We start from the raw sequence: 61,764 nt of genomic DNA on the forward strand, positions 1-61,764 counted from the left end.
TTAGTATATTATGAAAACACAATAGAGGAACAACATAAGAAAATTAAGTAAAGAATCCAAATCTGTATCTATCTTGTAGTCCCGATAGATGTGAAAGTGAAAGTTGTTTCAGTTTTTAAACTTGGATATATTTTGTTTCCAAAATTTAGAAATAAATGAATATAGTTCTTTTACTCCAATAATGTTACTTTTTACATGTTAAATGATGTGTTAAGTTGACATTTGAGTTAGAACGTATTAAACGGTGTAAACAGTTAGACATGTAAAAAAAATTACATTATAAAACACTTGACATGTAAAAAAAATTAGCACAATTAAATTAAGAAAACTGTATCTATTCAATTTTAAAGTTTAAAAATTAAAATGTATCACAATTTGGATTAGAGAACTCCAATTTCACGCTAAAAATTTTAAAAAATAAAAATATATTTAACCTTCACCAACAAGGAACTATATAAATCTAGAATTTAAAAATATTATTACAGTTAAATGGACTATGATACTTAAACAAAATTATTTTTGACAAAGTTTACTTTTCAATATAAACTAATTTCTTTTCCTTCTATTTTTAAGTCAGATCAAACTTTTATTTATCGTCACTATGCATTCTCACAAGTCTGTCACCAAAACTTTGTAAGAAATAATTTTGCAGTGAGATATCAGAAGCATATGAATGAACATTGTCACAGTTTAGTTGTTGAGGTAAAAACTAAAAACGAAGGAAGAAGCGAGAGGAATTTTCCTTTTGACGTTGACAATGTTTGTCCCATTAAGACATGACACATCATCGACAATAAAATAAACATGAATTTCAGTGGATGGAGTATCTGGAGAATACTGTTGCTCCACTATCTCTCACCACCATTCAATCAATTTTTTCTTTTCACACGTAAACCAGAACCAGAACCTTTGAGCCAGCTTTAGGCTATCTTTAAATATTAATCAAACAGTTGTCTAAGCAACCAAGATGGGTAAAACAGTGTTCTTTATGATCATCTATGGCTTTTTCATCTTATGCTTTGCTTCTTCAGACCCTCAAATGGTTCCAGCTTTGTACGTGTTTGGAGACTCACTTGTGGATGTCGGCAACAACAATTTCTTAACTCTTTCCATTGCAAAGGCAAATCATCGTCACTATGGCATTGATTTTCCCAACCACATACCCACCGGAAGATTTAGCAATGGCAAGAATGCTGCAGATTTTGTTGGTAATTCTAATTCATTCCAAACAAAAACCTTACCATTTCAAATGTTCTTACAATCATGTCGTCACTTATGTGTTCATGTTTTTTAACTTTAAAGACAATGTTTTAGTTCGAGAATTTTTCAATAATTACTGAATTCTGTCTTCTCAGGTAATTAATCTTGTGCCTAATGTGTATATATATCTTGAACTCATTTAGTTTTATGTTTTATAATTTGTTTGAACTGATTCAATCTCAGAATTTAATATATATTAATTGTTAGAATTTAATATATATTAATTGTTGAGAAATATTTTTGGAAACCAGATTTGTTTTCTGCATGTTTCTTCACCTGTAAGATATTCATAAGGTTGATAAACTGGCACCCAGAAAACATGGAAAAATAACGTCGACACATGTGGAGTGTGACAACAAATGAAAATCATAAAAAGACAATATATATATATATATATATATATATATATATATATATATATATATATATATATATTTTGGTGCACAAACTTCATAATACTTTGTAAAGTTTCTTATTATGCAAATTAATAAACGTTCAAAAACTCAAGTGTGAGTCTAAGTACTGTATTGACTAGAAATAAAAGAGTGGAGTACTGTATAAGGATAAAGACTCATAAACTCATAGTCTAAAAAAGAGTAATGTCAATACTTAATGTGGTTGAATTCATATCTCATTGGTATTTGTTCTCGGTAGATAATTTTTTTAGTTAATGTAATGATTGTGTTGTGTGGGTTGAAATTGCAGCTGAGAAATTGGGTTTGGCAACTTCGCCACCTTACCTCTCTCTAACATCGAAGGCCAACAAAAACAAGGCGACATTCATTGATGGTGTTAGCTTTGCCTCCGCAGGTGCTGGAATATTTGATGGTTCTGACTTGCGTTATGTAAGTCACCAAAAGTAGTTTTTTTTTTTTGTTTTTACTTTTATTCATTTATTGTGGGTAGACGACCCAAATACGGCTCTGGGAATCTGACCCAAGATGGACCTGAAGTGGGTCTCCGTTGAAAGGAATTGGTGTTTCGGGTCCATCTTTTTGAAAGACGTGGACCATTTAAATCTAGACAGTGACGTAGTTCCTTTTCTTTATAATTAAGAACATTATTAATTATTAGAGAATATAACTTAATCATATATATGTTTATTATTTTTATCTCATTTTTTCATGATGACAAAATGTGAATTGAGTTAACCAAATCAGTGTGTTGGATTTTAAATTTTGAGAACCCTTTCAACATTTTGTTCATTATGAATTCAGAGACAATCAATACCATTGACAAAACAAGTGGACTACTACTCTATTGTGCACGAGGAAATGACACGAGAAACAGGAGCAGCTGCTATACAGAAACATCTCTCAAAATCAATTTTCGTTGTGGTGATTGGCAGCAACGACCTCTTTGGATATTTTGAGTCATCAGATCTTCGTAAGAAAACTACCCCACACCAGTACGTGGATTCCATGGCACTCTCACTAAAATTGCAACTACAGGTACCATACAATAATCGTAATTCGAAAGATCTGTGACAAACGTATACACTGTTTAAGGATAAACGTTTGTGTCCTTTGCTTTGTTTTTTTATTTAAATTTTTTTGTAGAGATTGTACGATCATGGTGCACGTAAATTTGAGATCGCGGGAGTTGGAACACTTGGATGCTGCCCTGAATTCAGGCTGAAGAACAAAACGGAATGCGTTGTAGAAGTGAATTACTGGTCTGTAAAATACAATGAAGGCCTTCAATCGATGTTGATGGAATGGCAATCGGAGAATAGAGGGATAATCTACTCCTACTTCGACACTTATGCTGCCATCAACGACCTCATTCAGAGTCCAGCTTCCAATGGTACTGTCATTTACCACCACACTCTCCTATTTTCTCTCCTTAATAATAAATAACCAACTTATCACAATATCCACACACGAGGTCAAGGCCGTGGATTGAATCCCTAGTTAACAATTTAAAGCAATAAGATTGATTTCGTGGATTTGAAAGGAAGAGGGTAGAAATTGTGGATTCAACCCTTCACTAATAAAATCTAATAATTAACATTTTTACACTCAATAAGTTTTACATTGTTTAAAAGTCAAGATCAAATATATTTTAAATACTCATTCATAGACGTTTTTAAAGAATAAAACCGTGACATAACTTTTTCAAAATGAATAATATCTCAAAAATGTGATTGTCGTTTTTAACGATTTGAGTTGGGTTGGGTCGGATGATATAATAACTTTCTTGTAAATTTTAACTAATCATTAATTAATTATTTTTATCGTATTGGATTGTGATTAAAAAAAATTGAAATCCCTTTTCAGGATTTAGTGAGGTAAAAGGTGCTTGTTGTGGACTGGGTGAGCTGAATGCCAGGGCTCCCTGCCTGCCATTGTCAAACCTTTGTCCTAATAGAGAAGATCACATCTTCTTCGACCAATTCCATCCTACGGAGGCAGCTTCTCGTATATTTGTTAACAGACTTTTCGACGGTCCTTCAGGTTACGCATCTCCCATTAATATGAAACAACTAGTAGCAGCCTGAACTTCAGGATTCATTAACTCTTCAATGACATTTTTTTTTTCTTTATAGTTCGATGTTAAAAGTTGAATGTGATATTGGGGAGGGAAAAAAAATCCCAAAGCCGGGCTTCAGGAAAAATGATCTCTGGTTAGAAAAATATGCATTCCTATGAGAATGATGGTTTTTATACTAGTTTTTAATAGATGTTAATGAAATATGACAAGAGCATCAAACTATATAATGTTTCCATATCAAGTAGTTGTAGCTTACGTTGACTAGGTGGGTCGGATCCAACTGCTTCAAGTTCAATAGTTGATGTTAATCCTAGCTGTGGACAAAATCAACCGAAAGAGGAAAGGAAGGAGAAACATTCATAAACATATTAACACTCCGAACTTGTTAGAATTTTCTAAATATTGTTATGGACCACAACCAACTTAGGATTTTAGCTTTGGGAATGATGGGTTAATATTGCAATCAATTTAGAAATGCTTGATATTTCTCTAGTAATAAATTCGTGGGTGAAATAGCTTGTTAGATTTATCTTGTGACGTTACTTCAAAGTATTTAAAGGAACCAATAAAAATAACTTATCATATTCTTATAAGTTACTTTCTATAATAATTAGTAAAAATAACCTAACTTACTTTTAACTCTAATTATAAAAAACAACTTATACACATTACGTACAAGATAAATATCAATTCAATAAATTCATAATTAAGCTATTTACCAAAGTGGGTTCTAAGTTTTGAAATTGTAGTAGACTTCAAACACCTAATTATTAGGGTTTAACAAATATCTTTCATCCTAATGAACACGATAGTCTTTTTTTTTATTTTTTAATTTAGTTCTTATAATTTTGAAAATTATATTTAATAAAAATAATTCATTTTCAATCTTCTATAAAAGATCACAGATATATGCTTTTGTAGTTTTTGAGAATTACTTTTTTAAAGGGCGGAACATTTTAAACCTACTCATTATAGTGTAATCTAATAAAATTAGATTAACTCTTAACTTCAGACTTCTATTGAAAGTCCTATCAGTTATGTTTATATATGATTAAAGCTATTCACTCTCTAAACTTTCCACATACTACTAACTTTTTAGCTTGAGGTTGATAAACCAATGAAAAAGACTCTGCTATAGGAAGATATAATTCTCCAAAATGGATGCTCAATAAAAATGTATGCAACTCATCTTGATATAAATGTCATACCATCACACCTGGCATCTCAATAATTCCTACGAAAACAATCAGCAGATAAGACTTCAGTCACGATGCATTAAGAACTGGAGAAAATATATCCTCAAAGAAAAGTTTTAAGTCGCCTTTTTCAATATCGAATTCCAACAGTTTATCCATGGCATCCTGCATTCCATTTGGAAATATAAGTAAACATACCTGAGAGAGTAAACAATATCCAAAGCACTAATTTGAATCTTGAAATTGAAATTTCACCTTGCATTGACGATCTTGGGCAGAGATGTTCTCATTGCATAACCGCTCGACATGATTATTATTTGAAACGGTATCCAACACAGCAGCAGCTCTTTTTACAATTTCCTCTGGTACACCTGCGTGAACGGTGCAGCTTGTTTCAATGAAAGAAATAAAAACAGAAAAAAAAAAATGTTTTATAAATTTTTTATCACGAGGAAAGAATGAAGAATATGCTTTGCGTATATTTTTTTATCAGGAAATATCATTTTTAAGCAGCAGTTTTGTTAATTACCAGCAAGCAGAGCACAATGCAGCCCTGCAGGATTTCAGAAACCGCACACATCATTTTCATTGGTATTTCAATTGATATTGCAAAGTATGTTAGTAATACACTCTTCAAAACACTTTTAAAGACACTTCCCTGTGCTTGTATTCACCAAATGATGTATCAAAGAATGTGTTTGACATTTTTCTTTGTTGTGTTAGAAAGTATATCTCTAATATTCTAGACATAAAATACCGAATAAAGCAAAAGCATACCGTAGCTATGATGGGCATGTCCAGGGATAAGCCTGCGAGAAAAATGATAATAACAAAGATGAAATCTCCTCAGACAGTATATTATCTCAATAGTCTAGACAAAGTACAAGGGCGAAGTATAATGAAAGCTCCTCTGCCTGGAGCATTACATGAACCAAATACTATCATTCATGTGCATATTTTAATGTTCAGGATGACCTCACCGAAATAGATGCATGCTTAAACATATAATTTTTGGCAATCAGTTTTCCATCTCTAATCTTAGACTAAAAAAACTGCATCTATTACAGTAACTTTTTTTAAATACAAACACACGTTTGTTATATTGTCTGATCAAGTGAAGTCCAACAACCTACACAATTTCCATCAAATCCTTCTTTTGACATCAAATAAACTTTGATGGTAAATATAGTTCTTAGCATACTGCATAGCAGAATCAACAAAATATACCTGTATAAAAATACAATGTCGTCAATGTATGTGGAATTGTCGTCAGGCCTCAGTATACTCATTGTGTAAAACTTAATCTGCTCAGACTGAAATAGTCCAAAGGAATTATGTTTATGATCACTCAACCGAGGAGTTCAAAAACTTCAAACTTCTTGCACAAGTATAAGTGCGTAACCTTGGTCAGGGAATGTCCATGCAATAAATCCATGAGATGAGTGCACACGAAAACCTACAAATTTTGCAGAACAAATGACAGTTACAATCTCTATGAGAAACTGCCTATAGTCACTTGGCCAATTGTGAATATATTTTTGGATTGCAGTTTGAATCTAGGTTCTGAGTTAATACTTCATCTTAATAAAATTTCCTGGGAAATTGTCTTTCCATAACAATGTCATGAAAAAACTAATGCTTGAGTAAATAAAAACTATTATTTCCTGGGAAATTGTCTTTCAATAACAATGTCCTGAAAAAATTACTGCTTGAGTGTATAAAAAACTATTACTTTTTAATTTCATCATAGAACTACTCTAATGACTCATGATCACTGGAACATGATTAGCTCATGTATATACAATCATGTGTGGAACGATCATTGCCAGTCACTAAAACAACAACAGAACTAATTGTCCATTTTAACATTTAACTATCATTCTTTCACCATTTACCACCCAGGCTTTCCTATCTGTAACAATTGTCAAACGGGCTGAGTTGACCGGTTCAGCCTGACTTAAGGAGTTACCTAAAAAATTGTATCGATCTGATCAGTTTTATAAAAGAGCTGTAATTTTAACCTAATCTTGCTCCGTGCGGAGTCAGTGGATCATTTTGACTCACTTTACAAAATTTTAAACAAATATAAAAACAAAACTTTTAATAAAAGAACACATACAATTTTAATTTTAAAATTTAAATATAGTAATTTAATATATATAAATAAATGCAAATTATAATTAACATATGTTTTTTTAAAAAATAATATCAATTTAATTATTTTAAATACAATTATTATTTTACAAAACGAATCACTCCATAAATTTCAAGACCGGATTAGCCTAAACTTATTTAGATCGCAGCAAAATGACTCAACTCCATTTGAACAATTGTTTTAGACTAATCTAATCCGTTTTGTAAGTTTTTCTATGTCAACCCATATCACTGAAACAATCTTCACAACTAAATGTTTTACCATCATATTCTTTAATTTTCATGCATCTTGCCATTCTGTTAAATGTATGACGGTATGATGAAGTATAACGAAAGAAAATAAAATGACATCAAAACGACTTCTTTTTGCCAAAAAAAAAATATTAAATTAAATTATTGATAAGAAATTATTATAAAGGGTTGTAAGATGGTAGAATAAGTTTATAAGGATTTCTAACATATTAACATTTTTTGCTAAATAAAATATAACAAAGCAACGACTTTTTTCATTTTTTTGTGACAAATCAGCATATAAGTATATAATGACGGGCAAAATATGCAAAAGAATAAAATATATAATTAAATGTACTTAAAAAAAACTTACATAATATAATTAAGCCTAATATCCGATATAGACTTGTAAAGAAACACTTAAAAGATTATAGATGAGACGACGGTTACTGGAAAGCATAAAGATGGTCATCTTCGGAAAATGATATTATAATTCCTGAAAAGTTGAATTCATACACACATTATATAATTTCAGGAAGAAGTTAAACCTTTGGAGGTTCATGACATGTGACAAAGTGATTTATGGTTCCAGCAAGTAGACCAATGCCATCTGAAAGAAAGATTAAAAATTTAAGCTAAAAACTAGCCTCAACAATACGCACACACATTCCATGCATTTGTGAATTTTAGACACTCTAAACATTGGAGAAACAGACCTTCTGTAAGAGTACCTTTACCAAATTCATCAACCAAACACAGAGATTGCGAAGTAGCATGCCTGTAGATTTTCTAGGCATTAAAAAAAATACATATACACAAACATTGCCCTTTTATTAAAATGCAAATTATCTTGGAACCCTCCGCTTATTTAATTGTTGGTATAAAATGTTGGATCATTGTACCCAAAAATTCTGAGTTTTAGTCTCTGTTGGTTAGGTTTTTGGCAGTGTAAACCACCACATGATAGAGATATAAGAACTAAAAGTTAAAACAATTGTTAGTATAGATATTAAAATATAAACTTTTAAGTGGGGGTTAAAATGAAAAGTTAACTCTGGTATAGAAACCAAATAATTAACCAAAACAAACGAATGATATAGAAGATAGGGCATCCTGCACCATAGTCCATCCAAATGCAAGGAGGTTATACAGATTTTTCCTGTGACGGTTTTATGTTAAATGTAATGGAGATGGCTTTTTTCTTGGAATACCTGAGCATCATCCCTACTTGATGTAGATCAATCATAAATGTTGATTGTTCAGCTGTCATAAGCCTGCTTCCCGTTGCACAAAATATTCTAAAATACCTCCCCAACAAACAAGTAAATAAAAAACGATTAGCATTCAATAATGTAACTCTTGTTTCATAAGGGACGTGATTCATGAGAAAATTATACCTATCTGTTAGACCCACAGTTGCTGAATCGGCTGGCACAAAACTACCAATGTGGGAGAGAAAAACAATTATAGCAATCTGCAAAATACTTATCGTTAGTTTATAAATAACAGAGCAACAAGGAGCAAGGTCAGTAACATCATATAGTAGCCAGACGTTATACTGTATGTTAAGGAATCAACTATTTGAAGAACAGTAAATTCGAAGCTTCCTTTTTTAGTCTTCAACACAGTCCCTGAACAAAAATCCTTGAATCCGGAAAGGTGGATAAGCACAAACTCATCCACATGAAACGATAAAAATGTTAAGATTTTGTTTTTATTTAGTGTGGTCACTCATTTTACTTTGAGATAATCATACAAAAAATAAGATATTAAAAAATGTTATTTTTTAGCAATAATATAATATAGCTCAAATTAATTTTATTAAATTGTGATGTCATGTATATGCTATTGTATTCATCAACTTATATAAAAATGTTATTAAACAATGATAATATCAAGTAATTGTTATCCCGAAAATACATGTTAATTAAATTATTTTTTCAATTGAATTAAAGAAAAAAAAAAAATATTGGGTGAATGCCACGACAATAAAAATATGCAAAACCCAAATAAAAAAAAGATCTGATGAATATCAACAATTGTAGTGTTTAGATTGTCAGACCAGATGAATATTAAAAACCAGAAGTTCATAACTCTGATACACGTACTACTAAAATAGCTCCTGCAACATTTTTTTCATACAGAGACTAGAAGTTAGGAAAATTCTTCCATTTGGAGACTAGAAATTAAGGTTATAGAATGACCTTTTCGACATAGTTGCTATTTTAAAACAGTACAATCAATATGCTGCGGAATACATGTCCCAGAAAGATAAAGAACTAATAGCTGACCTGCTTTATATAGATACTTTTTCCAGAAAAATTAGGACCGGTGATGATATTTATTCTTCCTACCGTAAAGAGCAATGGAAGAGGGATTAATAACAAAATAATTTGATCAAAAATGGACTTTAATAATATAAGTTAGCTAATATCAGTTATGTATGTCTACAGCTATTTACCATCATGAAGAATCTTAGTGTCATTAGGAATAAATGTGTCTACCGTCATTTCCTGCAAAACATGCCTACAAACAAAGCCAGTTTTTATCATTAACCATATAAATGATTTTCCATTAGGTTCTTATAACCAGATGATCTGAACCTTCCATTTTTTATATCAAGCAAATTTTCTTCAGTCAACGAAGGCCTGACGTAGTTGTTCTGCCGTGCAACCAATGCCATTGACAAAAAGCTGAAGCAAAATTATTAACGATAAAAAAATGTCCCAGCTAGCACCAGTTATTTATAATGACAATTTATCTTACCAGTCCAGTTCAGCTGCAAAAGTTGCCACCTTTATCAAAAGGGTCTGGAATAGCAATATACGCGAAAACAAATCTCTGGTGATTGCCCTCTCCATATCTTGAATAAAAGAACTCAAATAAGTAAGATTGCACCAGAGACCAAGCGTTTAACTTTGAAGGTAAACTCAATCATATCTATTACGTCTCATAGATCTTACGGTGAGAGTCTTACCACAAGCTGTGTCAAGGAATTCCATAATTTTATTAAAATCTAATTGCTTACATCGAGAGTTTTTTTCATTTCAAGGTTAGAGCATGTTACCAGTCTGGGCAAAGGCTCGGCGAATTACTTCAAAGCAAATAAGTAAAAATCAGGGAACTATCAAATATATGCTTAAAATACCTTGAATTTTATGGTGGATATCACCGAGCAGACTATCCAATTCTCGTGTCTTTGGCGTACGATAAAAGTATCTTTTTGTCTCTCCATCTGTGTCACAAAACTGTACTTGAAATGAATAACATGAAATATAAGATATTAATTAGGTAAATCATTTGACTGGGTGCAATCACCAACATACTGCGTATTCCCAATCTACAAGTGTCTCCAGAGAGGTTTCTTCAGGTTTTTCTTCAAAGATACACATTAAATAACCTACAGTAGACAGAAACAAGATATGCATTGCTCATTAATAAGATATCCAGTGTTGTTTGATAGCCGGAAAAAAATATGCTATGAAAAAAATGTGAACTGATGTTGCCAAACAGCCAAAATGGCAGGGCAGCGCCACCTTGCCACGTTGTGGCAGAAATCCAGCAAATTACTAACTGAGACTCTTGGAGTTGAGGTTTCCTCTTGGTGGCAAATGGTTGATGAAAGTATTATAATCAAATATAATTAGACATTGAGTTGAGGTTTCCTCATGGTGGCAAATGGTTGATGAAAGTATTATAATCAAATATAATTAGACATTGATGGTACATCTGAAATATCAATGTCTAGTCCTGATGGACTTGAAGCATTTGTTCAGAGATCATTGAGAGTGTTAGAGAAACCCTCTTATTTGCCTGACTATGTGTGTTCTAGCACTTCACACACTCATCTCATTCAAAATTTTATTCTTTAGACAAATCGAGTCCAAATTACAAAACCTTTATCAATCAAATTTCCTCTACTTATGAACTTCAGTTCTATCATCAAGTAGTACCCTACCCTGAATGACGCAATGATATGGCTCAAAAGATTAAAGCTTTTGAAGATAATGACATTTGGTCTTTAGTCCCTTTACTTGAAGGCAAATATTGCATAGGATGCTAATGGCTTTTCAAATTGAACCGTTCAATTGATAAATACAAATCTCAACTGAAAGTCAAAGGCAACACACAACAGACTGGAATTGATTTCTCATACACTTTTTCACTAGTGGCAAAGCTTACTTTTCTAAGAGTCTTATTACCTATTGGTGCTCCAAAAAATTGGAGCCTACAGTAGCTAGATACTAACAGTGCCTTCTTAAATGGTGTGTTATTTGAGGAAATACTCATGGATATTCCCTAAGGTTACAAAACAACAACAAAAGGATTAGTTTGCAAGTTAAATAAGTCTATATATGGACTTAGGCAAGCCTCTAGACAATGGTTCTATAAGTTCTCCTCAACATTACAGTGACATGGTTTTACACAGTTTAAAAATGATTACTCTCTATTCACTTATAGTTTTGGTTCTTCATTGGTCATTTTGTTGGTTTATGTGGATAACAAGCAGGACCATATTCTTCTTGTGTTAACAATGTACAGTTGACAACAAGTTCCTTGTTCAAACTGAAGATCCTTAGTTCTCTTCTCTCCAATAATTTTTTAAGATTGGAAATTGCCGGATCCAACAAAGGTAGTTCCTTGAGTCACAGAAAATATACTTTATATTTACTTGATGATACTGGTTTCTTAGGTAGCAGACCAGCTGCACTGCCTATAGGTCTCAGTTTAAAACTTGGCCTCAATGGTGATGACCCTATTGAGGATCCCTTTATATTCTTTCTTTGTCGTCTAATTCTCTGATTTTGCAACTTCTAAGTTCTGTGTCCCCCCATTGCTTTCTCTTTTATTTTTCTTTTCGTCTTGCTTAAGAAAAGGTTATTGTGCATAACTTTATCTTTACATATATGTAAAGAAATTGTTTCGTATTTGAATTCATGACAAACCCAGTCACCAGGATAAATCAAAAAAATGAAAATGAAGGATTAAAACTAAACATAATCATATCTACTGGAATAAACAATGTTTACAGCCTTTTATTAAATGTACTTCATAAAGAAAGAGCAATGCAATGACCCATTACCACATTTTATGGATACAAGTGTAAATGAGAGTCAGATCTACCTATTTGCTGTATATAAACAATGCAAGGAACACGCTTGTCCTTGCATAGACCAGGATGTTGATCCAATTCCATCGATGAAACCTGCAAAAAATATGTATCATGACGAGAAAAAAAAAAAAAATATATATATATATATATATTAATTTTTCTGATCAATTAAAATTTACACAAAAAGCCACCTCTTCCAGAAATTCCGGCAGTTCCTCATATATTTGCCTCAGCTCATCTAACTACAAAATACCGAAGACAGTTGAACCAATGAAAGAAGAAAATTTTATACATTAGATTAAACCTTCAAACATCTATGGATTAATTTCTCTACTTAAAATCTCATCCTAGTAGGCACATGAGCAAAGAAACAATTTGACAACACATTTTTCAACTTGACTGGCACATGCATACTATCAAAATTCAGTACATTCACACAGCCGAAGAAAAGGAACAAGAACATTGGGTTTAACCTCGTCACAGAAACCTTCCTTCACAACCGTCGCATAACCTTTCTCTTTAGTTCTATTTAAATCAATAACACCAATTACCTGCACAAACCATAATCCAAACAAAGGGAAAACTGCTATCGCTTTTTATCCAAACAAATTAAATAAATCTCTCGATTGAATTGACTCTTGAAATGGTTCCCCTCACTCTACCAGATTCGAAAATCAGATGCTTTTAAAACATCAAAGCACATTATGTGCGATTTCTCTTTTTAGTATTTCTCATCATAATTAATAGGAGAGAAACAAATAAAACTTACCAGTTCATAAACATAACCAAGTTCTGCTGTTATACATGAATTAGCCTGCAGTAATGTTACTTATCAAAAGTAAAACCATTTAAGCTATAGTGTAGACGAGTGCACTCGAATAGAGCATATATGCAAATACCTTCTCGACAATGTCCAAGTTTAAATACTTCAATTCTTCACGAAGGTCTTCGGACATTCCAACTTCAAAAATCTTGTTTACATGCAACAGCGCACAAATACTCTAAAAATCATATGAACATAAAATCAGTGCTCAATCCCAAAATGAACTTCTATTGTAAAGGAAAGTATATTAAATTGTTATGAACATCTATCGGTGAAGGTATCCTCTCCATTTTCCACAACTCGTGTAAATGGATTTCTTAAATAAACAGTGTCCAATATGGAAAGGAAAACCCTGATATTCTTTTTTTTTTCCTTAGCTATATCTTTGTCATGAACTGCAACATCGTAGAATACAGTTATATCGTAACAAAATAATGGACAATCCATAAAACTAAAAAAAAAGGTTCCCATCCATATTTTTTAAAATATACAATTAATTATATATATATATATATATATATATATATATATATATATATATATATATATATATATATATATATATATATATATATATATATTTTAAAACACATAATCTAGGATGAAGCATCCTCATGTGTAGAAATAGAAGTTATGCTATGTTTGGATTAATAGTGTTGGAAAACCAAGTTAATGATAGTCATCCTTGACCCATCTTAATTACGTCTTTGGGCTACCTTAATTGCAGCAGCATTGAAGGGGGCACGTTTAGCCGAGAGATGTGACTTATAAAACTTGGGCAATCTTCACTTTAGAAACTGACGTAATACGATTGTGCTAGGCATTAAGTCCAAATTGTAAGATATGAAAAACAATAGATTGAGCAAAACGAAATGGAATACCTGGCTCCATTGATTAGATTGTTTAAAATGGGATGGAATAAAACAGAAGATGATGAATTACATTCCAATTTACATCTCATTCCATTCAATACTCCTATTAACCCCAGATCATTATTAAAATATACAAAAAACAAATTGTTAACTTTATTCCATTCCATTTGGTTTCATCCTAATCTATTTGAATCACTATTAGATATTCAACCATGATGAAAGCTATTGCTAATTTTATGCACTGACCTATCATTTACCAGACTTCTTATCATTTAACTAGTTCAACATTTTGCCCACCTCTTCAATAACAAAAACTAACACGCTTTCAACATTACCTCCCCTCAGTCGCATCAGTTTTTTTATCTTGTCATTTTTCAATTTTCATGCAGCAAGATTTCTTCGCTTTTAATCACTGACAAGAAAAGACAAATAGAAAATAGCAACAAATGGAGAAGGGAGGAGGAGAATATTTGTTGGCCTTTGATTTTTGTTAACTTGTAATATACAAAGAAAATGTTTAGAAGTTAACAATTTTTTAAAGGCCACTGTGGTCATGTAAAACTAAATTCAAGGAACAGAACAATATAAATTTATTTTAATATGTAGAAGCAGATGTGAATTTTAATAGGTTACAGCACAAGAAAATATGACTATTAGGAACTAGAAAAGAATAAAAGAGAATTTTACCTTTAGAAGAGCTGCCCAATCAGAGCTAGTGCACGTAGAGCTTGGACAGTCAAATTTCTTTAATGATTTATTAAATCTTCAAAAAGTGTTAGTACGCAAATAATACAGGCTTTTGCTTCGAAAAGAAACACATTCATAATTGCATAAAACAGACTGACGTATGCACTCAAGATAAAAAATGATTTTCAAATATGTAATAGTAATATCATGTTTCAACAATGAATAATGTTCAATATTTGTGATTGGAGAGTTAAAATCATGTAGTTAACAAAATTTTAATGAGCACACATCATGCTCTTTTTAATTGTTTATTTGGCCCGAACAAAACACAATCTACAAAAGAGAATTTAAAGAATAGACAATGAACATACAGTCAGACGAGCATAAGAACAAGAATGAGAGAGGAAGAGACATTTCATACCTTCAGCAAGTGGGGTATATCCTTCACAGATTTCAAGGTTTCCCGTAATGAAGCAACAAGTTCTTCTGAGCATAGAAAAAAAGATATCTACTTACCATCAAAGGAAAACATGTTTTCATAATTATATGATTAATTTGTTGAAGATATGTAGTGAATAAGATATTAAATAGCCATTTCACCTCAAAAGGGACTATAATTAAATAAAGTAAATTTTTCTATCCACCTGAAATTTGGATTATACAGATTAGTGAAGCCTAATTAGACAATATATGCTAGACTATAGAAGGATACAGAATTTAAACGGTAGTTCAGCACTTCAAGATCAAGAATAGGCCTTAAGAACCAATTTCTGAAACGGGGAAATTATGTGAGAAAAATGTCGCCTCAAGTTCTCAAGCTCAAGAGATAGGTAGGTTATAAATCTCACATTCTCACTATTTTTTATTCATGTTACCTCAAAAGACGTCTACCCATCGGAGTCACACACTGCATTCAAGACAAACTATTAATCTTATGTGACGAGAAATTGGCACACACTATTCAAACCACTCAACAAACCTTATTGATCATTCCAAATACTGAAAACCTGCAATTAAGACATTGCCTTAGATATTTACATATTTTTTAAGTAGAATATTTAAGATTAAGTAATTACCCTTCTTTTGCTCTACCGATTCCCATGTGGCTTGGGTGCTTGTCAATTTGGAATATTTGTAATGCTTCATGAGCTGCTGCATCAAGTTTGAGAAAGTTATTTCTGTATCACCAAGGTAAAGGACAGCCTTTGAACTCACATTTTCTCCTTTCAAGTTTCAAGCAGCACAAAGAAGAACGTTTTTGCCTATAAACACTGAGAAAAATAAGTTCAAGGATACAGTGAAATTTCTGCAACAGAATCAATTGAAATTGATGTATTTCCTGATTCTTTCTGTTCAAGAGTATCTACAATCCTTTCATCCTCTAGTATTGCAAGGAGACCACCACTAGCACGAACCTGTACTTCACTTCCCATGTCCATCATTGAACTCAGCTGCAGGTGTAACAGAGGGGAGAAAGAGGGGGATGCATATAAAATTATTAGAGTATTGCAACAGCAATAATAATTGAAAGGACAGAAGATTTTTCCATACAAAACTTGTTATAATATAAGCAACAATTAATCTAGAACAAATAAGTATTCTATTACTAATTTAAGGATGTGCATTTATAATCCTAAGATACTAGGACAGTGGTGGGTGGTTTCTAACTCACATAGTAAATCCTCTCCTTCATATTTAATCCATCATCCATCCCCGCCACTCGCAGGTAAATTAATCTGTAAAATCAGGATTCTTGAAGTAGAAGAGATAGAATACTAAAATTGCAGCACACTTTTATTTTATTTGATATAAAGGAGTTTACAAATCACCAAATAAAAGCTGTCATAAAATAGCTTTCTCCACAAAAAAAAAAAAATCAGGCATGCTGAATAAAACAATTAAAGGGTAGCACCAAGACGTTTGTTCAATCCTTTAACTGAAACAAAGCAGTAAAAAAAATATAAACTTTTCAAGGTTGAAGAGAGAGGCAATGATGGAAATTATGTGATGAGAAAAAATGATCCTAATACCCCAATTTCAAAGCGAAGGTAAGTTCCTAAATCAAACGCTACTTCTGTGTGTGGATGTGTTAATAGATAGGATAAGTTTTAAGCATTAAGTGAAAACAAATCAAATAGAGAATCTGAAAGTCCAAACAAAACAATCTCCATCAACAATTCGAATATTCAATATATCATCCTGTACACTGCAAAAAGATTTAAGTTAGAATTCTCTTTAAGATCTTAACAGATGTAACACCTATGCCATGCTTGCTCGTAGCTGAATATTGAACTTTTAACAAGCTTTACTGTAGGATACTCAGCTACTCCATCTGCGTAACTTCAATGGGTCAAAGGTCCAAATAATAGTCTTTCGTAACTTAATCACATTAAGGGCATCCTACCCTTTTGTTGCAGAGCAGACAAGAAGGATTCTTCACTTTTAGTGCTTGTGTAAATAACCAAAGGGTTGGCTTGATATTTCACTGCACCAGATATTCATATATAAAGACATTCATTTACTAGAATTCATAACAAGTAAAAGAAGTATTCGTCTTAAAATCAATAGGGGTATATGAAGCACAATATTGAAACTTCTATCAAAGAGAACATATCTATGCTGAGTCTCAAGTTTCAACTTTGAACATCAAAACCAAGGATCGCATTTGGCCTGAATTTCTTAGAATATCATAACTACTTTAGAGTTAGAGTTTAAGAAAAATGCTTAAAATTGAATTTAAAGTTGTTTGGCAATTATAAAACTTTTGAAAACTTTTTGGATATGTTATCGGGTTTGAAATTTGGACTGGTTAAAGAGAAAACAGAACTCCTATAATTAACGTAACTAAGATTCTTGTTCTAAGCTGTTTTAATTTAAAGGGGGAGAAAACTCTTTTTATTTATAGAATTACGTTTGGCAAAACACAACTTCTCCTTTTAAGGAGAACAGAAACCAAAAATAAGCTGTGCAAATTACTACCTAAAATTGAGCTCAAAGTCAACAATGATAAGAAAGAAATCATACCCAGATCAATAATTGGAAAACCTTTGTCGCCATCATCCCAAACTTCAAGTACATAAAGTTGTCGAAGTGTGGAATCATAATAAGAAACTCCTATTCTGTATTTGTGAAAGAAAAATAAGGCGGAATACATGTAGCAGGAGCAATAACATTAAGCTGCACAAACCTTTCATTATTATATAACCCTTTTGCCCGTCAAAATTGCAACATTACACAATATATTTAATTTTCAATGTTCTGAAACAATTTGCCACTTAATTTCAAATATCCTTCCTGCAACATCATTCTTCACACGATTTCATTCCCACTGCTAGGAAACTATCACTTTGTTTTTGCACCAAACAATTTTATGCAAGATTGGGCAACAGATACTTGGGCTATTAAAAAGCTTACCTATGACCATTTAGTATGCAAGCCATGTAAACCTGTAAAAAGTCCAAATTTTCCAATCAAGGACTGAGGTTGCAGTGAAGCAAATCAATCATTCAAGTAAAAAGGTTGCAGGAACCAAAAATTTAAACTGAGCAGTCTTGACTTTATAATCCTTAGAAATTGTATATGACCATACGATTAAGATATACAAAAATTACTCTGGTATTAAATATTTAACATATACAAAAATTAAAGCCTTTTCCCACTAGGCTAATTAATATTAAAAATATCAATCTAATTTTATTTTGTAGCAATAAATTTACTCTGAATTTAATTGAAGTTATTGGTGAGATACCTCATCCTATGACAGTGTTCAACTTAAATTACAATATTACAAAACTTGTTTATCAGATAACCCTTAAATTTAATGTTTTCGCCTGTTTCTTATAATATGAAACATGTCAAACTTCCTACATAAAACTCATTGATATTTCGTAAATTTATTCTACACAAATTTGAGAATATTTGTAAGCTTATCCACCGCTGTTTTATCTTTATTTTTTCAAGATATTAATCTACTCTATTCTTGTTATGCTAACAACAACCTCCGTATCACCTTGCAATGCATTATAAAATCCAAAAGACTTGCTGCAGCGCAACATAAACACAAGTTCTAGCTTAATAGAAATCACGTCACGAAATTGAAACTCATTTTTCCTAAACTTGACACTTCTAGTAACTGGTAAGACAGAAGCACTGTAAACCGGTGCAGACAAGGGCATGCCCCCTGCCATTGGTGACCGATAAATATCCTTCGCTATCATGCACTAAGCTTGAATTCTATTAGCATAACAAATCTAGTCAAAACAACAAAAACAGTTAACAGTCACCAGAGAATCAAATATGGAAGTATTACTTGTTTGAAACTACTATATATGTAAAGATTAATCATCAGAATGTTTTGACACAAGCCATTCAATCTTCAACTTCAGTGAAGCAATTTAATCGAACAAAGTTTGCAACCTAAAAATTGTAGTAATCTGACTATCCAGAGGGAACAGTGGCGCTATTTAAGATTTTAACTAATTGAGCTAAAACGTGCTTCTTCGGTAGGCAAACAGTAGCAGGAAATCAAAATTTTGAGGCAAATTTATATGAAAGGTGGACCTGAGGAACAGCGTCGATTTCGTCCATGTCCTCCATTTTCAGCTATCTCGATTCTGCACCACCCAGTAAAACAGCGAATGAACAGAAAACCAGAGATAACCAGAATTTGAGCGCGCAAAATTCAAAATACACTGTCCCTTTATATAGAGATACAGAAAATATTAGTCAATTTCCCTAATTAGGCGGGCAATTATTTATACTTTACTCTGTTGGTTGAGAAGCATCTAGATACAGAAAAATGAGAATGAGTTTTTCTGTTATGGTGAGGAAAAATAAGTAACAAAAAAATACTTCTATTGTTTATCATCTTTTATTTTTTTTATTGTTATCAAATCAAAAATATTATATAATTTTAAATAAATATATTTCTCACATTTTTATTATTTTTGAACTTATGCTTTATTTATTGTCATCTTTATTTCATTTTTCTCTCTATCAAAAACTTTCTTGAAGTATGTGTGTGTTAAACTTTTTATTTGCTTGGATAATTATGATGGAATTAAATGAAACTACTACTTTACTAATAGTTTTTTTTTTTTAATTTATATATACTGCCTTTATTTTTTTAAATACTTAAACATAAAAGTAAATAATTTTTTATATTTCAATGTGCAATAAATAAATAATAGACAAGTAGTTAAACCAAACACTTTGTATAAGTAGGTTAATTTACTAGGAAGTTAATTTTTATTTGATATTACCGATCTAGATTTTTTTTAAAAGCTATTGATAGGATTAAGAAGTAAGATATAGTCGTCAGTACTAACTACGATTTCAAGATTTTAAAATCGAAGTTTCAATAATATTAACAACTTCAAGATAAAATCATACACACAAATCACAATTTAATAACAAAGAAATTAACTTTTTTTTTTCTAAATTAACCTTAGGTATTTGTAAATGAAGTTAATACAAATGTTGAATATCAATCTACATATTTTAACTTAAATAACAAACAAAAATTACATGGATAATATATTCTGAAATATACAACTCTTTTTTTCAGGTTAAATTTTGGTTATTAAACGCCAAATTTTAAATTATAATTGAAATGAAATTAGTTAAAAAAATAAATGAAAATTAGTATTGAGGGGAAACAAATTTTGAATTGAATTTTTTATTCTATAAATAACAACAAATAATAAATAAGATATATAACACTTATAATCGAAATAATTCTATCAGACATTTTGAACAAAAACTCAGTCAAATTAACAATGTAAACGGTCCTATATGATGACAATTTTATGTAAAGTCGTAAGGGTATATATACAAATAAAAATATTTTAAACGGAAAATTATAATGATTATTTTAAATATTATTTAATATACGAAAAACAAGATAATTTATAAATATGATATTTCCAGTAACATCCTTTAAATCCACTCTACTTTAATTGACATTTTTTCTATAATTATTGTGAAAAAGAAAAAAAAATGTCCATAATAAATTTTCATCGATTTATTTGTGAAAATGTATTTATAGTTAAAACGAAAAATGAATAAGACTTTAAATCGGATCAAAAATAAAAAAAATATATAATTTCATTTTAGAAAAAACCTTTGTAAGACCCAATTAGCATTTTGTTGTAGATCTTTTGTTTCAATATTTATTTATAGATCAAAGATGAGTTACACAAATGAACATTTTATCTAACAAAATGAATTGGCAGTAATAAAAACAATGTTTTCCAAATTCGAACTTCTTTTAGAAATATTAATGAAAATATATTCATATTTATATGTATTTTCTTTTTTACTAGCGTATACACGGATATTGCTGTGGTATATATATACACGTATTTTTTAAATATACGTGATATTATATTAGTAAGTGATGATAATTTAATTTTATTAAATTAATATATAAAATAAAATTATATTTATTAAAAATAAAATAAAATATATTAAGAAAAGATGAGAAAATAACGGTTGATAAAATAAAAAAAATAGAAAATCAGAGATAAACGATTTTATAAAAAAGTTTATAAAAATAACAGTTAATTTTTAAAAATTTAATAAATAATAATATTTTAAAAGGTAAAATTGATATTTTGAAATGTAGATACAGAGAATCCTCCTTATATATTTTTTTATATATTGTTACAGAGTAAAATAACAAAAAAATACTTTTATTAATAAAAATATTATTACACTTAATATAATATATTTGAAAAAACAGTTATAAAATAAATAGTTTTATAATTTATTTTAAATAATTTTTCATTTTAATTAGTCAAATAAGTTTTAAAAATAGTTAAAAAATTTAAATTGTAAATAAAAATATTATTATATTTAAAATATAAGTTCATAGGAGATAATTAAAATAAATAACTTTTATAATTTTATCTTAAATAATTTATGTTTAAATAATTAATTAAATTTAAAAAGTAAAATTTAAATAATGAAATAATAAAATAAAATATATTAATAACAGTACAATAAATAATAAATTATGTACATAAAAATTTGTGATTATAGTATAAAAACAAATTTTCTTTATTAATAGGTCCGTAAGCCGTTTCATATGATAGTTCCGTTTAATTTACTTATTTTTATTTATTTGTTATTATTATTATTATTATTTGGCAAAATATTATTATATTATTAATATTTTGGTATTATCAGAGAGAATAGATTGAAAATGAAAGAGAGTGGATGTAGACCGTAGGATGAATTAAACGGTGAAGATTATATGTGTGTTGTGAGTTCCCCATTACTTAAACCCTATTGATCCAACGTTGTTTCCTTCAGTCTCCCCTCAAAACCCTAGCTAGCCTCCCTGCAATCACCGAACATCCGAAAATGGTTGGTTCTGCCTCACTTTCTTCGCAGAATCTTTCACTTTCTCTTCTGAACGTTCATGTTTCTTGTTTGTTTGTGTTTTCTCTGTTTAATTATTGTCTGTTTTGCAGACCGGAGAGACCGTGAACCCAAAAGCTTACCCTTTGGCGGATGCTCAACTCACCATAACAATACTTGATCTTGTTCAACAAGCTGCCAACTACAAGCAACTCAAAAAGGGTGCTAATGAAGGTTTTTCTCTCTTTTCTTATGTCTTTTTCATTCTTTCCGAAGTTTGAAAAAGTTGTAATTGGTGTTAACGCGTTCCGTTTGTTTCAGCCACCAAAACTCTGAATAGAGGTATTTCTGAGTTCGTTGTCATGGCTGCAGACACCGAGCCTCTTGAAATCCTTCTCCATCTTCCTCTGCTTGCTGAGGACAAGGTAATCTATTTCCCTACAAATGTTTCTTATGCAATCTAATTGATTTTAATTTATCGTAAACGACAGCAGAATGAGGATATGCAAGAAAAATAAAATGATAAAAAAAAAGTTTAAAATGCAGGTCTAAGTGTTAAAATACAATTCAAAAGGGTGGAAAAATTATTTCTCAATTTTCTATCTCCTTTGTATTATTTTGGTTGGCATAAATCTTTAACTGCAGTCTTTCTTGTAACATCAGACTTGTGTATGATTTTTTACTGATTGAGGATTAACTTTGAAGTCCTCGAGCCTATTTCCTCTTTGTGTATTTTCATATGAAATTTTTTCAAGCATGATTAAGTTATTAGTATAGGTTCCTAAAGATTCAAATCAAAATATTGATGTTTCCTGTTTGACTGGTTCTGAAATGGATCTCTGAAAACACTCCCAACAAATATGATCAATGCTTGTTTGGATTATCAGTTGTTTTGTAATAGAGTAATTTGCTGCTTCTGAAGTATGAAACTTTTATATTTTACAATCTAATATTTTTATTTGTGATTTATTAATATGTATGCCCCAGTACAACACGTAAGATTTGTGTAGTAATGCTCTGACCTTGAGTGAACATTTACTCTGATGGAAACTTAGCATGTTCACAATAACCCTTCTCATGGAAACTTATTATCTTAGATTTTTACTATTTTACTGTTTTTGTAATTTACTGTTGGTCCTTATTTCTCAAGGAGGAAAGTAACCTTTACCCTTGGATGTTTGTTTGAATTTTGTAGAATGTTCCCTATGTATTTGTCCCATCGAAACAAGCACTTGGGCGAGCATGTGGTGTCACACGGCCAGTGATTGCATGTTCTGTTACAACTAATGAAGGAAGTCAACTGAAATCCCAAATTCAGCAGCTAAAGGTATTCACTGTGACTTTACTTCAATATTGTTCATATACTTGCTAACTGTATTACCCATTAGTGATGTTAAAATCTGGATCAGTCATTCTATTAGTAAATGTGTTAAGTAACAATTCACTGGTTTGATTGTAATTGTGTGGTTTTAAAACTGGTCATGATAAAATATTTAACTATTATATAATATCACTCAGTAATTACCTAACCAAAAATCACCAGGTCTTATGATAAACTGGACTCTCTGAAAGTTGCTATCGAGTTATAGTGAATAAATAAGGATTCTGAGTATTTTGTGGGTGTGCAGGATGCTATTGAGAAGCTTTTGATCTGAAAATTTGATATTCGGTATGACGGGCTTCTTGAGTTGTGCTGATTGCTCCTTCAGAGGCTTTGACTGGACGAATTGTCGTGTTCAACAGGCAAAGGTGTTTTATGTGTAAACCTACATTTATATTTTATCTATGCTGCGAAAGATTGTTTGGAAGTAATTTTGTACTCGATGTTTTACACTGCTACTGTAAAATGTTTGATGTTATGTATGTGGGGGTTCTCTTATGAAATTTTGACTTGATGAGTTTCTTCTTTTTATGAGAAGTTACTGTTTGTTTTTGTGTTTTAGTAGGTTGTGAGAAGCTTGCTATGGTATCCCAACAAAATGGGACTTTTAATTGTTAAAAATTCCTTCTAGTAACTTCTTAGAATTATTTCTTCAACAAATATTTTTTTTATAATCATAACAAAAGAATAAATGTCTTCTAAAAATTATTTTGGGTGAATAGTCTAATAATTTAATTTACCAAAATAAATCTCGTATTTTAAAATTGTTAGTAGACGCTTTTCAGTTTATTCAATTTAGTTTCTGCTATCTAGTTTTGATGATTGCGTGAAAATTCAGAATGCGATGTATTGTATAGATTTGTAAACATAAACAAACAAAACAAAAATGTAGAATATAATCTGTCTGGGAACAACCAACAAAATTAGTATCCTCCTTATTGGTTGCACCAAATTCTGATGTCAAACGTGCATAGGTTATATACAAATCAAATTGGTGTTCAAATCTTTTTAGTGTGCATCACGATTACCGATTACCTAATTTTGGTTACGTCTTCTACTCTTTCTGTGTAGATCACACTTTGTTTTTGTCTTGAGTCATCGTCTCTTGGAAATTATCTTTTAAACGTGAAATTAAATTTATATTAATTGAAGTTTTAACTATTTTTCATGTATAAACTGGAAGTTAATTGAATTTTTCTTTTAGAAATGTTTCAATCAACAAGTTAAACAATAAACGTTATTCACTTGAAAGTAAATTACAATATCATTTTTTCAGATTTTCAAACTTAATTATATGAATATTCTTTTAGCATGTTTAGATAGATGAACTAAAATAGTTTTTTTTTTTAATTATAAGAGATAAAGATTATTTTTTTTAATTTCAAGATCCAGAAACCAATTTGTCTTAAATTTAACGAATTAAAAATATATTTAAATCATATAGTTAGAGGTTATCTTTTTTTTTTTAATGCGAGAGCGAATTGACATTAAACCTTCATGAAAATGGTTATAAATCTTTACCTGACATTCAACCTTAATAATTCATATGATTTAGATTTATTCCTCTCATTCTTATATATGAATTCTAGATATAAATATAAAAGATTAATTTGCGTGTTAACTAAAGAAGTTAGTTAACATAATTTTATTTTAGTAATTTCATTTAATCTTCCCCTTTTCGGTTTCCTCCTTTGGTTTCATCAATAAAACAAATAATTGCAAATGAATGAATTTTCAATTAAAGGGAGCATGTAACAAGAGGACTAAAATTAATGGAAGATGAACTCTTAATAAACTTCCTCTTTTCAACTATTCCCACATATTTTTTCTCTGGACAATCATTGTTAAATGATTCTATCCGTATAAATATGTTTTGTAATAATAGAAATATATAGAAATATAGCTACGAAATTTTCGATTATACCTCTTAATTGGTTCATCAGCAAGCAATACATATTCAGTCAAAATAAATTAATATACAACGGAATGCACTAAAATAACTACGTCACATTTTTTTTTTAATGTTTTAATAAAATGAAATGTTAAAAGAATGTTTTGGAGATATTATACGAAATATTAGAGATAAAATAAACTATAATGTATATGTAATTTATAAAGTTAAGATAATCTTAAATTTGTACTAGTATTATAAATTTGATCAAACTCCTCCATTACGCTCAATATTTTAAAATTTCAATAAAAGTTTGCGAAAAATATTCAAAATTAAAAGGAAACAAATTAAAAGATAGAAAAACGTTGTTGTCAAATTAAGTGATAGTTACTATCATCTTATTCATGTTGTCTCTCCCAGTTTTGGTTTGGGAATATTTTAGTGCAGAGAAGACCACAGAATTTGTGATCTTCCACTATTGTGAGTACTTTCACAGTCCATGGGAAGAATCATATGAACATCAAGTTGGTGTTCTTTTTGCATCAACCACAACGCATCATCGCTGACTACAAATACTGAAAGCAATGACTTAGAACTAACTCGCAACGGTTCAATTTGGTAGAACGTGTGTGTGGATTAAGTGCGCCTTGTCGCGCGCAGGAGATGGAGGAGCACACCTTCGTGTCCAAAGCGAGGAACGCCTTTCATTCTGCGGCGGCAAAAGCGGAGCGCGTGCTCATGGATTTCAAATCCGATCGAGGTGAGTGAGGTTCTCAGCGCGCCACATTGAAACAAGCCCGAAAAAGAAAAACTCTCTCGCGACCTATATTTCGGTTTCTTTTTTTACTTATCTAGCTTTATATTTAGCTTTAAGCGGATTTGCCTATTTTTTCTTTCCTTCTCTTTTCCCTTCGTTTTTTTAGGGAGATTTAAACAATTAATGATTAAAACAACAATTATCGTGTTCGGAATTAACATTGACTCAATTTGTTGACCGTGAAGAAGATCACGATAGGAACTCGTCGCAGGAAGCGGATTCTCCCAACAGCAACATCGAAAACGAGTCCAAGGAGGTAATGGCCGTGTATCAGTAATTATTATTAATGTTAATTATTATTTGTTAATCTGAACTTGGTGTTGGTCATATAATTTGGGTAAATAGTGTTTCGAAGCGGAAACATTTTCAATCCTACAGAGGTTGGATTGTTTTTTGTTTTTTTTTTTCCTGCACTTTGGGGAGCTACATTTGATTATGAGACGAAACTATAATGGTTTGTTTCGTTAGGTTTTAATTTTAGGTTCGTGAGGGAAGGGAAATTTAGATTAGGGTGATGACGTGGGATGTATTGAAATTCATCATCTGGTGAATCTACTCATTAATGAAATCTGCTTTGTATTTATTTCGTTTACTCAACTCAATGTCCTTCCTCAAAATTAATTATAATCCAGAATAAACGTGAAGGTGACATCTTTATTTTTGTGTACAATTTATTGTCAGTATTTGCGGGAACCTTGCTGAGTGGAAAGTTGTGATACGAAATTTGTTTTGACTTAAAAGATGATTGGAATATGTTTACCTATTTGTCTGCGTTTATGGCTAGGTAATTGTTAGGCAACATTTGTCATGTAGTGAGTGGTTAATTACTTGCACATTGGTCTTTGTGAGGGGATGGTGCAGGTTCGCAGTGATTTGAAGCATATAAAGTGGAGGCCTCCGCATATTGGAATAAAGCAGGATTGGCAAGATAGGATAAAGAACATCGGGAGAGGGAGAAAAGAAGTTGAAGATACTGATAAAGTTGGGGATGCGAACATGGCAGTTCCATTTTATGATGATAATTTATACACCCTGAATGTGAAGAAAGATCAAGATGCTAAGGTAAGAAAATATGAAACATTTTAACTGAAGGATTCATCTTCCAATTTCCAACTGTGTGCGGATGATTGAAGTCTCTGATCCACGAAGATAAATCGGGAGTATCTAAGCAAAATCTGATAATGTATGTTGACCGTGAGCATTTTGTTTACAAAATAGTCTCTGTTTGACCATGTCGTCATCTTGAACAAAAAAGTTCATGTGTAAGTTAGGAATGCACGGTGTTCTTGTAATAAATTGGTAATGTGTGGGAATCTCATGGTGTGCCTCTTTCCAGTAAATTAGTTGAAGATACAATTGGGATTTTATTATTATTATTTGTATTTTCAATCATACAAATGAGTATCACTTTGATTTGCCAATTCATTATAGATATTGTTGCTTTAGTGATGTATGAATAAAATCTTTGATTCAGGCTTCAGAATTATTTCCTTCAGTTGAAAGCCTAACTGCTGCAACTAAAGATCCTATTCCTCCGTCATCTGTACTCAAGCAATTGGCTGTAGCTGTTGAGTAAGTTGTAATTGTTTTAGCAAAATATTTTGCCTTATGTTTCCCCTTTTTCCCGCATCTTTCTGTGAACTACTTTAAGGTTCTCTATTCAACGTTGTTTACTTCTATCTCTCTGGTTGTAAAATTCTCCTTCTCTATTTGGCACATATTTATTGAACGTGTGTTATTGTATAATTCAACAACATAAGAAGCCTGTGCTGTCATTCAAAAAGATTCTGCTCAATAATATATCTAACCTCTTAAATTTGTATTTTACCTCTTGACTAGGGCTGGAAGTAAAGTGAAGTCAGTGAAAGAATTTATAGGTTCATCAGGAGGTTCTTCACTTGCAAATGACAGGGCAGCCTTGAGTCTCTCTGCTGTTAAGGCGTTAGTGCTACGTGAAAAGGAGGATGGACACACTCAGGAGTTTATTAGCAATGAGAAAGTTGTGCAGTTAATCAGTTCTTTGTTTGATCCAGGTATGTGAATTGTAGGTGGCTTGCTGATGATGTTTTTATGCTCCTCGTTTTCTTTAACCCACTATCTGCAATGATCTTTCACTTTCATTGTAATATTTGCAAGATATTCGCAGAGGGAGATTTCCTTACGAGAAAGATCAACTCTAATACAGAGGAAACTGCCATGACGTCTTTGCCAAGAGATATTCATGGTGCTCCTCCTGAAAGTCTTGTTGTTAAGCTAGCTGAAATCCTTGGAAACTACAGGACTGTCCGTAAAATGGCTCTTTTCTGGTGCTGTGTTGTTGCTGAAGTATGTTTATCTTCAAAAGAATTTCTAGTTCTGATATCATACACGTTATTACTTACCAAGAGACCTAGACTTTATTTGCAGTATTGATCTTATATTTTCCATTGTGTATGAACGGTTATCTGAAGTAACCAGTTTACGGGATTATGATCTTTTTAACAGAGTGAATCATCATTACTAGATTAATATCTTCATCTAGATCACACAATTTGGACAGCAAATAATTATGCCATATTAAGAAATGTCATATTTTGTTTCCTACTTGTTTTTTTATTTTTAATTGTTATTTTATAAGTTTGGGAACTTCATTTGGTTTAAGGAGTTGGATAGTGAATTTTTTTTCCCTTGTTTTTATGTTTTCTTTGTACTGGTCTAATAAAGTTTGCATCTAGTTATCCTTCCCTTCCCTTTGCAAAGGTCTAAAATTTGTGGAATAGGCAGTCAGATTATTCATATGCTGTTATTGGTACTTGGGAAGCTTTCAAACCAAAACAACTCAATCTGATGTGTACTATAAAGCTGTTTGCCTTTTTTTTCCTCCTCAGATCAGCATGTCAATAAAAGAAAATATAAATCATATGCAAACGTCTTCTGGTTTAGGATATGTTACTTGAACTTAGTTTAGCACTAGTAATTCTAATTTTCCGTAATTACCAGCTGAAGGAGAATATTATGAACTTATTTATTTTACTGATACAGGTAAGAAAACTTTGGTCTGAGGGGCAACACTTACCAGGAGTCCCCAAGAACGAGATTCCTGATTTGAATTCATGTCTTGTATATCAACATTTTCAATTAATTAATTGCTGCATTTCTCGGAAAAGGTTTCGTGTTGTTGCCACTGAATCTCTAGACTCTATGATGAAGCAAGCTAGCTCAGACACAAAAGAATCATCTGATTATAATGCTGGAGCTCCTGCAAGCCCTGTTCTATATGCTAGATTAAACAGTGGGGAGCTTGTTCTACGACTTGGTGCAGATCGTCTTGCTGGAGATATGACATTGTTGGAAACTGGCGAGCCTGTGTATTCTCCAGTCACCCAGGTATTATAAATATTTATTTTTTCTATATAATTACTACTTAACCACACCCTTATAATTGTGATGTTTGGACTATTTTATGTATAGGAAGGGCCTTTGCTTACTGAGGATCTAATCAGGGAAACAGAGGAGTTTGTGCTGCGGACTGGGAGGTCTGTAGGCTATCTGCTATTCATTTTTTACCACCCATCATCTTAAATCTAAATGCGTTTTCTGTTTCCTTGTATATGTGTAAAGTGTATTGATCCCAATTCACTGTTTTGTATCATGAAATTTTTTATTAAATAAGAAATTTCTTGTTGCTTCTTGGGCTCTTTATTGCTTGTTAGATGCGTTCCTGTATACCTTTGTGAATTGTTTGACACGATCTAAACCTATGAGTATGAGATATTGACTCACATCTAGACTGTGTCCTGGACCAGTGTCTCTAAGGATAGAGTCTGAACCTATGACCTTAATAATTTATAGAATTTGCATTGATGGACTAGTTGATCAACTTAACATTCACAGAATGCTTTTTTATAATACATTGATGATCATATAACTGTTTCTAATTTGATTACTAAGTTACCTTTTATGGTCAGTGTTGGAGCTGGGTGCTCTCAATTGCTCTCAGATATGCAAGCTTTCAAGGTAAGGGAGCCCTTGAAGGGAATTTTTCTTACTGGTATTCTGAATGTTTCTTACTATATTGAATGTACCTAATGTTTGAGTTAGTTCTGTTTGTTATCACATTTTAGGCTGCAAATCCTGGATGTATTTTAGAGGATTTTGTAAGATGGCACTCTCCTCCTGATTGGACAGACAATGAGGCAAGTGCAGAGGATAGTGATGTTTTTGATAGTGCAGAGTCATTGTCTGCCAAAGGTCAGCTAAGTCGGCGAATGCAAAAAGAAGGTACACGTTCAGTCTTTTCCCTCATGGATTGTTACTTAAATTCTGCTGCAACTATTTGGTGGTCTATTTCTGTGTCAGTGGAGCATCAACATCTGATAAAATTCTGGATTTACTTTGCATGAAACAAAATATTTTATGCACTGTATCTTATCACTAACTGTGAGTAAACTTTTACCATATGATTTGGGGAGTTGCAAGGAAGACATGCATATGATAGAATCTCACTATACGTGATGAAAATTTTTCATTGCAGGTTGATGTGAAAACTTCTGTGGCTAACTGGTTAATTTTGGTTCTACAATGTCTAACTGCATAGTTTGAATAACTTTGAATGTTGAATTAAGGATTTCATTGTCAGTCAATTCAATTGATATAAGCATAGATAATCAGGTTTCATATTCCTTATTGCCTTGGACAAACCACGGAATTGAAAGTGTTGACACCCTATACCTAAATCTCTATAGCATTTCAGAAAGATATATATAAAATAAACTGGATATTGTATCATATCTATCGTACAGCATTATGCAGACAAATGAATCTTTAGTATTGTCTTACTTTTATTGCAAGTTATAATCCACAACATCTGCAAGAAACATGGGAACTGTTGAGCACTTATTTTCTTCTGATTCATACTGTTAGACTTCTCTGAACTTCATTACATGTCAATGATAGGTAATTTGTGGCGTGAATTGTGGGAAACATCAAAACCAGTACCAGCTGTTAAGCAGGCACCCCTGTTTGATGAGGATTTGGCAGTGTAAGTTGTTGATGAGGATTTTTTGCATTAAAAATTTGTATATTTCAACCCTAAAGCCATATCTTGAATCCTATGTTCCATTCATGTATAGGGAGGGCATCCTCAATGCTTTTGAGGACATCGATCTTTCTGATCTTTTTCTACAGCTGTTTGTTTCTTTGGTAAGTTCTATATTTCTTTTTTTTTTTCACATGGCTATTAAAGTTTTATGAGGACTACAAATTTGCTCTATGCCACCAATTTTTGTAAAGAAATACAATTGTTCTGAGCTTTTAATTATTTCATAAATTTGAAATCACGAAGTATCACGTTGCAAAATATTGCTCGATTGATGAATTTCCTAATAATCCTGTAGTTTTATAAAGGTTCTTGATAGAAATTCACCGCGTTCTTTCTTCTCTTAACAAGTTGTCTCAATTTGATTGATATCTATTGATTCTTATATACAATTTCTATACCCTTCTAATAATCATACCCTTTTGTTTTGATTATGTAGCTTGGTTTAGGATTTGCAATTGCTGAACCTATGCTGTCTAGTAATGGTGACTTCTCGAAGTTATTCTATGACTGCAAGGAGTACATAATTGCCGCTTGTCAAAGCACCAGATTAAATGAGAAAGTTGATGATCTTTTCCAGGTGAGTTTAGAACAAGTGACTTAATATATCATCTCTCGGAATCCATGTGAAGCTTCAGATCTCTCTATATTGATTAATACCTGAAAGAAATCCATAGTCGATGTGTCAATGTAATCCACTAGAGAAAGTTCTTACCTTATTCTCGTATTTGAACAGTCGTCCACTAAATAAATAAATGTATTGAATATTGAAGAAAAAGCAACATTTCAAGACTATCACAATCCATGAGACTTGTTACTTTTATGAATACTACCTGTAAGCTCATGTGGAAGAAAAAAATTATTCAACCGGACATGTAATTGATAACAAAACTGTTGGTAGTTGATTTTATCAAAAACTACTTGCTAACACATTTAATAGGGAACTAAATGGTTACGTTCCTGCGTAGGCATATGAAACAGTGGAGAGAATGTTATTAAATCCTGAAGAAGCACTAAAGATGATTAAGCAGACAGACGAATCAACTATGGTTAGTGATGAACCAAAGAGCCCGTTGAAGAAGCTTAAACTTATCTTTGCCGGCAAAGATAAACTGAGGAAGTCTCTCTCAAAGGATCAGTTAAATGAGGAAGAAAAGCCTGGTCGGCAATCATTCTCAAGTTTCTTTGATAGCAAGGCATCTTTGTTTTCAAAGAAGCATCCAAAGTCTGGATCCCCATCTCCTTCTGAGAAATCTCCTCTCGATATTGGTTGGTCGGTTGTATAGACAAATTTCCTCTTCACTGTTTATTGAGGATACCCGAAATCTTTTGGGTTCCCCCTCCCCTGCAGATAACTGTAAATTTTCTTTATTCTTTTTCCAAATACATGGCTGTTTATTCTTCATTCTTTTTAATTAAGGGAATTGAAGATAAGTCTTTTTGGCTTCAGTAAATATAATTTTATTTAGTGTACTGTTGGAATCACCTTTGAGATACTCCTCAGGCTTCACACTTCTTTGTAAGAAATCGTAATGCCTGACTGGTTGCGAAGTTTAGTATTTCTCTGATAGAAATTGATCTATTAATACAAATAGTTCGAATCTACGTTTAAGAAATTGTCTCTGTAAATAAATATTGTAAAAGTAGCAAAGAAAAAGAGTGTGAATGAAAGAAAAAGTTTAATGTGATAGAGAGATAAAAAGGGAGAAAATTGCCATAAAAGATTGTTCATGAATAATAATACAACTTTTACATTAATGGTGTTATACGCTTTTCAGTCTAATTTTCAGTACTAAGAAAAAACATAATCATTGAGGGTAAACTTCTTAAGCGCTAAGTACTTGCTCTTTGAACTACACATTGAAGATATAGACGAAGAAGTGTCTTCTTTCGTGCTAAGGACTATACCCCTCTTTATTCATCTTCTTCTTCGTCATCTTCTTCATCTTCATCGTCATCATCCTTCTCTTCGTTTGACTCATCCTTTGGAAAAGAGTTGGCAAGGAAACCTGGGACGACAAAATTCGTGACGACGTACATTGATAGAAGCACGCCACTGCAATGTACAGAGAATTTTTGTTTTAAATTATAGACTTTAAATAACTATCAAACTCCATTTTGTGAGTTTTACTATGTGCAGTGAAGGAAAAAAATAAAATATTGGACCGCACCCTATCGGAAGCAACGATGATAGGTCGCCGGATTCTGCTGGAGGAACCACCATTAAATGTGGGAGTGCCTTGGTACTTAATGGAGTTGATGAAGGTAAGTGCAGAAAACATGGAGGTTGGTGGGTAGAAAGGTAAAATAGTTTGGAGGTGTGGCTTATATGATGATGTTGCTGGTGTTTGAGTTTTGCATGCAAGGGAAGAAGCAGTGAAGATTGGAACTGGAGGCACCTCATGGAGAAGCTTACTCTTGTTTCACTCTGTTCCCTCTCTCTGGTGCTTCCGATTGTGATAACGTTTTCAACTGATGGTCCCTTTATGTTTCTGTCTGATACTTAGTTAATTTTTTATTTATGAAACAATAACAAGTCAAGATTATACAATGATTCCAAGTCACCTAATACCTTTTATTCTTTAATACAGGTATATTTAATTGAAGAAAAATGTTTGATGACCAAAAATATTTAATGCAATGATTCAAAATAATATTTCTTTGTCCTCGGGGTATTTCGTATATTTCTAAAGACTCACATAAGATTAAGATAGAGTAATATTTTTAAAATTATTAGTAAACGAGGAGCTAAAATATTTTTTGATCATATTGATTCAATATTTATTTGTTCTGTTTTTTTTTTCTTAAATCAAAATTCTCTAAGATGGTCCATTTCCCATTTCTGTTTTCTTTATTTGTTTTTCTGAATCCAAAAGGAATTCACAAACATTAAGCAGAAACACCAATAAAACTAGTGTATTATAAGCTTTTCAGAATAATCAATAAACCCATAAAAACATTGGTTTTTATCTATTTTTTTTTAAAACTCACAATAATTAAATCTATGTTTAATATTGTCTATAACTATCAACAACAACAACAACAAAAAATTGTTTTGAAAACTGTTAAGTAAGCGTGTGTACACAATCTACTACTTTTTTTTACCGTTTTTAATATTAATCATATTACTCTTTAAATTTTTGTAACTATTTATTTCTAATTGTAATTATTTTTTGAAAAATTAATCTAATAACTTAATAAAATATTTTACTTTAATAATTTAATAATTATTAGAAGGATTTATTTGTATTTATTATTAATAGGTAAAAGATGGGTTAAATATGTTTTTTGTCCCTTAAGTTTCAGTGAATTTTGGAATTAGTCCCTCATCAAAACTTTATACCAATTTAGTCATTCATCTTTCAAAATGCGTGAATTTAGTCATTTTAACCAAATTTTGTTAAGTTTATCTGACGTTTCAAGCACATTTCATGATAGTATTTAAGTTAACATTGAAGAAAAAATGTGTCAAACAGTGTAAATAATTTAAATACTATCATGAAATGTGCTTGAAACGTCAGATAAACTTAACAAAATTTGGTTAAAAGGACTAAATTCATGCATTTTGAAAGATGAAGGACTAAATTGGTCAAATTTTTTTATGAGGGACTAGTTTCAAAATTCACTGAAACGTAAGAGATCAAAAATATATTTAACCCGTAAAAGATGGACACACGTAGTCTGTTTTTACAACATGTTTCTCCGATTTTTGGTGTTATGAAATCTCATTTTAATAAATTAAAAAGTAAAAATATATTAACTTATATTTTTTAAATATATTATTATTATTATTATTATATTTGATAGATTTAATATATAATTTGAATACATAAAAATAAAAAAATTAAAGAAAAAGAATAAACATAAATGTGTGGAGTTATTTTTATTAAATCAGTAGTTTATATTCATGATTTTTTATAATCTTAAAATGTAACTAATCATAAAATGAAATACGTATAAGGTAGGCATATTTACGTTATATATTATTATTTATTATATTACAAAACTTATTATTTATAGGTACATATCTTATGTAATAAATACATATTTACGAAATTTATTGATTTATTTAGAATAAAATAACTCTCACATAAACTATATGCATGACAACAAGGTTTAGATTATAAGCTTGAAGCAACTCATCATTATAAAACCCTTAGTACATATAGTTTCAGATCATATAAATTTTTCTATTTTTTATAAAAGCCAAACATGAAAAAACTAGTTTAGACAGTGAATTCATTTATTTTATTAATTTAATTATTATTTATTCTTAAATTGTTTCATTTTATGAACCTTTCAAATCATGTTATTGATTTTTAAATCAACTGGTCAGATGAGTTACTTTCATTTTAAAAAATATAATTTAAAATAAACTTCAACTCTGAAAAACAATATTTGAACGCGCAATTTTTGACATGATAAATTCCCAATTTTTAGGATAATAGTGAAGAATTAGAGAAATTTAATATAAGAAATAAGAAATAAAATAGAGAATAATAGAGAGGACACTAGAATATTTTTCTTCAGAACTTGTTGTTGGCCGCCATCTCCATTCCATCCCGTCCCATCGTCAACCCTACCTTTCCTTCTGCGTTTCGCATTCAGGTTCGACACTTCTCATTCTCTTCTCTTGCGGTGCTTTCTATTTCTGTGTTTCGAAACTAGCATTTCTCTTATTACTCACCGTAATTTCTCAAATCTGAATCTAGAAGGTTCAATCGGGAGAATACATCGCGGTATATTGTCACTGTTACTGTTTTGAGACGTAATCCAAGATGTTATCTATGCATGTGTTTTCAGTTCACTCTGATGATTTTTATTATGTTGAATTTGATATTTGTCAATTTAGGTTTGAATTCCGGAGGGAAAAGAAGAAGTTTCTAATAGCGTAATCCTAATCATGTTTGGTGTCGTAAGGCGGAGGGTTGCTTCTGGCAGCCCGTCTCCTTGGGTAAGAGCTCGATCTTTATAGACTCGATCTTTTTGGACGTTTTTTTGATGAATTTTCAATTTGAATGTGTTTGTGTTGATCCATGGTTTGATGCGTATGTTTAAGCGAAGCCTGATACGTATCTTGCAATTGTTTCAGCTTCTAGGGCAGTCAGTTCAGAAAATTCGGTCTGGCCTTTCTGTTTCTGCGAGAGTTTCTTCCACTGTTGAGAAAGAGGTGCTTGTCTTACTTTTTTTCTTTTTTCATCCTAATCTGTTAATATGTTTTTCTATTCTTTGCATAAGGTACTGATGATTACTTAAAATGTTACTTTTGTGATGGGGTTAAGCATGCTGTTTGTTCCCTCAAAGAAGGCAATGTTCGTTTTTGGCTCATCAAAATAAGATCACATCCTTTTGGTCCTCCGTAGCGCAAATGTGTCATGCCTGATCCTTGTTTCTATTTATTTATAATGGACCACAAAGATACAACTGTATTTTTAGGGTCTTAAAGGCTTACATTTCTATATTTCTTCAAACTAAACATATTAGTTCTTTGGGATTTGTGTTTAATGTATGCAATCTTCACTATAGGATGATTGATTATCTCATTATTTGTTCTCATTGTTAATCGTGGCCTTCTTTATTATAAGGGGTTAGATCGTATATTTTACTTTTTATTCTTATTCTTTAAAGTTTCTTACAACTATTTTTTATTATGTTTGACAGATTGCGTCAGGCGGATGTGGATTTGTAAGGAACTTTTGTAATATAACACCAGGTAATTATGGTTGCATTTTTTTTTTAAATAATTTAGAGGCTACTGTCTTAATTAGTTCAATGATTTCTTCTATTTTTCAATTTAAGTCATTAGTTTTGTTGTTGCAGGATGCGGGATTAATTCTAAAGCTATGAGGTTAGTGACATCATGTTGATAGTTAGTCCCAGTCTTTATTCTAGTATTGCATTGGAGTTCTATTTAGTTTTGGTAGAAAAGTTTGGGTTAGAAATTGGAAGATGAGATTGTAGGGGTACACATGGTTAAGCATTTTGGTTTTTCCTTGAAAATAATAAGTTAATCTGAAAACATGTTTGTTGTACTTAACATATACTTAAAATTAGCTGAAACTGTATGCATAAAATCAATCTCTCGAACCAGATCTTCAAATGTTAGAATTAGATTTGGCAGCTTTAAATTGTTTTCTCAAAAACAGCAAATAGTTTGGAGAAAAATAATGTAATGTAGAAAGGTTTTCTATCTCCAGGCTTTTTAGGAGAAAAAAGTGAATTGGTAATAAAAATATTGTAAGAATAATGAAAATATGAAATTAATTTCAGTGCCCTAGCGAATTGAATCCTTACTTTTAGTAGTACTAATATTTCTTGCCCTTTTTCAGTTTTATTTGGTTGCAAAATTTACACCTTTTCTTGTGTGTTGCTGCCAATGAATAGATTATGCACGTAAAAATTCATATAAAGTTGTCATCCTCATGTAAAATACCAAGTATTTAAATTTGATGGTGTTCTAAAGGCATTGGATCTCCCAGAGAGATAAGTTGAAATCGAATATTTTTAACTCAGTTGCATTTTGTGTATTCTTGTTTCGTTTCATTTGTAGGCAATCTAATTCTGATGATAATATTTTAACATGGAGTGTGGGGGGTGCAATGATGACAAATCATTAATTAACGAGTCTATGGAATGAAAAGATTATACAGTTTCTGATCCACAGTGATACTGTTTTGATATTATGTTTTTGTTATGTAGTGTGGTTTTTCATCCAAGGTCCGCAGCTGTTCGAACCTGGGGGCGTTCATTTTCTTCAGACAGTGGTGAGATATTGACATGCATATTCTTTTGTGGTTCAAGTTTCTTCCTTTCGTAAAGCATGACTGCACATATCTAATGCATTTTATAATATGTTGAACTCTTAGAAAGAGTGTTGAAAGAGGAGATAATCCGGGGTTATGAAAAAGAATTGCATCTGTCTTTATAAAGGAATATATAATATATTGTTTCTTATATTTGTTTGAAAACATTGAACATCTAGTAAGATTTAGTGCAGTTAGAATGAGTAAAAATCAGTCTATTGATTTCATAATTTTCATCATGATTTTGTTGTCTTACACGGGCTACATATTATATTTGAAACTTTCTTGTCTATTTTTTGTGTATTATGTAAATGGAGCTTATATGTTGATGAGTTTTCTTAATTCCATTTTAACTTTATTTGTGAGTCTGGTATCTAGGACTAAAGAAATAAGAATTGATTATCAATGCCATTCATTTATATGACATTTAGGCTGTTTAACTAACCTATTTTATTCTGGCTTTTGATGGCTAAAACTGTTATGATGATTACTGTTATTTGTATTTATGATAAAGGAGATACGGTTGATGTTGTGGTCCCTCCTCTAGCTGAATCTATCTCTGATGGAACTCTGGCAAATTTTTTGAAGAGTATGTTGATCCTCATATTTTTTATTCCATCTATTTGATTTTTTTTAAGAATTACTGGTGAGTGACCATCATGTTTTTATTTGATGTCGCAGGGCCTGGTGACAGGGTTAATGCTGATGAGCCAATTGCTCAAATTGAAACAGATAAGGTGCCATATTGGAACAAACAAATATTTGTGAAGGATTCTGATGGTTATAAACGGATCTGATCTTCATTTTCAGAATATTTAATGCTGTATATTGTTCTTATTCCTTGATTAGGTGACAATCGATGTTTCAAGTCCGGAGTCGGGTGTCATTCTGAAGGTACAGTTTCATTGCCTAAATTGTTTTTTCTCTTGTCCAATCACTCCAGAATTATAGAAGTTATTACTCGTATTAAATTTGGGTTGTGATATATTTAATGGTTTGCAGTTTCTAGCCAATGAAGGAGATACTGTTGAGCCAGGTAACAAGATAGCAATCATTTCAAGGTCTGCTGATGCAACTCATGTTGCTCCATCTGAGACTACATCTGAGAAAGCAGCTCCTCAGCCAACTCAAAAGGTTAGCGAGGAGAAGAAAGCTCCCAAAGTTGAAACTCCACCTGCTAAAGAGAAGCCCAAAGCACCCCCTGCGACATTGAGTTCTCCCACTGAGCCCCAACTTCCTCCCAAAGAAAGAGAAAGACGGGTGAGTCATTGAGATTTTTGTCCCACCTGAATTATATTTAGCAACCATGAACGTTCTTTTGATGTCTTTCGTTGTTATCAAAGGTTCCTATGACAAGGCTTCGGAAACGTGTTGCTACACGGCTGAAAGATTCCCAGAACACGTTTGCTATGCTCACAACCTTCAATGAAGTTGATATGTATGTTGAGTTGATTTTTAAAGTATAGCAAAAGCTAAGGATATTGCTTAAGTTGTATGTTTTCACCCATGTATGTATAAACATTAAGTATTATACATTATTGGGTCATGGATCTAATGGAACACTGTCTTCTAAATTTAATGAAGCCCTCAACCCACGTGAGAAGCTATGATACACTGGGAAGTCATGCATTTCTGTTAATTTTTCTTGTTCTTTGTGGGGTCAACAAACTTGTGTTCTCTTAAATTGTACTCGCCCACTTGGTTTTTTTATTTTATTTAGAAGAAGATAGGGCATGGATTAACATACATATGCATTGGCGTCGAAACCTTTTTCCTTTGTGGGATTTATGTTCAACTTTTTTCTCATCTATGCATGTAATATTACATTATGTTAGTTTCTATGTGATAGCACCAGTATCATGGGACATTCTGTTGAGGGGAGGATGTAATTTATTATAATGTGTACACTGAGGGACTCCATGGATTTAATTGGCAATTCTTAATGTTGGGTTTCCTGTCTTGTCCTTATATAGTAGACTACAATTTTCATTCTTTCCCTTATTGTTCTGCTCTTGATGATAGGACTAATTTGATGAAGCTCCGTTCTGATTATAAGGATGCTTTTGTTGAGAAACATGGAGTCAAGTTGGGTCTTATGTCGGGCTTTGTCAAAGTATGTTTTCTATTTACAGAAGTATTCACTAGCTTGGCTTTATCCTTTGTATTTCCTGACACTTTCTATGGTCTACATGTTAGGCTGCTGTCAATGCGCTCCAACATCAACCAATTGTCAATGCAGTCATTGATGGGGATGATATTATATACAGAGATTATATAGATATCAGCATAGCTGTTGGTACCCCGAAGGTTTTTACCAGCCACACCTTTACCTTTTCTTGTCTACTTTGTTTACGTAGAGAAATCTATCAATGATTATACTTTCTCTTGGCGAAACTTTGCTATTTTCAGTAAACTTATGTCAACTATTGTCATGGCTATGGAGCTAATTAACAAGTAGTTTAGTATATGTTGTTAAATTTGCATTCTTTTTTGCCTGGCTATGAAAATTATCAACGTGCATGTGTTTGAACAATTATTGACCCCCTCAATTCCATCCCAGGGCCTTGTTGTTCCTGTTATCCGCAATGCGGATACCATGAACTTCGCTGATATAGAAAAGCAAATCAATGCTTTTGCTAAGAAGGCAAATGATGGAACTTTATCAATTGATGAGATGGCTGGAGGCACTCTTACAATATCCAACGGTGGTGTTTATGGAAGCCTTTTGAGTACCCCTATTATCAACCCCCCTCAGGTTTGGAAGTTCTAACAGGATAAAATTCATTACATATATTTTGTTTTCTTTAATTCTGACATTATTGCTTTCCTTCTATCATATTAGTAGCTTCAGGCATTGTTTGTAATTGTATGAAAATGGTCATTATTTGTCACCACTAATTCACCAAAATTCTATTTGTTTCACAGAAACATCAGTGTAATTCAAAATATCAAGCTAAATTACTGGCAGTAGTTACTAGTTAAATTTTGTTAATGTTTTTAATGTTGCAAATAATTGTTAACAAGTTGTATAATAAACTGTGAACAATTATTTAGAAAGAAAACTCATGCAGCTATTGTTTTTGGCAGTCGGCAATCTTGGGTATGCATTCCATAGTGAGCCGTCCTACGGTTGTTGGAGGAAATGTTGTCCCAAGACCATTGATGTACGTTGCTCTAACTTATGATCATAGAATTATTGATGGAAGAGAGGCAGTGTTCTTTCTGCGGCGCATCAAAGATATCGTGGAGGATCCCCGCAGGCTTTTGCTTGACATATAATTTGGATGCAGTAAATTAAACCTCAAAATTCAAATAGCATAATGGGTACCATTTGTTTGGCTTTTGAATTGCGGCTGCCCGTAATTTATAATCTCTAATGAGCAAACTCTTTAGGATCATACCTTCCGTTGTTATTCAGCATGTTTGTGTTTTTTCTGCTCACTTATTTCTCTCATTTAATATGATGAGGGTCACAGTTTTTGGCTCCAAAATTGTATGAAACAACTATGAAACTGTATGTAGGGGTTGTCCCTGAAGCAATAATGCGATTTCTTTTCTATCGCACAGTATGCTGCAGTATTTTTTTTGCCGGTGAATTTCACATACATCTTATAATTTGATGTCCAAATAATTCTGTCTAAACACTGCCGTAATTGAAATCTACCCAGTTGTATCGTCTATTGGTTGATTGTTAGGATTTGATAAAAGTCAAACAGATTCCCATGCCAAGATTGAATCCTTATTACTCAATACATTTGAATGGTTAATTTATCAACTGCTAACGACCAATTTTGGGCTCACCAAATATCAGGGGCAGGTTTCTGGTGCTTAAAATAGACAATAATGTTTAAATAGGCTTTTGTGGTCCTTATAATTTGACGTTTCAATGTTTTAAAAGGTTTTAATTTGATTCCAATTTTATTTAAAATGAATTTATGTGGTCACGTATGTTAAATTCATGTTTACCGCTGTACTATTACATTTAATCTGTGCTCAATACACCCACACTTTAAAGAAAATTTTGTGCAAGCTGTGTGCCAAACGTGTTATTTGAGTTTGATAGAAGCGGTAAGTTAGTTAGATTCGAGGATCAATCTTTATGTTTACGGCAATCCTAAATTTTGAAAGCGGATCATGTTCAAAGGTCTTCAGTTATGAAGGGAAGGTTATAAGGGGTGTGTTTAGGAAAACATTACTGTTAACATAATCCAAGATTTTTCCAACACACCCATATTATGTATACTTGCTTCTTTACTTTTCAATTTCGGTGCCTTGTTTGCTCTTGTCAAAAGTTATTCTGAACCTCCTTCGATCTTGGAAAGAAAAGCATGGCATAATTCTTTGCCCAATCTCACAAGTCTCCAGAACTAGCTTATAACCACATACTCTCAAAGTCAAAATCAAAACTTCATTTTTTTTTACCTGCTCTCATCTTAAGTTCACCACACAAATCAAGGTTTAAGCAATTACCCAAAGATGATACAACCTTTATTCATGCTTTTGATTACCCAAATGACATTAATCTTAGTATTATCTTTCGCAAATCCAATTCGAAAATTGGTGGTGAAGGGTCTAGACCTTTCGAAGCAGGGAAGGGGCCCCTTGGTCACAAAAACTGTGGCAGCAACCATGCTTGTGGTCTTCAGCTCCACCGTGTATACTATAACCGAAATTAAAAAGCGTTTGAAGGATGCTGGCATAGTTAATCCAACTGATGAGGTTCTCATGGCACATCGTCTCTTGGAAGCATTTTTCTTGGGTAATTACTCCAAAAATTATTTTCTTATTTGCTTACAATACCTGTTTTACTATTTTTGTTGCACTCAATAACTATGATTTGTTTAGTATCAACGAACATAGATTTTCCTTTTGCCATTTCTTCTGGCATATCATGTGCAGAACATGTAAATTTAAACCCTATTTGATGATTATTGGGCAGGATTCTCTCTATTCCTTGGATTGGTTATCGACAGACAACATTATTATATCAGAGAGATTAATTTACTGAGGAGGAGCTTGGAAACAGCGAAAAAACAAAGCCTCAGTCCTGATTCCTCAAAGAGAAGAGCAGCAGTGCCAGATAAATAGAATGTGAGACAGAGGTTGCACATAACCAATGTCCTGAATAGGAAAAATCTGAAAGAGACTATGAACTGTCTTAAGAAAAAAAAAACTTGAAGATGTTATGTTGCGTGTCCTTGTAGGAGTGTTCAACACTCAGAATTGAATTGAGTATACGTGTATAATTGTTCTAATTGTGTCTGTAGTTCATATTAATTATTTATTTCACTTTTATGTAACAATAATTACTTAATATAAGCAAAAAGTTCCACATTTGAATATGTGAGTAGTGCTTCCATGAATGAGAAAAGCATAACGCCAAGCAACAACAAAGGCGTACACGATAACACTTAAAATTGATCTTCGGAAAATATTGTCTTCATCTTTAACTCTCCCTTTTGTTGAAGAGAAACTAGATGAGGTTTGATTTAACGGAGAAAATCAGAAATGATGCGTGTCTTTTAACCGTTTATGGCCTCGGAAACAATATCATATGAAGTTTGTCCCTTTCATACTAGAGATATAATCTATAAACGGTCAATATATTAACTTTAAAATGTCTTGAAAATTTTATGATAATACTATTAGTTCAGCCATTAAAATAACCAGAGAGTTTTCTTCCCCAGATAACTAGAATAGACACGCTTTTCTACTAACGCATGAAGCATCAAACCAGTATCATACGTAACTGCAACATAACGTCGTAAAATTCATAGTAATATCTCGAAACAGAAGCAAACAGTTGCAGGTGAAAACTTCAAATGCTTATTTTGAATAACAAGGATACAAACTTCCAACTATAGAAAAAGGTAAACCATGAGACCCCATTCAGAATCGATTACAACAGTTAATCCATTGCAGGTATCTCATCTGTATATTCAGGCTGGTTCTTCAATGCCTGCGGTGAAAGCACCGGAGGGAACCATGGTGATCCTGACACCGGCCCCGGAGACGGTGAAACTGGCACTGTCACCGGTGATGGTGACGGTGACACTGGCATCGGTGGTGAAACCGGCACTGGAAACGGTGATGGTGACACTGGTACCGGTGATGGTGAAACTGGCACTGATGATGGTGACACTGGTACTGGTGATGGTGACGGTGACACTGGCATTGGTGATGGTGATGGTGACACTGGCACTTGCACCGGTGATGGTGACGGTGACACTGGCACTGGCACCGGTGTTGGTGGGACTGGTACCGGTGACGGTGTTGGAGGCACTGGAACTGGCGTTGGTGGCACTAGAACCGGTAATGGTGGCTCTGGAACTGGCAGTGCTCGTTCAAAGCCACATGATCCTAATATGCATAACCTTCCAAAAGGGCATACATTTCCACACCCCCCACAGTTGAAAATATTGGTTAATGGGTCTATGCATAAACGGCCACAGCATAGACGATTGAAGGGGCACCTAAAATTACATATCCCACAGTTATCGTTGTCTAAAGTCACATCCACACAACGGTCTCCACAGCACATAAACCTCGGTAGAAGCTCTCCTCTGCTACAGATCAATGGTCTTGCAGCACATCCAGTGATTTGGTTAACACCATCATTCTCCACCAATGATGTTGACTCAATGCCCCTTTCAATCACTTCCATTGGTATTATTGGGTTTCCCTCTATTCTCATCAAGAACAGCACCAACACCAACACCAACATCGCAAGAGCTGAACATTGCGCTTGCAGACCCATCTTCAGGAAGTGCTTACTGACTTGTGAAGGGTGGGATAGGATTCTGGAGCCTTTATATAAGGGTTTATTACGTGAAGTTTCTTTCCTAAGAAGCCAAAGGGGCGTGTTTTTCTTGCATGGTCTCGAGATATGGACGGTGCTGAACGTTGTCTTCACTTGCTTTTATTATTTTGAAGGGAAGTTTTGTCAACTAGCTCTGTGATTTTGCATTATGAGTTGGCAGGCTTAACGCTTTTACGTTGATTCATTCTAAAAATACGCTAACTTCATCACTAACGTGCGTGACTTGTGCATTATCTCGTATATATACCTGCCAGTTGCTCTTCATGCTCAATCGAAAACCATGAAACTGTTACGTTCAAGGGAAGTAAGTCACATGAAAATGGAAATGCCTTCTCAAAAGACGGTCATAATTAATGTTCGTTCTGGTTTTTGATTATCAATTCTTTAAACTCAAGTCATTAGCTTAATCACGATAATTAATGTTGTCACATTGTAAGAAGATTAAATGTAAACAAAGAAACGCGCTTTTCAACTTTAAGCACAATTTGAGAAAAGTTAACTGCAAAAAATTTGCCTTTTTTCCCTATGGGAACACTCGTCTCATGACCAACCTTAAAGTCCTCGTGTCTGTTTGGAGTCTCTTATTTGGCAATGACGATTCTATTACGAAAAATGTCACAATAAGCAAATAGGAAATAGTGATTTTTTTCTCTAATTTTGGTTACTGATACATTGGTATTCTTTTAGAATCTTAAAGAAAGTGTATTTGAGACATATTTGAAGATATTCATTAGAGTAACGAATTTGGATTCTTTATTGATTTTTTGTGTAGTGTTTCTCTACCGCTTCATAATACATTGATTATCACTAATTTCAACATTTTAAAATATATTAAAAACATATTTAAAATACCAGTACATTATAATTTTAATATCGAGCAGGATAGTACCAAAAAAACCAATAGAAAAGCTGAACTCGAAGACTACCAAATTTAAGATGCAACGAGTAATAAAGCCTAAAATGAAATGCTCTTTAAAATTAAATATTTATTGCTCCATTATTGTGTATTAATTACTAAACGCGTTTGGGTGTTCACGTTTTCCTTGATGAGAAAACTTAGAAAACTTGAAATGAATTACTAGAAAACAAAAGAACCATGCTCAACGTAAATCCAGACCATAACTGATTTCTTGAACTATAACGTATTCCGATGTAAAACTCAAGTACAATGAATTTCAACGCACCCCTTAATCATATTCAACTATTCTAACAAAATCAAACAATCACCGTTTAGAATCAATTTTATCAAAATCTGAAACAATCAAACACAACTCTGCACAATCAAGAGACATTCAGAGGATCTTTTATTGATATATAAACATATTACAAAGTGAAGCCCGAAATTAGCAAATTAAAGTTTCATTCTGGAGAATTCACGCTACCATACACCCAAATCACCAACACTACTCAGGTGAGTAGTTATTTCATCAACTTCCACATGAGTAAAGGTAAATACATAAAACACATGACCTTAATGCTCAAGAACAACACAATACTACAACTTAAACGGTGATACAATAATTCAGCAATTATTCATAGAATGGTGCAGATTCCATGAGTTTTGTTGATAGTAGTAGAGCGTTGTTACTGTAGAACAACACATTCTTTTGAACCAGCAACCACCACAGTAGGGTGTGCACTTGTGCTCACTGCATCAACTTCCTTGTCACATTGAACATTATCATCCAATTCACTGCAGCCAATGGCTTCAAAAATAAGGTCATTGACTTCTTGAAACCTCTCTTCAGAGAGAGACACCTCTGCAAGAAGCCTCCAAGCATTGCCTTCAGATGCCTCATCATAATCCTTCTTCCTCTTTAAAACCATGTGCCCACTAATTTCCCACACAGCAGGGTTCACTTGGGTGTCAAGAAGCTCAGCATCCACTTCTCCAAGAGCTTGTTTCTCTGCATAACACTGTTCTCATATTTGGTAAATACACATGAAAATGGATTAGGAAAAGGAAAAGGAAAAGGAAAATACATTTAGTTTCAGAGTTAGTTTTTACCTGTGGTAACAGAAACACTTGCTTTCCACAGTCAGAAATAAGAACATTGAATGGTATGTTATTGTTTTGAAGACATATACAAGCATCTGAAACAACGTTTGACAAATCTTCCAGAGTGTCTCCACCCTCAAAGACAAGACCTCTAACTGGATACTTCAACAGTTCAGATATCTTCACCCCACCATTTAAATTTGCAATCTTCTTAGTGGGGGCCTTCTCAATGGGAAAGGGCAGAGCCAAATAGTAAGCCTGCGTGTATTCATGTCAAAAAGACATCAAATTTCGATCTGATTAATGACAGAGTAGAGTTGAAGAACAAAAACATCAACAAGTGGTAATTGAGTAACCATTGTACCTGGAAGTGAAGATGGTTAATAGTTGCAAAAGCACCCAAGCTGTTGTAACCCAATCGAAAATATGGATTATCAGCTTCCACTGCCATGTGAAGTGCAAGCAGGAAGCTCTCACGGTCAATCCTTTGGGGCAAACACTCGAATATGCGCGGAATCAGCAAAACATGCCCATACTCAATAGGACTCACCTGTTAAGAAAACAAACAAACAAACATTTCACATGCAATGCATATAAACCCCAGAAGAACAAATTTAAGGTTGGTATCCATACATTGATGGCAACAAAACTGGGAGAATTATCAACATCAACTGGAGCATTTGGGAAGAACTGGATTTGTCCGTCGTCGCTAGCTTCAAATTGGAAGATGACCTCTTCTTGCCCAACTTTCGTAAAGTTGAATTTGTTTCCATCAAAGGGTTGCAGAACCTTATCCACTCGGAATTCAGTTGGTCTCTTCTTGAGGTGACGACCCTCGTTAAGCTGAGCAACGAAACCATATTCACCAGGAATCACCTACACCAAAATCACATCACACTCGTAAATCACACAATCCATATCTATGCAAAGAAAAACAAAGAATTTAGAAAAAGGAAAACGAAGCGAACCTTGGTTTCACAGGCAGTAACATCATAGCGGAAAAGTCCTCTCTGCATGCGTTCTTCCCACTGCCATGAAAAGGTAAACAACACTTTACAACAAAGGGTAACAGAAAAACATCATGTTAACCGGTCTCCGTCACCAAAATTCCATGGTTACCTCTCCAAGAAGAAGCGAGTCCAGGAATGCCACGGGAGGCTCCCCGCATTCATGCATAGCCAAATCCTTTCCATTAACCTTCTTAAAAGCATACAGAGGAAGCTTTGCATCTGTAAACAAAAACAAAGACACAAATCACAAAAAAGAAAAGGAAAAAAGAAAAAAAAAAACATATATGATTCCTGGATCCAACTCACTGTAGAGGATAAAGTCAGATAATATATCATTTGTTGATGAGAAAATCTATTGTGAAGATTACAAGAATATTCATAATAACAAATCGTGAATATATTAAAATATGAACCGTTCTTTTTCTTTTCAACTACCACCACTAGATTTGGTTTTTCACACGGGATGTTCCAAAGTCAGTTTCGTAACCCGTTTGCTTACCTCAAAAAAAAAAGTTTATTTTTTTCTAAAATAAAAAACAAGGTCTTTAGTTACAAGATTTTCAATTACTTTCCCAAACTTTAGTTTCACTCCTCAAATCTAAATTCGTAAACTTTATTTCACATATGCAGCAAGTAATTTACCCTCTCAATAACTTCAATACAGCCAATTAATTTAACATATAACGTATAAGCAGACTAATAACAGTAATGAAAATCAGTTAGAGCAAAAGAAAGACCTGGAATGCAACAAGCTTTGAGGCAATTCCGACCACAACCTCCGACGGGACGAGAAGAGTCTCCGGCTTCATCTTTTTGGTAGTTGGAAACGACAGTAGGAACCCTCTTGATTTTGAGCATCATTTTGCGAAATCAAAGAAGAAAAAGAAGTAGAAGAAGAAGAAGAAGAAGAAGAAGAAGGAGAAGAAAGAAAGAGAGTGTGGGCGCGTGTTTTGTTAAAGCAGTTGACTAAGTAGAAAAGAGGAGAAAAGAAGAAGCTAGCAGGAGGAGGAGGAGGAGGAACCACCACCGGCGAGGAAGAGGAGGTCGGAGGGACTACCACCTTCTGAAGGCAGCGCACCACGTCCACCGTGCGGCGAAGGGTTGGCGAGAATTATGCAACCATTCCGTCGTACAGTTGGGACATGACTGAGAAAGCGATAGACTCTTAGAATAGCCGTGATGTCTGCAACGCTTCAACCCCGGGTTTCAACCCAATCACCTCTTCTTTCTCTTTCTCTTTCTCTTTTCTCGATGAACTCTTCCACATGCAAACTTTCTCTCACTTCGATTCGATGACCCTTCTGTGACTGTGAGACACAGAAGGAGCTACCTTTCTTCTTATATAGATAGATAAGACTTAAGAGTTAAGAACAAAGGTAAGAGAAAGGTTGTTGAATCGAAGTGTTGTGTTGTGTTGTGTGTTGGAAGTGGAACAATGGCTGAATGAAATAGCAGAGAGTGAGAGAGAAGAGACAATAATTGAAAGAGAGAGGGTGGTTTCGTTGGTTTGTTTGTGTTTGGTTTTTCTTCACATTATTTTACGTAAAAGAAGGACCACTATTTGAGGACCAAGAGAGAGAATGCTCCTTCTTCCACGAATATTCACTACAGAATCTTTTTTTCTCTCACTTCTCACTTCTCATCTCAATTATAATCTCAAAACAATTTATCTTAATCTTTCTTTTCAAATATCTTCTGCTATCACAAAATATTTTAAAAACAATTCACATAAGCAGCCATTCGATAAGATATTTTATCATGGAAATATAAAATTGTTACCTAAAATATTTGTAGTTAGTTTCGCACTCGAGCGGGTTTTTTATTTAATACCAAACCAAAACAAAAAAATTTCAATTTCAATTTTGATTAAATTTTTAATAAAGATTACACATTATTTATAATGCATAGATACGATACGTGTATCAGATACGACACACGTATCTGATTCGTCAACGTTTATTTTCAAAATAATAAAATACAATACGTGATATATGAATATTGAAAAATGTACAATAATTCTTATAAACAAATAAATATATGATTTTTAATGTATGAATCCAAATTTCTTAATTAGAGACCAATTATTTTCGTAACCAAAATTTAATAATTAATGTTAATGACCAATTTAAAAATCAATTCATAGTTGAAACTATTTTAATTATCAATTTAAAGACCAATTATAACTTTTTAAAACTATTTTAGTTGTTAATTTGGTCACTATATAGTGATTAATTATTTTATCACTAAAATCGATCATTATTTAAAAATTGTATTATAGTGTATTACGACCTTATAAATTAGATACTTCATTAATAAGTATTATTGAAGTATCCTAAAATATCGGATACAACAATTATCAAAGACGGATATATAACTTAAATTGAACGAAGTATCATTACACCATACCATATTATTAAATTATGTATAGAATTTAGTACTAGAAAATTTGTGTATGCAGCTTCCCTATGTATATCAACCAAATTCCAATTATGTTTGGGAAACTGTTTTAATTATTGTCCTTCTTTGACTAGCAACAACACCATTGTTTTTGGTCTTCTTTCTGCCACCAAATCCAACCCCACCACATTTCTTTTTGCTTAATAAGATTCAATTCTCATTTGTTTACTATAATTAAATATCATTTTAATCTTTCAAATTTATTTTTTATCTTTTAAAAATTTAGTGTTTTAAATGATTAATATTTATGTCTTGCAAATCATCATTGAAACTCGACTTTATAATTTTCACCATTTAAATTTATTTTTTAAATATTTTTGCAAAGCTATCTTTTGAAATCATCATCGGTAGTTATTACATAAGCATTAAAATCTAGAGAAATAATCTTTATTAATAAAAGAATATATCATAATGACATCATAGACATCATAGTATCACGGTTACATCATCATAATGTTGAATTGACACAAAAGTAGATAAGAAAAATAATAAAAGTATAAAGATAAAGTGAAAATGTAAATGAACTTTTATATATATATATATATATATATATATATATATTCTTTTGACAAAATTTACAATAAAGATTTAATATTAATAAAATTAAGTCAAATTCACATAATGATTATCTCGTAACTCTTTCTTCTTATATGTTATGATTTATCTTATTTCTATTATAACGGTTTCTATTATTTTGAAGGTTAATAAATAATTATGAACTTTATTTATTTAGAATAGATATTTACGTTTAGAGTTTTTTATTCTCTAAACATTTCGCATATAATAATGATATAAATGTTTCGGTTAATTTAATTTTCATACTCTGTTGATTAATGACTTGTGTAACGTGTTCTAATATAAACTCCAACTACAACATTATACAAATACTACTATTTTTTATTATCATTTAACAATATGTTATTTAATATTAAATTTTAATTAAATGTATATACGGTATGCTATATTTAAATCTTAAATATTTTTTAATCTTTAAAAATGCTACTATTTTATTTTTATTCGTTTATTTTTTTTATTTGTCTTACACATTTTTTATTTTTCAAATTTTTTAAGACCATTCGACTTTGATATTTAAACGATATTATTACGAAATTATTGTTTACTTATGCGACACATGATGACATCAAGCTATATCATGATCATGTTATATGCAAATTAATTTAATCGAGTTAAAATAAATATAAATATAGGCAATATTTAATTGCTGTAAATTTGTTATAAAAATGTGATATACATGTACATATATCTTCTATATGTGTATTCATACTATCATTATTGTTACTTATCGAGACTTTCTTCATTTTTGGTACCATATTTTTTAACATTAAAAAGTATTCTTTTTTTATCTTGAAGCTTTTATACTATTATATTTCTTTAATTTTATTTTATTTTTCTACAGTTATATATATTTGACCAAAATATATAATGCTTGACAAAAAAATGAAAATAAAATACAGATTTTATATTCGATAAATATAAAAAACACGATAATAAATATAAACTTTTACTAAAAAATAATAGTGAAATTCCGCAAACTAAACATAACGCGAACTTTCGCAACAAGTAACTATTTATGTACGTCACCTAATCAAATGATAAATCTGTTTCGTGGATGTTTTCATTTCACGTGAATCAAGTTATAATTTTAAATTATATTAGAATATTCTCGAATAATCATTTTTTCAGAGCGCGTGGTCTTTAACTATTTCATGTTTCTCATATTTTTGTTCGGTTTCTTGGTATTTTTTTATCTTAAAATTAAAACTAATTCAGTTCGAAACAGTTTTCATAATGATATACAGTGCATTTATTGTTAATAGGTTTAACTAATTATCAGTTATCTTTATCGGGAGATTTCTTTAAACTTAAATTAAAAGTGATATATATATATATATATATGTATATATATATATATATATATATATATATATATATATATATATATATATATATATATTTCATTATTTAATTCTTTTTAATTATTTTGCTGAGTTTGACATCATGTTTTTAGTTAGAAAGGATATTTTACACAATTTTCACAGAGTAGAGAAATAAAATAATTTATAATTTAATTTAAAAAGCAAAACGTAATTTTTTAATAGTAATTTGAAGATACAAATCATATTTAGCCTTTCCATTAATTATAAGATTAAGAAATAAAAGGTTTAACTAATGACATAAACGAAATTGATATAGATAGCAGCAAAAGTAGAAGAAGCGGATCATAATTGAAATGTACTAGAGTCTCCATCAAAACCTTTTTTAAGCAATCCAAAAGCACATGTAAACTTGAAAAGGAAGAAAAGAATGAGGCGTTATAATAAATACACGTAAATTTGTGTGATGCACTACTATTCTTAATTCTTTTAATATAGAAATGTGATATTTTTGTGGACATAAAGTGTTGTTGAGTTGCATGGTTTGTCTATAGTGAGATTTGAAGAGAAATATGTGGCAACCTAAGCTCTGAAATTTGTTTATCTTCAACAACAAACGGAAAAGTTGAGTCCATGAAATTTCGAGGTGAATGAATGGCCACAAAAATATCTCTTTGGCTGCTCCTTTCATCACCCCACAAACACTCTCCACTCATCCTCAATCCACGTCTCCACAAAAAAAATTCGTTTTCATTACTTTAAACTCAAATTCACACTCCAACAAAAATCCCACTAGTTAGAATTATATACGGTGATAGAAGTTTCATATCGACTAGAGATAATGTCAATTCATAATATATAAGTGGATACAATTTTCATCTTAGAAATCGGTTTTATGGGGTTAAGTTAGATTTAAAGTCCACTTCTAACATAATATTAGAGTAATTAACGTGAGAAGATGTGTTGAAAGTGCCACATCAACTAGAAAGTATATATAAAATTAAAAATGTTAATATTTTTTTATAAAAAAGTCACTTAAAGGTAAAATTCGTAAACAATTACTTGTTAAATAGTAAAATTTAAAAAAACATGTTTATAGCAAAAAACTAAATCCTCTTTATATAACAGTTTAAATTATACTTAATTTTCATGTAATATGTTGGTAAAAATTTACAATGATATTAATAATATTAATTAAAAATAATATAATATTTAAAATAATAATAATTGTTAATTACGGCATTTTGAGATAACTATGGTTTTTAACATCATCCAAATTTTGATCCATGTTTCTTATTTATCATAGCTGTCTACGTTGTTCGATAACTTTTTGGCGTTAGCATCGTCTTTTCACGATCACCATCCACATTCATCACTTTATTGCTCCAATTCTAAGAATTTTTATTTTTCTTAGTTGAAAAAGGTGACAATCTTTTTTGTTTTCTTAATAGAAATAGGCCAAACAATTCTGGGTTTCGTTATTAAAATTCAACGATTCAGAGTTGCAACGAAAACAAAAATTAAAATTTATGGGGCCATGCAATGTTTGTCAAAACATTTAAATGGTTATGGAAATCCTAATTTCGTGAACACCACTTATTAAAACGAGGGATATTCTTTTAAAAAAAACAATATTGTGGTAATAGAAATATATTTTATTTTTTTAAAATAAAATTTTCATATTATGCATTATTATTGATGATTTTATTTTTATGTATCATTGAACTTTCTCTGCTTTACTATATGTTTACATTTGGAAGCAGTGGCCTTGTCCTGACCCACCAATCCATGGTTAGACAGGGCTCATTAGGGCTTCATCGGGCTTCACCCAAATTTTAGTTCACAAAAACAAAAAAAGAAGACTTTTACTATTTTCACTCCCTTTTCTTGCTATAATCACTCCCCTTTCCTTCTTTGTTATGTACAGAAAATTACCTTATTAACCGTTATTTTTCCTATTTTTCAAATTGTATGGCGCTCTCATAATTTCTGGTTTTCACGTTCTTCCTCATCTACAGTCCAAAACTCATTTTTTCCTTCTTTTTTCGTGAACAAAATAAACAAATCCTCTTAACCAGGACAATTTCAAAATGCACTTGGTAGAATTTATAAAATCAAGATTTTAATAAAAAGTATTTTATATGAACTACTTAATAGTTACATAACAAAGTAAAGACAAGGGAAAAAAAGGTTCCAAGTGACTTATGTTAGGTAACTGTCATGTGCTGACACGACAGGATGAAATTGATCTTCAAAAGATTAGATAACTAAATCTATCTTTTTTTTTAAAATATATTTTTTTTAAAATTTGAAATTAATTTCTTTTTAAAATTTTGATTAATTTAGTCATTCATATCTAAAAATATGTAAATTTAGTCCTTTTAACCAAATTTTGTTAAATTTATTTTACGTTTCAAGTGTATTTCATGATAGTATTTGAATTGTTTATCCAGTTTGACATATTTTCACTCCAATGTTAACTTAAATATTATCATAAAATATGTTTAAAATGTCAAATAAACTTAACAAAATTTGGTAAGAATGACTAAATTCACGCATTTCTAAAAATAAAGAATTAAATTGGTATAAAATTTTTAAGAAGAACTAATTCTAAAATTCACTAATATTTGAGGGACCAAAGACATATTTAACTTTTTTCTAATATTTAATAGTTTTATTTTCAACCAATTGTATAAAATATTGTATTATCGTTAATTTTCTAAACAAAATTCTTAATCAATACTATTTACATAAATACAACATAGAATTGCCCTGTAAATACCGTCTTACCGTGTCTTATACTTGGAAGAAGAAATTTTCACTGTAATTTATTTTTATAAAAGTTTTAAAATAGTTTATAATAAAATATGCGGTTTGAATATAGATTTTTGTTTAAATTTACAAAATAATTTGATTAGTCAATATTAAAAACTTTAATTTCAACCGTTAAAATGAATAAACGCTCTAAGAAAATTCAATCAGATTGAACTGTAAACTAAGTGATAATTTTTAATTTTGGTAAGTGAATATGTCAACTATTTTTTCTTTCTTTTACAAAAGTTACAAAAATTAACATTCTCTGTTGATTTAAAAGACTCCTCTTTATTAAAGTTAAACTTTTTAAATATTTATTAAAAGCTGAACTCCAAATAAACTCCATCTAAAAATGTTTTTTTTCTCACCGTATTGTCTCTTCTTTTTAGTCCTGTTAACTTGACTTTAATATTTTGAATAGTGGCAGACAGTTTATTATTATTATTATTATTATTATTATTATTATTATTATTAAAGTCAATTACAATGATTTTTTATCATTATTTTTAAAGTTTTTATTTTTCGATATAAACTAATGTTAATAAAAATCAGCAGATATTAGTTTCCATTTCTTTGTTATTTTCAATATTCAATTAACAACAATTAAAGTTTTTAATAATCTCAATGAGATCATTTTTCCAACTCATGTACGGATTTTTAATTATCATTGAGATAAATTATTTTTTTAATTAATGTTGGAGAAACTATTTATGACTATATCAACAAAAAAAAATTGATTGAAGTTTATAGTGTTTATCTATGAATCTTTACAAAGTTGAAATAACAGTTTTTGTAACTAACATTTTTCAGTAGATGGTAATTGACCTTATTTATTTAAACAAGAACATTCAAATTATTAAAAAACTGAAAAACTAAAAAATTTAAAATAAAAAAAAATTACATTTATTAAAATTTTCTAAAAATTAAAAAAAAAATCATGATAATTCTCCTTTTCTTTTTGCAAATGTTTTGGTGCCTATAATTGGTGAGAATTTTCTTAGAACTTTAGCCCCTACAATATGTTAGCACTTTTGTTGACTAAAACACTGGCAACAACTCTTAACACTGATGCAAGTGGCTTTCACTGTTTGTCTTTTTCTGCCACCCTTCTTCTTCATTCTTCTATTTACATCTTCACAATCCCACACTTTATATTCTCTCTATCTTTTTCATCATTTATAGTTTCCTTGCATTCATCAAAGCCATGAAAACATTGAACAAATTTGAAGTTGTGGTGCTCTTTCTCCTTGCTCTTCTCCTTGGGATCACACCCTTGTTACCTTCTTCTCTCAGGCCAACCTTCCTTTACTTCATCTTCAACGTTCTCATCGTTGCACTAGGAGCAGAAGCTGGTCTTCTCTCAGTTTTTTCTAAGCCTTTAGAAGTCACAAAGCAACATGTTGAAGTGTGTGAACCTGAAGAGGAAAAGGAAGAAGCATTCAACACAGACCACACTGAAATTAAGACTGAGGTTGTTCAAGTGTTTTCTTCTGATGAGAAGATTGTTGGTGTCAGTGAAGTGGATGAGGTGAAAAAGTGTAGTTCAATGCCAAATCTTTTGATCATAGAAGGTGGAGAAAGTGAACAGATAGATGAGGAAATTGAAACAGTTCATGGGCAAGAGTTGTTTGCGAAAGCTGAAGCCTTCATTGGGAACTTCTACAAACAGTTAGAGATGCAGAAAGAGGTTTATCAGGAATCATTTTAGGAATTCATCATCACTTTTTTTTCTTCTTTGTTTCTAAGAATAAATCATTTCCAGGTTGATAGATTGTATAAACACTGGTTCTGATTTTGAGGGTCTATATCAGTTGGGAGCCAAAGAAAAGTTATATATATTCTGCTTTTCTGTGATATTTTTCTGTCACTGGTTTTGTACAGATTTTAGTTTGGAACTATGTTTTTCAATTATCATCTGATGATAACGTTTCTGTTAAGAGAATTTTACAGTGTCGATTTTCATGCTCGCAGAACCAAAGCAGCATCTGATTAGAAATAACATTTTGTACTGAAAATAAACTAAGGTGTCATTTTTAACTGTTGAAGAAAATATCAAGAAAATCGATTTCAACTTTATCGGAAACTTATTCTAATGAACCACTATTATGATTTGAATCAACTACTTACTATTTGCATGTTGAAAAAATAGAGTAGCTTTTAGTTAATTAAACACAAAGTTGGTATATGTTAATTAGAGTGCCCTAGTAAAAACACACAAGAATAATATCACATATGATGTCATGTGATGACTGATGAAGTGACCAAGTTGTGATTATCTTCTTGACAAAAGCACGTTTGAAATATGGTTTTTTAATTGGATAATTTTATTCAAAACATTGCAGAAGAAAGTGTTATAGTTCATACCCAAAATAAGTGGCAGGTATATAATGTTTGATTATACCATCTGTCATGATTCTGTAGTTAGCATAATCTGAACCAGTACAGAAAAAAATAAATGGTAATCAACTTTTTAATATTGCATCAAAAAAAGGAATCTAAGTTTATTAGAAGTGGGTATTAAACCTAACTCAACCTCACAAAATTGATTTGTAAGATGAAATTTGTACCTCATCTATATATTATGAATTGACCTTATTTCTAGTCGATGTTGGTCTTCCAACAAAGTTTGCTATCTCTTCTAAAATGGTTGGTTTTGTTTAGTTGGTAGATGCATATCCTTCCATGTTTATTATCACGTTATAAAGTGGTGAGTTTAGGGTTCAATTGCTGTAAAGAGAACATTATTTTACTTTCGGGATACTAATAAATAATTAACTATCTATAAAAATAAATATTATTGTGAGTTTTTAGTTATTTAAGTTATCATATTCTACAATTTGTTACTTATAAATAATAATTTTTATGAAATTGTATCGGTGGAAAAGATCAGTTCCAGTGTGCAAATTACAACTTATATTTATGGTTGTAAGAATTTCACCAACTTGATTCTAATATAGGTGAAATTTAACCATTTTTTCATATTGTTATATATGATAAAAACCTTTTAAGAATCAAAGAAAATAGTTTTGCATTAAAAACTAAACTATAATTAAGCACTTGTATTTATAATATAGCCCATAATTATATAACTATAACAGAAAAAATAATTACATACATAAAACTATGTTACAGTGGAAAGACATGTTGCATTTGATGTAGTGATATGGTGAAGTTGGTGACAACCAAGAGCTTGGTGTGGGTTTTTGAAAGGATATAATAAGTTATAATCTTTGACAGCTAATAATAGTATAAGTTTTTCTGTCTTTCTCTGCACTATAAAAGTTAAGACAATGGTATTCCTGTGGGGTCAATGTTGCTTCCAAATCTCTTTTTCTATAACATGTCTTATCTTTTAGGTTTTATGATGCATTGTCTTTCTCATACTATTTATTATTTTAATTTCTATAATTATTGATTTAATTGCTTTATATATAATACACTGTCTCAACCCAGTTTGTTTGATCCCACCAATTAGCCAATAATCACCAACTCTAAACTATATTTATTCCACTAACTTCATTTGATTCATCTTCAAATAAGTTACTAGTATAATGTAAACAACTTTTACATTCATGCTTACTTTAAAGAAAAACGTCAAGTTTTGCATCAGGAAATACTCACTTCCGGAGTATCCATGCATAAACAAAGAGCTGATAATTGAGTTCATCGTAAATTAATTGAGTTCATAGTAAATTATTAGTATATTATTAAATTAAATATGTTTTTGGTTGTTAAATTTCAGTAAAATTTGAAATTAGTTTATTTTTAAAAATTTTAATTAATTTAGTCATTTATCTTTAAAAATGTGTGAACTTAGTCATTTTGACCAAATTTTATTAAGTTTATTTAACGTTTCAAGCACATTTCAAAATAATATTTTAATTGTTTACACCGTTTGACTCATTTTCACTTCAATGTTAACTCAAATATATTATCATAAAATGTGTATAAAATGTCAAATAAACTTAACATAATTTGGTAAAAAGAACTAAATTCACGTATTTCTAAAGATGAATGACTAAATTGATATAAAGTTTAAAAAAAAACTAATTTCAAAATTCACTTGAACTTAAAAAAATTAAAAACATATCACATAATTTGCGCGTATATATATATATATATATATATATATATATATATATATGTATATATATATATATATATATATACATATATATATATATATATATATATATATATATATATATATATATATATATATATATATATATGGAACCATGGAAAACACTACATATTCATTCATTCAAACTTAAAGTGTGTGTCTAAATTAAGTGGCCACAAAATATTCGTAAATTAAATGATAGTTCCCATGATAGTCAATCAAAATATCTAAATACCCTGGTGGAATAATTATCTGCTCAAACAATAATTTCCTTGAAAATGTGTTAGTTCCATACTAAGTTTTATCGTTTGAAATTACAATTTCTTTATTATTAACATGGTTTTGTAAAGAGATGTCTTATATAAGATGACAATTTATTTTTTTTTGATATTTTTTTCTTGAGACATTAAAAAAAATATTTCACTAACAATAAATTTTAGTGCAAAAAGTTATTAGTCATTATACTGACCAAATTAAATACTAATTTGCAAAATAAATTATTATTGACTATTAAAATAGTCACTACTTATAAATAAAAAATTATAATTAATCGTCAAATTAGTAAATAATTAATTAGAAGCTAATTTAGAAACACATTTTTTATAGAAAAATCTTGTTAACTAATATGACAGAATAACAACATAGTGTCTGAACAACAAAAATAAAAAAAGTTTACATTGACAACAACTTTCACTCTTATTAAGGTGATGAAAAACCCTTCCAATCAGAATGAGTCAATGGAGAGAGATATTGGAGGAATCCTCTGTCCAATTAATATTTTTCTTGAGATGTGTTATTGTCCAATATTAAGTTGTTTAATTAGAAGTTAATTAAGAAATACATTTTTATGATAGAAAATCTTGGTAGCTAATATGACAGAATAATAACATAGTGTCTGAGCAAAAAAAATAAAAATTTTACACCAACAATTTCACTCACTCTTGTTAAGGTGATGAAAAACCTTTTCAATGAGAATGAGTTAGTGAAAAAATATTTTGGAGGAATTCTCTGCTCAATTAATATTTTTCTCAAGATGTGTTATTGTCCAATATTAAGTTGTTCAATTAGAAACTACTTTAGAAATCAATTTTTTTGATAGAAAATTTTTTGTAGCTAATATGACAGAATAATAACATTGTGTCTGAGCAACAGAAATAAAAAACTATTACACTGACAAAAGTTTTCACTCTTGTGAAGGTGATGAAAAACCCTTCCAATGAGAATGAGTAAATGGAGAGATATATTAGAGGAATTCTCTGATTATTTAATATTTTTCTTGAGATCTGTTATTGTCCTATATTGAGTTGTTTAATTACAGACTAATTTAAAAATATATTTTTTTAATAGAAAAATCTTGGTAGCTAATATGACAGAAAAACAACATAATGTCTGAATAACAAAAATAAAAAAAGTTTACATTGACAACAACTTTCCCTCTTGTTAAGGTGATGAAAAACCCTTCCAATGAAAATAAGTAAATGAAGAGATATATTTTAAGAATTCTATGATCAATTAATATTTTTCTTGAGATGTGTTATTGTCCAAAATTAAGTTGTTTAATTTTTTGGAATTTACAAATTCTCTAATAAGTCTTTATGATGAGATGTCCTCTATATCGGGTGACAATTTTTTTTTTGTTATATTTTTTTTATGTAATTAAGAGATGGTATAACCCAAATGTGTCTTTAAATTATATTTGTTTTTTTATAAAAGAAATTTATAGACATAATATGTTATGTTATTTTTGAATGTTTTGTATTAATATATTTCAATTTTATCTCATAAAATATTTCAATTTTAGCTCTTTTAATGTCCGAAGAAACACTTTAAAAATCTTACAATAATGTGATTTCCTATTTATTGAGAAATTTTTGGATAAAGACTAAATGTGGTAATATTACTTTTTTGCTTTAATTTCAATTTTTATTGCAAAATAAAATTATATTTTTTATAACTTTTTTGGGTGATATTTGTTTACATCATGTAAAATGTATTATGTGGATTAAGTTGTTACATATGGATATTATTAAAGTGGTTTCGATTCATATACTATATTTTAGTTTGTGTGGTAAAATTGCAATATAAATTTTGTAAATAGTAAAATATTTATAAGGTTGAGTATATTAATATTGTGTGTACAAAATCAACTTGATTCAAATCGTTATAAATCCCAATTAATATTTTTTTTCTTACTTACTATTTTTTTAACTTATATATTTTTTTATTATAAACTCTTTGTAAATTTAAGATAAAACATACATATGAAAAATTATGAAAATATGTTAACTTAATCCTTGAAAATTCAAAATAAGTGATTCGTTTAAGGTTTCGTTCTTTATTATTGTACTATGACTAGGAATCAGGTTTTTTTTAATTAATATTGATGAATGCATATGGTTGGAGTAGTATATGTTTTGGATATTTCAACCAAATTCTTAAAATGTACTTATACTTATATAAGATTTTTATCATGAATTACATATTGC

At 31.0% G+C, this 61,764-nt stretch overlaps 10 protein-coding genes across 17 annotated transcripts; 6 read left to right on the plus strand and 4 right to left on the minus strand.

The window, feature by feature from the left end:
- The first annotated feature begins 892 nt into the window (after window positions 1-892).
- LOC114193615 (GDSL esterase/lipase At5g55050-like) lies at window positions 893-3,972 on the plus strand. The gene is made up of 5 exons (XM_028083483.1): window positions 893-1,208; window positions 1,966-2,105; window positions 2,478-2,711; window positions 2,820-3,066; window positions 3,540-3,972. The coding sequence occupies exons 1-5, from the start codon at window positions 968-970 to the stop codon at window positions 3,758-3,760; spliced, it is 1,083 nt and encodes a 360-aa protein (XP_027939284.1). The 5' UTR covers window positions 893-967; the 3' UTR covers window positions 3,761-3,972.
- Window positions 3,973-4,825: 853 nt separating this feature from the next.
- LOC114193556 (DNA mismatch repair protein MSH5) lies at window positions 4,826-19,565 on the minus strand. Of its 6 annotated transcripts, XM_028083403.1 has the most exons (34): window positions 19,390-19,562; window positions 18,244-18,275; window positions 17,854-17,948; window positions 17,234-17,314; window positions 17,089-17,161; window positions 16,502-16,565; window positions 16,126-16,280; window positions 15,906-16,007; window positions 15,809-15,836; window positions 15,705-15,736; window positions 15,542-15,599; window positions 15,251-15,337; window positions 14,830-14,886; window positions 13,347-13,448; window positions 13,217-13,261; window positions 12,921-12,998; window positions 12,639-12,689; window positions 12,459-12,540; window positions 10,661-10,734; window positions 10,483-10,582; window positions 10,101-10,197; window positions 9,938-10,027; window positions 9,796-9,860; window positions 9,626-9,684; window positions 8,732-8,808; window positions 8,546-8,632; window positions 8,051-8,112; window positions 7,883-7,944; window positions 6,352-6,405; window positions 6,177-6,262; window positions 5,727-5,758; window positions 5,479-5,502; window positions 5,205-5,320; window positions 4,826-5,114 (listed from the first exon to the last, which is right to left on the minus strand). In XM_028083403.1, exons 1-34 carry the CDS (start codon window positions 19,423-19,425, stop codon window positions 5,019-5,021), a joined length of 2,439 nt encoding a protein of 812 aa, XP_027939204.1. In that variant the 5' UTR covers window positions 19,426-19,562; the 3' UTR covers window positions 4,826-5,018. The 6 variants fall into 6 exon arrangements, 4 of the variants coding, with proteins under 4 accessions (XP_027939204.1, XP_027939206.1, XP_027939205.1 ...); XM_028083405.1 differs by lacking the exon at window positions 12,921-12,998; XM_028083404.1 differs by lacking the exon at window positions 5,479-5,502.
- A 2,497-nt stretch (window positions 19,566-22,062) lies between these two features.
- On the plus strand, window positions 22,063-24,133 carry LOC114193466 (NHP2-like protein 1). Its single transcript, XM_028083282.1, has 5 exons — window positions 22,063-22,197; window positions 22,305-22,425; window positions 22,513-22,616; window positions 23,387-23,518; window positions 23,820-24,133. The coding sequence occupies exons 1-5, from the start codon at window positions 22,195-22,197 to the stop codon at window positions 23,844-23,846; spliced, it is 387 nt and encodes a 128-aa protein (XP_027939083.1). The 5' UTR covers window positions 22,063-22,194; the 3' UTR covers window positions 23,847-24,133.
- A 1,726-nt stretch (window positions 24,134-25,859) lies between these two features.
- LOC114194585 (rab3 GTPase-activating protein catalytic subunit-like) lies at window positions 25,860-32,830 on the plus strand. Of its 2 annotated transcripts, none has more exons than XM_028084917.1 (14): window positions 25,860-26,223; window positions 26,469-26,536; window positions 27,142-27,342; window positions 27,755-27,852; window positions 28,120-28,313; window positions 28,427-28,605; window positions 29,302-29,646; window positions 29,731-29,795; window positions 30,228-30,276; window positions 30,384-30,540; window positions 31,216-31,300; window positions 31,392-31,461; window positions 31,797-31,937; window positions 32,326-32,643. In XM_028084917.1, the coding sequence occupies exons 1-14, from the start codon at window positions 26,127-26,129 to the stop codon at window positions 32,641-32,643; spliced, it is 2,067 nt and encodes a 688-aa protein (XP_027940718.1). In that variant the 5' UTR covers window positions 25,860-26,126. The 2 variants fall into 2 exon arrangements, with proteins under 2 accessions (XP_027940718.1, XP_027940716.1); XM_028084915.1 differs by having other exon boundaries at window positions 25,861-26,223; window positions 26,466-26,536; window positions 32,326-32,830.
- Window positions 32,831-33,053: 223 nt separating this feature from the next.
- On the minus strand, window positions 33,054-33,834 carry LOC114194587 (zinc finger protein 526). Its single transcript, XM_028084918.1, has 2 exons — window positions 33,529-33,834; window positions 33,054-33,413 (listed from the first exon to the last, which is right to left on the minus strand). The coding sequence occupies exons 1-2, from the start codon at window positions 33,759-33,761 to the stop codon at window positions 33,272-33,274; spliced, it is 375 nt and encodes a 124-aa protein (XP_027940719.1). The 5' UTR covers window positions 33,762-33,834; the 3' UTR covers window positions 33,054-33,271.
- Window positions 33,835-35,801: 1,967 nt separating this feature from the next.
- LOC114194355 (dihydrolipoyllysine-residue succinyltransferase component of 2-oxoglutarate dehydrogenase complex 1, mitochondrial-like) lies at window positions 35,802-41,729 on the plus strand. 2 transcript variants are annotated; one of them, XM_028084521.1, is made up of 15 exons: window positions 35,802-35,965; window positions 36,210-36,311; window positions 36,450-36,527; window positions 37,019-37,070; window positions 37,178-37,205; window positions 38,057-38,121; window positions 38,675-38,749; window positions 38,842-38,897; window positions 39,010-39,054; window positions 39,163-39,420; window positions 39,504-39,598; window positions 40,183-40,273; window positions 40,357-40,467; window positions 40,721-40,915; window positions 41,248-41,729. In XM_028084521.1, the coding sequence occupies exons 2-15, from the start codon at window positions 36,261-36,263 to the stop codon at window positions 41,437-41,439; spliced, it is 1,392 nt and encodes a 463-aa protein (XP_027940322.1). In that variant the 5' UTR covers window positions 35,802-35,965; window positions 36,210-36,260; the 3' UTR covers window positions 41,440-41,729. The 2 variants fall into 2 exon arrangements, with proteins under 2 accessions (XP_027940322.1, XP_027940323.1); XM_028084522.1 differs by lacking the exon at window positions 35,802-35,965 and adding an exon at window positions 35,977-36,096.
- A 264-nt stretch (window positions 41,730-41,993) lies between these two features.
- LOC114194356 lies at window positions 41,994-43,496 on the plus strand. Its single transcript, XM_028084523.1, has 2 exons — window positions 41,994-42,919; window positions 43,100-43,496. Exons 1-2 carry the CDS (start codon window positions 42,637-42,639, stop codon window positions 43,246-43,248), a joined length of 432 nt encoding a protein of 143 aa, XP_027940324.1. The 5' UTR covers window positions 41,994-42,636; the 3' UTR covers window positions 43,249-43,496.
- A 410-nt stretch (window positions 43,497-43,906) lies between these two features.
- On the minus strand, window positions 43,907-45,013 carry LOC114193844 (protein FraH). The gene has a single exon (XM_028083791.1). It carries the CDS (start codon window positions 44,915-44,917, stop codon window positions 44,069-44,071), a length of 849 nt encoding a protein of 282 aa, XP_027939592.1. The 5' UTR covers window positions 44,918-45,013; the 3' UTR covers window positions 43,907-44,068.
- A 1,241-nt stretch (window positions 45,014-46,254) lies between these two features.
- LOC114194178 (GDP-L-galactose phosphorylase 1) lies at window positions 46,255-49,549 on the minus strand. The gene is made up of 7 exons (XM_028084269.1): window positions 48,727-49,549; window positions 48,099-48,208; window positions 47,948-48,007; window positions 47,613-47,855; window positions 47,344-47,529; window positions 46,989-47,237; window positions 46,255-46,897 (listed from the first exon to the last, which is right to left on the minus strand). The coding sequence occupies exons 1-7, from the start codon at window positions 48,848-48,850 to the stop codon at window positions 46,565-46,567; spliced, it is 1,305 nt and encodes a 434-aa protein (XP_027940070.1). The 5' UTR covers window positions 48,851-49,549; the 3' UTR covers window positions 46,255-46,564.
- Window positions 49,550-56,289: 6,740 nt separating this feature from the next.
- Window positions 56,290-57,009, plus strand: LOC114195357. Its single transcript, XM_028085788.1, has one exon. It carries the CDS (start codon window positions 56,360-56,362, stop codon window positions 56,861-56,863), a length of 504 nt encoding a protein of 167 aa, XP_027941589.1. The 5' UTR covers window positions 56,290-56,359; the 3' UTR covers window positions 56,864-57,009.
- Window positions 57,010-61,764: the final 4,755 nt, after the last annotated feature.

This window comes from Vigna unguiculata, chromosome 8, assembly GCF_004118075.2.
Source record: "Vigna unguiculata cultivar IT97K-499-35 chromosome 8, ASM411807v1, whole genome shotgun sequence".
NCBI lineage: Eukaryota > Viridiplantae > Streptophyta > Magnoliopsida > Fabales > Fabaceae > Vigna > Vigna unguiculata.

Bases quoted from the DNA above. Each gene is read 5' to 3' on its own strand.
- LOC114193556 (XM_028083403.1), bottom strand. From the start codon at position 19,425: ATGGAGGACATGGACGAAATCGACGCTGTTCCTCAG. The intron at 18,276-19,389 runs GTCCACCTTTCA...GACTTTTTACAG, and splicing joins AAATCGACGCTGTTCCTCAG to GTTTACATGGCTTGCATACT. The intron at 9,861-9,937 runs GTTCAGATCATC...CTTTGTTTGTAG, and splicing joins CTTGATATAAAAAATGGAAG to GCATGTTTTGCAGGAAATGA.
- LOC114193844 (XM_028083791.1), bottom strand. From the start codon at position 44,917: ATGGGTCTGCAAGCGCAATGTTCAGCTCTTGCGATGTTGGTGTTGGTG.
- LOC114194178 (XM_028084269.1), bottom strand. From the start codon at position 48,850: ATGATGCTCAAAATCAAGAGGGTTCCTACTGTCGTTTCCAACTACCAA. The intron at 48,209-48,726 runs GTCTTTCTTTTG...TTTTGTTTACAG, and splicing joins CAAAGCTTGTTGCATTCCAG to ATGCAAAGCTTCCTCTGTAT. The intron at 47,856-47,947 runs GTTCGCTTCGTT...ATTTTGGTGTAG, and splicing joins TTACTGCCTGTGAAACCAAG to GTGATTCCTGGTGAATATGG.
- LOC114194355 (XM_028084521.1), top strand. From the start codon at position 36,261: ATGTTTGGTGTCGTAAGGCGGAGGGTTGCTTCTGGCAGCCCGTCTCCT. The intron at 38,750-38,841 runs GTATGTTGATCC...TTGATGTCGCAG, and splicing joins TCTGGCAAATTTTTTGAAGA to GGCCTGGTGACAGGGTTAAT. The intron at 38,898-39,009 runs GTGCCATATTGG...TTCCTTGATTAG, and splicing joins CTCAAATTGAAACAGATAAG to GTGACAATCGATGTTTCAAG.
- LOC114194356 (XM_028084523.1), top strand. From the start codon at position 42,637: ATGATACAACCTTTATTCATGCTTTTGATTACCCAAATGACATTAATC. The intron at 42,920-43,099 runs GTAATTACTCCA...ATTATTGGGCAG, and splicing joins CTTGGAAGCATTTTTCTTGG to GATTCTCTCTATTCCTTGGA.
- LOC114194585 (XM_028084915.1), top strand. From the start codon at position 26,127: ATGGAGGAGCACACCTTCGTGTCCAAAGCGAGGAACGCCTTTCATTCT. The intron at 26,537-27,141 runs GTAATGGCCGTG...GGGATGGTGCAG, and splicing joins TCGAAAACGAGTCCAAGGAG to GTTCGCAGTGATTTGAAGCA. The intron at 29,796-30,227 runs GTCTGTAGGCTA...TTTTATGGTCAG, and splicing joins TTTGTGCTGCGGACTGGGAG to TGTTGGAGCTGGGTGCTCTC.
- LOC114193615 (XM_028083483.1), top strand. From the start codon at position 968: ATGGGTAAAACAGTGTTCTTTATGATCATCTATGGCTTTTTCATCTTA. The intron at 1,209-1,965 runs GTAATTCTAATT...TTGAAATTGCAG, and splicing joins GAATGCTGCAGATTTTGTTG to CTGAGAAATTGGGTTTGGCA. The intron at 3,067-3,539 runs GTACTGTCATTT...ATCCCTTTTCAG, and splicing joins TCAGAGTCCAGCTTCCAATG to GATTTAGTGAGGTAAAAGGT.
- LOC114194587 (XM_028084918.1), bottom strand. From the start codon at position 33,761: ATGAGGTGCCTCCAGTTCCAATCTTCACTGCTTCTTCCCTTGCATGCA. The intron at 33,414-33,528 runs GTGCGGTCCAAT...TGTACATTGCAG, and splicing joins TCATCGTTGCTTCCGATAGG to TGGCGTGCTTCTATCAATGT.
- LOC114193466 (XM_028083282.1), top strand. The intron at 22,617-23,386 runs GTAATCTATTTC...TGAATTTTGTAG, and splicing joins CTCTGCTTGCTGAGGACAAG to AATGTTCCCTATGTATTTGT. The intron at 23,519-23,819 runs GTATTCACTGTG...GTGGGTGTGCAG, and splicing joins CCCAAATTCAGCAGCTAAAG to GATGCTATTGAGAAGCTTTT.
- LOC114195357 (XM_028085788.1), top strand. From the start codon at position 56,360: ATGAAAACATTGAACAAATTTGAAGTTGTGGTGCTCTTTCTCCTTGCT.